At 31.6% G+C, this 72089-nt stretch overlaps 6 protein-coding genes across 6 annotated transcripts; 3 read left to right on the top strand and 3 right to left on the bottom strand.

The window, feature by feature from the left end:
• Positions 1-13792: 13792 nt before the first annotated feature.
• LOTGIDRAFT_185560 (hypothetical protein) lies at positions 13793-15873 on the bottom strand (the record flags this gene model as incomplete). The annotated part of the gene is made up of 1 exon (XM_009048041.1): positions 13793-15873. A coding segment is annotated over exon 1 (1923 nt), but the record flags the coding sequence as incomplete, so codon positions are not given.
• A 376-nt stretch (positions 15874-16249) lies between these two features.
• Positions 16250-19972, top strand: LOTGIDRAFT_212332 (hypothetical protein). Its single transcript, XM_009048040.1, has 9 exons — positions 16250-16293; positions 16743-16844; positions 17000-17186; positions 17450-17596; positions 17867-18070; positions 18302-18469; positions 18739-18815; positions 18959-19183; positions 19453-19972. Exons 1-9 carry the CDS (start codon positions 16261-16263, stop codon positions 19564-19566), a joined length of 1257 nt encoding a protein of 418 aa, XP_009046288.1. The 5' UTR covers positions 16250-16260; the 3' UTR covers positions 19567-19972.
• LOTGIDRAFT_156763 (hypothetical protein) lies at positions 19952-32353 on the bottom strand (the record flags this gene model as incomplete). Its single annotated transcript, XM_009048039.1, has 30 exons — positions 19952-20074; positions 20271-20495; positions 20908-21073; positions 21425-21557; positions 21960-22117; positions 22407-22529; positions 22663-22872; positions 23126-23250; positions 23515-23661; positions 23951-24146; positions 24748-24857; positions 25068-25139; positions 25629-25773; positions 25997-26146; positions 26397-26564; positions 27006-27061; positions 27211-27314; positions 27570-27639; positions 28027-28305; positions 28533-28700; positions 29064-29165; positions 29287-29385; positions 29598-29707; positions 30091-30216; positions 30413-30568; positions 30857-30965; positions 31321-31410; positions 31556-31596; positions 31735-31848; positions 32134-32353. 30 exons carry the CDS (start codon positions 32351-32353, stop codon positions 19952-19954), a joined length of 4095 nt encoding a protein of 1364 aa, XP_009046287.1.
• A 975-nt stretch (positions 32354-33328) lies between these two features.
• Positions 33329-36095, top strand: LOTGIDRAFT_212328 (hypothetical protein; the record flags this gene model as incomplete). The annotated part of the gene is made up of 3 exons (XM_009048038.1): positions 33329-33510; positions 33689-34709; positions 35149-36095. The coding sequence occupies 3 exons, from the start codon at positions 33329-33331 to the stop codon at positions 35386-35388; spliced, it is 1443 nt and encodes a 480-aa protein (XP_009046286.1). The 3' UTR covers positions 35389-36095.
• A 2966-nt stretch (positions 36096-39061) lies between these two features.
• Positions 39062-44367, top strand: LOTGIDRAFT_93131 (hypothetical protein; the record flags this gene model as incomplete). The annotated part of the gene is made up of 7 exons (XM_009048037.1): positions 39062-39208; positions 40078-40265; positions 40543-40688; positions 41680-41963; positions 42743-42959; positions 43398-43572; positions 44001-44367. Coding segments are annotated over 7 exons (1524 nt in total), but the record flags the coding sequence as incomplete, so codon positions are not given.
• A 15425-nt stretch (positions 44368-59792) lies between these two features.
• LOTGIDRAFT_111142 (hypothetical protein) lies at positions 59793-60797 on the bottom strand (the record flags this gene model as incomplete). The annotated part of the gene is made up of 1 exon (XM_009048036.1): positions 59793-60797. A coding segment is annotated over one exon (1005 nt), but the record flags the coding sequence as incomplete, so codon positions are not given.
• Positions 60798-72089: the final 11292 nt, after the last annotated feature.

The following is a 72089-nucleotide window of genomic DNA, read 5'->3' as shown; positions in this document are numbered from 1 at the left end:
AATTGCCATAGGCAAATACTCATTATTTCATGTTACTGGCCTTAAATGACCATATCTCATACAAATTATTCTCAAATTCCTTTTTAAAGTTTTCATTATCATACAGAGAATACAATTGTGTTATGTTGCCACAGCATTAAATACTGTCCTTAATAGACCTGAGAATATAGTAACATGATGGATGTAGTCATCAGATGGAGTGAAAACATGTTTACTCAAAAACAATTACCAATGGAATTTCAAACAATATCAGAGTTTATATTACAAGCATGGTTATCATCTGAAGTAAATGGTCACCATTTCCTTTCCGAGTTCATGTAATGTTAATGCTTTATGATAAAATAAATTTGGTTTTGGTGAAAAAATTGTGAAAGAGAAGGTGATCATGCAGAGTGAATCATTGTTAGCAGTGGTGATACATAAACATATTGTTATCAGCCACAAGAACCCAAACCAGCATAGCATGTACGTTTATCAATCAAGATCAAGATCTATTGAAACCAAACCTGACAAAACATTTTAATTGATATTCAATAATATGATATGAGGTTGAATATTTTGTCGGGATTAGTTTACTTAAGAAATATGATGATTGATAAATACACTAGTAAATAAGAACCTTACCTGTGATAGGGTCAAGAAAAGGACGTGGTGATTTATAATCTGATCTAACATTACCATTTTCTCTTGTATCTGTAATATAACATGATAACATTAATTAGATTTCTAAATAAATTCAATGTTCAGGGTAGTTAAATAATATAAGTGCTGCACGATAATCTTCTCCCCTTAAAATCTATGGGGCTTTGTATTAATATTTTTCTTATATCACAGCTTGGGAGTTATTAATAATAAAGCTTGTTTTTATCACTTAACCCCTAGTTCCCAACCTTTTTGACATTTTACATCCCATTTCTATTTTTTCAGGCATCGGCACTTTCACTGGAGGCAGAACTGACTCCATCAGCCAAATATACTATCAGCCTGTAAGGTACCCAGGGAAGCTGTCAATTCCTTAATAATTGGACTTTGCCTGGTATTCTTAGCAAAATTTCCATCATTGCACACTCTGTGGCATTGACAGTATTCAAAGAAATTGAACATTGGAAAATTTAGATAAAATAGCAATCCATATACCCTGACTGTTTGTCTCTCAGCAACTTCAAATATTAAGTCAGATGTATTGTGAAATTCAGATTATTAAATTTATGACAACTCTAAAAACAATTTAAAAAAACAATAATAAATCCTTACTCCCATTGATCAATAATATATATATATAGTTTTGCTTATTATGTTTTTGTTAGTGAGGAAGCAAAGCTTTGTTTTCAAAGTTCAATGAGTTACAAATTGATAAAAAAATATTCACCATTAGTTTCAATTTTAACTATATTACGACTATAATATCAATGTAACCAGGAAATTAGTACATGCTACCACTGTGGCCTCCCAATAGAATTATGCTTGGTATAAAAATAAAGAGTTCTCAGAAAAATATACTTAATTATTGATGTTAATTAATAGACAGGAAAGAAATGGCTATTGAACCAGAACTCAAAACAGGAAAACTTGTCTGAGAGGTCAAGGGCCTATCATCATTTATATATAAGTTTGTTTAGAATAACAGTGTTTCCAACTATTATTATTTTTACTTCAATAAACATACATTAAGTGAGTTATTTCAAAGAAAAACATTATCAACTTAATGGACCACGATTGTTGTAGTTTCCATATCAAACACTCAAATTGCTGCTGGATAAAATTCAGGAGAACATTAAGTCAAACTTTAAAGCTGAAAAGTGTTATGTATAGATGAAATTGAGTTCTATGACTAGGATTTAGAGTTAAGTATTAAGACCTATTATTAGGATTTGGTCATTGGATAAGAATCATATGATGGCAGACCAATCAAAATGGCAGAAAGAATATCATTTAAATGGTCATTTGCAACATCTCAGCATGACCTTGAACAAGTACCCAACCAAAAATTTTTATTAAAGATTAAAGGGTTCCCTTATTTTCATTTATGAAAATGAAAATGCTAATACTTATATGAATAAAAATTAGGTGTTATAATGACTTGGAAAAATACCAGTTTGTCTCACATGTCCATAATTAATTCATATTTAGCTAAATTAGAAGAGAATTAGCTGCAAAATTCCAATGACCAATCAAGAAAGGTCAAAAAGTCTTTTTTAGTTCATCCAGACTGTACATACATAGACATTGATGATTGATTGATGGTTAAAACTCTTGATTATATGCAATAAGAACAGTTTGAGATGATTAAGAATACATGGTATTCATTAGAAACACCATTTTAATCAAATAGTTTGCTAAATTTGACACTAAAAAACGAGGAAAACCATCTTAAACAATTAAAGATTATTCTTAGGTCAACTAAGTTTAGAATCATGAATATAGTTTCCAACTGATTGATTTAGAAGGAATATAACAGGATTTAAGAAGATTAAAAAAGATTGGTAATGATATTATGTTGATGTAAAGATAGCCATGTTATTTAGGATATGAATGAATAAGGTAGAATGTTGTATTAAGTCTTATTATTGACTGCCAAATACACTGTGGGATCAATTTAATCTTGGACAAGGATTACATACTCGTCTTATATACATATAGATTACTTATTGTACCTCTATCACACAGGTTAACAGACTACACCTAGTCCAATTTTATTTTTTAATTCTTCTACAGAATAGAGATTGGAATTTAAGATTTACACAGACTACTGGCAGACAACTTTCATTTGAAACTGTCTACAATCACATAACCTGATTATCTGTTAATCTGAGTTCACCAAACATTTCTTAAATCAAACAACATCCTGGACTCACTATTACTCAATTTCATTATAATATATTGTGATCATTTATATTACATTATTATTGAATATGTTACCATAAATTATTGATCAATGTGATGGTTTACGTCTGTTTCTCAGCAACAAGTTTTACAATGCAACAATCATGTTCTTCTCTATTTGTAATTTAATTCTATGTAATAACAGTAGAATTAAGTTGAATAGACAACTGTAATATCTCGCAATTTAAAGTTTAACTTGCAATTCAAAGCATCAATAAACATAAATAGAATAATCTTCCAAATGAGATCTAATTTGGTAAGCAGTCACCTGAATAATATTAGGTTTATATTACAGATAATTTTATAAACATATTATTGTAAGACTGGACTAATGGATAACTGAGTTCTCAAGATAATTTTACCTTTCCTCTTCTTCTAGAAATTTTTGCCTTATACAGATAGATGGATTAATAAATCAAAGCTTTTATTCTTAAATTGAGAGTATGTTAATTTTTCTTTTTCATGTTGTACACATATTTATCAATTTTCTTATCATTATAAAATCATTCTAATTAGTGTTTATCGATGGAGTAAACATTATTTAAGGAGAAAAAAAAAGAATTCACTTTAATATTGAAAATATAGGTCTAAAATGTCTAGAGACTCTCTTAAAAAGTATCAAATTTCCACAGAAAAAAATGTTTGAATAAAAGAAAGTATACTGTGCTCTAAAAAACCTGAATAATTTTGAGGACATCTGAGGAACACTAAGTTCAATATAACTTGATCAATACATTCTCTACTATTGTTCTGCTTTTTTTTAATGTTTGTTACACAAAGTCTTAAATTGGCATTATGCTTTTTTGAAAATTATTTTGCTCTAATTTATATAAAAAAAAGTATATTTAAATCTAAAGAAAAATGTCCCTTAAATTATCTAAAGGTTTTAACTAAAAACAAATTGTCTTCAATTTTTTAAAGCCAAAACAATTTAAAAGGTTTAAGGAAACTTTAAAAGTCTATGTTTTTTGGTAGGTGTTATAAACTGCTGTCCAGACCTATGTAAAATAAATGCCTATTTGTAGACAAACATGTCTCCTACGTATTCTAAGAGTTTCAACTAAATATATCAAGTCTTTTTGAGGCTCAATACCAAAGCTGCTTACTAACAATAAATACTCTCTGTTTTTAATGAACCCATTTAAAACAAATTCAGTTTGATCAAGAAGATACATAGATATAAATAGCATACTTAAGAAATATTTTCAGAGATAATTTACGACGTTTTTGATAATTAAAATTTTGCATTCTGTCCCTTTAAATCTCCTGAAGCAGGAGCAGAAATTTACAAATTAGATAAATACTTGAAGAAAATCCATCAGACGAGAACAAAAGATTATGTCAACAAAACATTTTAACTATTAAATTTCAATCAATATTCACTTTATTTTAGAATTTATTTAACAAGCATGACAATCATAAAAGTTACACATACAGCTAAATCTATATACTGGCTTGCTTATAAAATATTTTTAATCTAATTTTAAATTGAATTGTTTATAGTAACGACACCATAATCAACTTGATATACTTGAATAATTCAACATAACTTTAAGTACCCCTTGACAGATCTTAAGTCATATATATCTTATCTTGAGTTATCTCTACCCCACGTAAATAATACACTGAACTCTAAACACGTTTGGTATGAAAGTTACGCCATTAAAGATAACCTCGGTTACATTAGGTTTAATATTTGATTAATTATTAAACCAATATGACTTATACTAACTATTTTTGGGTGTCAAATTACGCACCATGTCTTCGTTACCACCCATATTTACCTATCTACCTACCTACATCAGTGGAACAAGTTAATCCCATGAATATTATCTGCTATATCACATCCCTCTCAGTGACCACTATAGTGGATCAAATAATATTATTAACACTTTATTAGTAACTTTGATTACTTATTTTCAACCTATTGAATGAAACACAGTAGAAAAATAAACGTCCGGTACAGTAATATCCCAGTCTAATTCTTCCATACACAAATATATTGATCTGCTGAGTGTTCAAACACTAGGTCATGTGATCAACTCAATCAATAATAGGTAAGGTGGTAGGTAAGCTTTGTTATAAATCATAAATGAAGACAATTTTTTTTTATAGATGAACATCAGTAAAGTGTTATGTATATTGACAGTCTTCTTTACCTTGGGTCAAATACCAATTTAACATTTAATATATTAACGTCTACTGCAATTACTATTATATGATATATTTGTTTAAAGATATGATCAAGTAGAAAACATAAGACCATGTTTTGTCTATCAAATCTATGGGGAAGATTTAGATCTATTTCATAAAGTTAAATATACTTTTATCTTACAAACTGAATAACACATCATTTACCGTGTTGAAAAAAAAAACGAAAAGGGTATAAACTTTAAACAGCTTATTAAAAAGATTTTTAACAAAGAAAACATCATTTCTTTCTTACCTTGAAATAAAAAAGAATTGTCAATTGGTTGTAAATAATTAGTTACTTTGAGATTCCTTTAATGTTGAATATGTAACGAACATATATGTTTTACTATCGCAGTACATGATTTTTTTCTGTGCCGATATTAATTTGGATTTAAAAAATAGTTTTGAGTCACAGGTTTCGCTATTGAAGTACCACTATAAGTTTTAGATTTCAAGAACTTACAAATTATACTTTTGAAAGACAACTTTTTGTTAACAATTCAAGTTTTATTTTTTGAAAAACAAAATTTATTTTTTGAAAAACAAGTATACTTTTGAAATAAAAGTTTTATTTTCAATGACTCAATATACAAATTTAACCATTGAAAAACATGTTATTCAGTTCTTTTATTCACTTTTCAGTTCTTCAAGTTTATTTTTCTTTTTAGTACAAGTTCTACTTAGGAAGTATAGATAAGAGATTTGACACTGGATCACGTCCAAAGATCACCTCAGCATGCAGTTGGTGAAACAATAAACTATTTCACTTGATTTTCACTTCATATTTTGGCCATATACCTACATACTAAGTCTTATCGAATTTGTTTAAAACTGTTTTTAATTTTAAAAGCATACCAAATTTTAGCAAAATCAATTAAATACTGTAAATTATAGCAATCATTCAGAAATAACAGACATGGGTGTTAACATAGTATGATTGTTCATATAGAGAGATAAAATTATAGTTAAATCATTTTAAGCATGAGACTGTACGTTGAGGTATTAAGACAATCTTATTTCAATCGAGTCTCTTTGTTGTGTGAAATTATTGAAGCATACTTGAAGACCAATGTTTCTATGGTAGATATTGAAAAATAAATTGATTGGGATTTAAAGAGTTGATCGTATTCTCTAATAGTTGATTGGTTGATTAATCAATATCTCTGTCCTGAGATTGGAGTTGATAATAAAACAATCAACAATATTTCTCCTTTCAGTACAATGTCACTATTTTATTCTACTTCAAATCAACCATACTGATGGCTAGAACATGTTATTGATGCATCTTCATAGTTTATCAGTCAAGTACAATAACAGTCCAATCCTCATAAAAAAAAAACAATCACACCTCAAAATAAACTGATCAAAAGTCAGACATAAAGCCATAAATAATTTCATAAAAATGTCTGATAAAATCAGAGTAAAAGTTTAATATGAATTGAATGATTTATAACTATCATGTAATATGTATTTATTACCCACCCATGTATTTATGACTCTTGAACTAATATTTGTACTGATGTCATCCATGATTGCTTAAATATTTTAGACAGTGCTTAGTCTGACAAATCTGGCCCTACCTGTTCCTTTGGAAGTGATATACGGATGGGAAATCAGCACATCTAGGGTCAGAAATAAAATATCCCTTTTGGTACCATGAGCGGCACAGGGACATTGTATAGTAGAGTATCTAGCAATATCTTGATGGACTCATTAATGGTTCAGCTTTGTATAGACACCAAAAGTTATGCCATATTTGGCTTAATTGTCATGGTAAAATTTCTCAAAACAAGCAATTCAAAAATGGATCCCAGCAACTCACATGAAAATTGACATTTTATTTGCTGATATTAGATCCTTATATCACATCTAAAGATTTTTGGTTAAATATTATCACTAATTTAGATCTAAGAGAATTTCAAAGAATGCTCAAATGTCAGTAACTAGATCAACTGTTTATGATGAACTGCATCTTTCATAATTTAATAGTTCTTTTTCTTTATTTGTGTCAGTGGGTCTTCATACATTGATACTGTAAACATTAATATTATTGTCATAACTATTGGACATAAATAATGATAAATATGAAAAATTTAAGATAATATTGTGTTTGTCTAGTGTTATAAAACTAAATTCATTGACTATAAATACAAAGATCAGATAAGAGCTAGTAGAAAATGTAATACAGAGTTATTTCCCTTTAAACACACTTTGACACACAACATATAGTACTTCATTCAAAACCTACACATCAAACACTATTTTGTACAGTAAATGTAAACAAAAATAATAAAACAAGTCAGTAAATTCAAAGCAAATTTGATAGAGCAGTTATGAATATGCTGGCCATGCACAGTGTCAAGGCAGAAAGTTTGCAGGGATAGCAGAACAGGTTTTGGACGTATCATTTCAATTCATGCCAGAATGTGTAATAAACTATTATGTTGTAATTGAAAAGTGAATGTTTTCAATAAAAACGAGGAAATGGAAACACACTTACTTCTAATATTTGATGGTGTTGCATCTGATATATCAAGCTGTGATGGTCGATTGTTGAATTGTTGACGTTTTAAACGACTCTGATGTATTTGTTTATATGACCCTGAAATATGTCATTCAATATCCCATATAACTTCTTATGTATTCAATATGAACTGTAGGCAATTTTAAAATTAAATATTAACACTGTTGCTGAATTTCATGACAAATGACCTTTAAAGCAAGTAGATTGAATTGAATTCGCAATTATGGTTGAAAAGGATTTTAAGAATAAGATTATTAAATGCTTTGAATGATGCAAAAACTTTGAATCTAACCTTGATCTGCTTCATCAGCAGGTTTTATACCAACTACAGTCTGACGTCGTTTAGGTGTTCTTCGTGTTTCAGGAGAACCATCAGCCTGTTCTGTTGTCCACGTATTCTTAGGTCTAGGTGGACCGGGATCTTCCTTAGTTGGCTGTAAAATAACACAAAAACGAAAATTAGTTGAAAACAAGTTTTTTTTTATTTTGACAAAATCATTGCCAGCCAGATGTAAGAAGTTATAATTGAAAATGGAGTGCAATTTGACCTATAAGCAGTACTGTACTGAAGAAGAAAACTTAACATATTCCAATTTAAAGATTAAGCAAATTTTATTTCAAGAAATGCTATCTCTACAAATAGTATCTACATAAGAGTTTAATTCCACCTTGACCAGCTCATAGAGTTCAGTTTCTAGTTAACCATTTCAGAATGTTACATTGATAACTTCAAAATATACAAAGTCTAAACTCTTAAGGTACAGTACATTTTTTTTTCTCAGTAAAAAGGAACTTTACTTTTGATTTTAATTCTGACAAGGAATTGAGCTTTGTCATCTAGTTGGTAAATTTTAAAACAAATTATCCCTTGAAAGCTTATATTCTGATTATTAAATGATGTGATAGTTTTATCATAAATCTTTAGAATATGGTGGTTTTCAAGGAAGAATAGAAAACATATGATTTGACAAGAGTTGGTCATGATGATTCAGTGAAAATTCATAATTCAAATTTCTTTCTTCTTATTCTTTATATACATTTCTATGCACCACCTCAGTACACCTTTATCTGAGGACTTTAAACTAGTTCACTTCACAACAAAAGAAAATATCTCAGAGTAGATATAGTATTAATTTCAATAAAAAGGTAATATTACATATATTTACCCTACCCCCTGTGTTTTATATTTCTTTTTATCAAACTTAACTTTTATTCAAAAAGTATTTTTGGTTAAGGTATTGTCAATGATTAGATCAGAAAAAAGGGAGAATAACATGACTACTTCACATATTTCATTATTATATTACAACTTTACATTACTTATATATATGGTAATACTGTACTATCTTTATTAAGCTAACTGAGGTACCTTTATTTACCTAAGGTGTATTAGATATTTTAAATCTATTAAAACATTATGGTATTACAAGAAGAATCATAAATATTTTAATAATGATTATAATTTATATCATGCTAAGTCTACATCGCTAACCAATATAATCTTAAAACAAATTATATACAAAATCCTTATAAACCATGTTCCAGGTCATAAAAATATTAAATCAATCAAATCCTCTGTTCAATAAATTCAAGAACACAATATAAACACAAACTACTTCAGATCATAGATGAAGAGTAGTAACCATACCTCTCAGACAAGAAAGTCAAATTAGTACTGTATATTTGCATGTATAATGCAGTTTTTAACCCTAAAAAATGCTTGCTAAACTGGGCGTGCACATTATACAAAAATTTACAATTTTTTCTCCAGAGGTTCCCCATGTAGTCAATATATTAAATGCAAATATGCAGCTGTTCATACAAATTTAGGGAAAATGTCCACCATTGTGTGCTGTTTATTATGGTAACTACAGTATATCACTAGTAGTAGTTATTTATGTCAATTATTATAGTACAAGTGTCTAGCCTACTTTATGGCCAGAAAGGTTTTCATTACTTTTATTTATAATTAATTTCCCCACCCAAATACTTTATTCTTTTCTGACCTTGAATGGTCTAAAAGTAAAAAATATGGATAGTCTTCTGACTTAAACTGGATTTCTATATTTTCCAGATCTTTTCAGAACAATTTCTAATATCATTACTTCTGTTTATTCTGAACAACCTGGTACAATCAAATTTGTTGTTTAAAGTACCATGGTTAATTCATAGATGATTCTTTTGATATAATAGTTCTGATTTTTGCAAAAGAAAACCATACTAAAGTAACTATCATTTAAGCGTATTCTTCAAAAGAAATAGAAAGGGTCTTTGAGAATCTATGTTTATTTGGTATTGGGTGTGGTTGTCCTGCACTTACAATGCAGTGTGTACACTGTAAATAATGTGTCAATGATCTATCTGCAGTACATTGAGATCAAATAACAACATGACAGAAACAAAATAAAATCATTAAATTGATCAGAAATTTCACCATCAATGATTACTTTCATTTCTTGTTTACATTCAACTAGGTAATGGAAATCAATAGTCTCTTCTTATCAGTCAACACTCATACTGCTACAATCTCTAGCAAATATTGAATGATTTTTCAAAAAGCCATTCTGTGTCTTTTGTCATAACCAGTAAAGGTATGTCCAACTTTCTTGGTGGAGCATGTGATGAGAGAGTACACTGGGTTTATTCCCTGACAGTTAAGAGAGGGTCTCAGGTTCACCTGATTTTCTATAACTACTAGAAACTGGTGGCATCGCAGATTAGCTGATCAATCACTAGATATAAGTTGAAAAATGTGCACTGACAGCTGCAAGTTACTTGAGTTCTACTTTCTAGGATCTTGTTGTTGACCCTAGTTGTAGTTATCTGTGATCATACAGTTTATAGGGAATGCTAGAAGTCAGGCAATCTTTCAATAAGCAATACACACATGTAAAATGTAAATGTCCATTAAAGTATTCATCTATGCCTACAACTAAAATTTCATTCTTTTTTTGGAATTTCATTATTTAACAGGCATAGAGATTATTTTTGAAATAATCATTTTAAAAATTCTTCAATCTAAATGTATGAAGAATATTGTTTTTTTCCTTAAGTTTTGTATATATATCTGTGTGCAGAAGATTTTAACATTCAGTAGTCTGTCACACTTGGTAATATCACACAATGATAGTAGAAATAATCAAAGTATGTTTTGCCTGAGTTATTATTTGAAAATCTGGAAAATCAATAAGGCTTTTACATACTGTGATCAATGTTACAATGTTCTTTCTATTATAAAATATATTGAGCTTATTGTCAATAACATTCATATAATTAATTACTAGTCAGATATATATACCATGTTCAAGGCTATTCTTTTGACCACACAGGAAGCGGAATCTTATTTTTCCAATACTTTTTCTTGGAACTTAAAATCAACTTTAAAATAATTTAAAGCCCCATTCACATGGACACTTACTTATAAGGTAAATTTACTTAGAGTGCCTGGTGGCGGGTAAAACATCTGTTTACTTGAGTAAATTTTGTCCATGTGAATGGGGCTTAATATTTAATATTAAACCAATGTATATTACTTGTTTGCATGTAGGGATGGGGTTGATATATCTTTAAATTATTTCTAATATAAGGCTGAAAAAGAATTTTATTTTTTTCTTATTTTTAACAATAAGCTTATGAGCTTAAACTCAAATGAAGAAAGCCTGCAAGGCTTGAAATAACTCTAGATATTGGGCCGGACATTTTATCTGGCACATTTCAACTTGTGTTGGACATTTGAAATTTTGTACTGGGCATAAAAAAATGTGGTATTTTCAGTTGAAAAAATTGCATTTAGAACCCATCAATTTAGGACTGAAATTCGCCGTTTCCTCACCTGCAAGTGCAATACAGGTTAACAACTAGCTAAGAATAGTTTACGTCATTCAATAAGGCCATAGGGATTATATATATATCCCGGTGACTCTCGGGGAACGATAAAGCCCACAAACAACTTTGACGTCTATTGGCAATATTAACAGTCAAAATCGCTCATAATTCACAATCTTTTCAACACAAAAAAAAATGTCCAGCTCAAACGAAATTGTACCAGAAATTTGCCGAAATTGTACCGGACAATGTTCGTGTCCGGACACTTTTTTCAAGCCTTGAAAGTCTGGCAGAAAAGGTAACATAACAGACCAATGGAAGGTTTAATTTATAAATTTGAAAGAGTAGCAACTATTTCCAGCATGAAATATTTCACCTACAGTCATACTGCTATCTTCTAAACTAGGGTCGGGTATGAATTTACAATTTAGATTATCAATTATCTCTTCTACAAAGTTTCCATTTAGGAAGTGCTTTTCACTTAGTACCGGTATTTAAAAGATATCTCAGTTAAAAAATTTTGTGACAACTGATTGATAGCCTGCCCTAGATAATCAATCTGAATTTGATAATCAATACCAGCCCTATCTAGAACTGTTGAATGAATGTTATCTAACAGCAAATTATAATACAATGGTGATATGAAGAACAAGCGATGGATAATTCTATAGTAACATAAGTATGGTATACTACATAATTATGGTATGGTACATTATCTTCACCATCCTCATACCCTCAAGCTTCATTATCCTTTTCTATCAGATCAATACATAATATAATATAGTTTACAATCAAATTTAACAGGATAGTTTTCAATCAGTTTATCTAATATGATTGTTTATATAATCAAGACTAGTCGCCAAGCAGCTACTCAATTATACATAAACACACAGACATCATCTCCTATATTGTTTACTATCTTATCAAGGTCATATTCTAGGAAATAATTCAAATAAAAATCAAAATATTTATGTTGTAAAAACCAGATCTTTCATTTATATCAACTTGTAAAAAATTTTAGGGATTGAAAAAATAACGAGCATCAGCACAAAGGGCTCAATACCGTCACCCACGCAGTCAGTAAACAGTTAAATCCTTTTTTTGAATAGCACTTATCTAACATCGTTTCAGATAATAGAAACATTTGCCCCTATTCCAGCCTCTGATTGTTATTTTGAGTTGTCAGCTGGTATAAAGACAGAAAAACTAGGCAATGATTTGTAAGATTTTTCCACAACTCAAGTTCAGTCATACAATCCTTATTCCCCTACAACACTGTCACGTCTGTGGTCTCATCAATTTTGTTTTTGTGACCAAACTGATTTCTCTGGCCATTTATAACCAAAAGTTCAAGGGTCACAGAGTCACCTGATAGAAATATTAGAAATAACGCATCTTTGGAGGTGTAGTTTTTCTGACTCTACTCCAGTCGATAGCTGTCAAAATATACTATCAAAAGGTGGAATAGATGCAGATCTGATGTTTTGGTCAAGTCAGACAACAACTGTGGTCCTACCCAGATCCTCTGAGAAGTAATATCGTCACTCTCTATGACCAGACATTTAATGCCTATTTTTTGGTCATTAATTTTGGAGAATCATCTCTCAATCGTGACATAAATCAGAGTGCTTTATACTTTATTACATCCATATCAATATCGAAAGTGTATTGCTAGAACCTCAGACTTCTGACTTAAAAGTTTAGAAAACCTCTTTTCAACCCCTTTAAAATATAAACAATATGGAGAGTAAACAATTGACACTCTTTGACTGTTTAACACTGCCGATCCTTGCTATAGGTTCATAATCTACCAACCATACAGCAATATAAAATATTCACTAGAGAAGCCTAATATAGATCTCTGGCAGTCAGTTGTATTGTATAGTAATGTAAGATTTGAGATGAATTCTATATCATATTGATTTAAATGCTTTGTTTTCTATCTATGGCTTTCAAGCGAAGGAAGTTGCCAGGTCTTTGACCTAAAAAAAAATTCTGAATAACAGAATGTCGAATTAAAAAAAAAAGATAAAAGGCAGGAGAAGAAAAATGTACTTAATCCATTAGGAATAGACTTTGATAATTTTGTAAAGGGTACTGGACATTGGTAGAAAAATAAAATAATTTTCAAGCCCACTCCAAAACTCAAACCTAACGTGTGCAACCACGAGGAAAATTAAGCTTTAAATTGCTACGGTATCAGTAACCGTTTTCTAATTCTATTCTGTAAAAAAAAAAACTGAAAAAAGTTCTGGGAGTAGAAAAAACCATGTGCGAAATATCCAGAAAATCAAGTCTACTTACAGAAGAGGATGAGGCAGGTAAGCTCATGCTGTCATAAACTCTTTTTCCACCAATATCATCATTCTCCCAGGGTAATCTATTTCTTCCCTTTCCAGCACTCATAAATCTCCTTACATTAGGTTTCTGATCAGATGTGTATGGGGTTGATCTAGCAGAAGAAACTGCAGACTCAATTTCCATTACTTCAGCTCGAGTAGATCGAGCTGAACCATTTCCGCCTCCCACAGCCAAAATCCAATCCATGTCAGCTCCTTGACTTTGATTTGATGGGGGTCTATGAGTTGCTGAAGATGGAATAGGTGTAGCATATTCAACAAGACCATCAACATTTAATCTTGGTAACTGTCTCCTTGCTAATCTTGCTTGAACAGCACTCATTAATCCTTCCCCTTCTCTCTCAGTATTAAGTTCAACATTATCAACAGCTTGCACTAATGGCTGTAATCTGCCTGCACCCATGGCTTGTGCCAAAGCTGCAAAACATTCCAAAGCAGCTTGTCTGACTTGCCTTTTCGGATCAGTTAGAGATGGTCCAACAACTTCACAGATATCAGACAAAGCAAAGTCATAACTTGGAAATGTCATTAATGCAGCTATTACGATATTTATTGCTTCTTGCCGGACGCGAGAGTTGCGATGATGAAGATTTTCACAAATTACAATTAGTACTGGATGAGCACAATAACTCTGCATCAGTTTCATTGCAACCTTCATTACAGCTTGACGAACAACTATTTTAGTGTCACCCATCCTTTTAGATAATGCCAAAACCAATGGCTTCAGAAACATTTTCACATTAGACCCAAGTTTTTCAACTGTCAGGCATAGAATTTCAAGCGTTACTGTTGTGATTTTAAAATTGGGATCATCTAATAAATTGTTCAAAAGACTGATAAATGCTATCATATGGGGAACAAGCTGATGTTGTAAATCACTTGCAATCAATCCACCAACAATACTCTTCAACTCTTCAACAGCTTGAGCTCTCACACGAAAATTATCCTGATCATTCAAGCGATTCATTAGCTGACTAGAGATGATGCCAAATTCTAAACTATCCATATACTTAGCAGATGCACCAGTCTGACGTGGTTCATATTGATATCCATTTCTTTCTGAATTTTCTCTTGATGACATACCCATGACCCGCTGTTCTCGTGAACTGGCTGGAGCACTATACGAATATTCTGAAATTGATTTTGGTGTTGGTTTTCTAATTTCATCTTCTCTTTCTGTTAGTTGGAGATAATATCTTCTGATTGGAGCTGCTAAACGCTGAAGATAAGTATTAAACTCTGGATCACCTACTAACTCCTCTATTTTCTTCATGGTAAAAAGGGATGGATCCCTCAAATTATCTTCAACAGATGAATCTATCAATTTTTTTGCCAAACTTTGTGTTACTTCATACAAATTCAAATGCGAAAACTCTCTTGTCAAAAGGACTGGCAGGGCATTAATAGTTTCCCTCCGTACTTTTGGGTTATCATTTTCAAGCCCTATCTGCACAATATTATGCAAAAATATAGTGGGATCTTGAACATGAATCATATAAACATGAAGTGACTGAATAACAGCTCTTCTCACAGAAATCTTAGTATCACCAATATTTGGTAAAAGTCTTTTCATGACAACACCCATACAGGTATCCAAATTTTCTCCCAAGTTTGGGATGATCTCGTGAATCAACTGTGTACATTTCAATCTGATTTCCCAGTGTTCTGCTGATAAGGCTTGGGCTAATCCTTGAAATATTGAAAGCTGGTCATGATAGGGTAGTCTGCCCCCATTATGTTTGACAGTTAATAACAACTGTTCCAAGATTTCTACTCTTGAGGCAAAACTATCATCGTATAAGCCATCTAATACATCATCCTCATCCATATTCCATTCTCCTTTTGATCGTGGTTTCATGCGGGCTCTTTCAAGATCATTGAAGTCATGCAGTGCCGACGGGAACTTAGCAACTTGAACTTTACTAGCCATTAACCTAAATAACACGGTAATCCAACCGCAAGTAACAACACTTTACGGGTAGATTTAATGTCCAACATGGCTTTCTATCGTTGCTGACAAAATCAAAACATAAAAGTTAAAATCCATCGTTAAATTCAACATTAATTATTGACATTGATTATTCTGACAGCTATCTAACATGGCGACCTCTCCACAACAACACAATTGTGTTCATCACGTGACAGGAATTCCAGCTCCGCGGAAGGCAAAGTGGCAGCTGCGTACAAACTCCAAACTTGCTTGTTTTGCTTGAAATCAAAATACGCCAAATTTCTTTGTCTCCCGATTTTTTTGATTTTTCTACAAGATTTTTCTACAAAGTTCGACTTCTTTTTGCTCCAAGTTCATGAGACAATAATGTGATGCGATTTTCTTTCGTTGGTTGAACACTCTACAGAATCCAATAAGCCTCTATCATCCGGTCTCACTTTGTCTGCATCATCGTCGAACATAAGGCGAAGTCTGAGTGTCAGAGACTACATAAGATATTCTTTAATATTAGGAAACCAAGCAAAATGGAGGAAATCGGACTTGCCGTATCTGAAAAGGTTCTTAATTTTGTCACCCGTAGTTGTAAATTACAACCCAATCTGCTTCCCATTATATTTCCCTGACGTTACTTAGTTTTCTTGACTTTTTAGTTTGATTCTGTGACATAGTGTATCAATCATAACATTTTCTACTGGATTCTATCGATATAAAATTATGAATTTTGCTTCATCATTCTTTAAAATCCTTAGATTAAAATAAATATACGACGGTCAGAAGTTCTGGGGACCTGATGTCTGAGTTTAAATTTACAAGTTGAAGTGATTGCTTTAGACTTCAATGCACAATCACAATCCACAATGGCCTAGGTCAAAGACTAAAGTTACCAAGTAGACGCTAGACTCAGACTAAGACTACGAAAATATCGAAAATGAAAGGATCAAGCTTTCTCACATACAAATACTTTGAAAGCAAGATTGAAATTTAAATGTCATTTTCTGTATTTCAGGAGGATTCCATGATAACAGACTCAAGACCAACAACTGGTCAAGGAGTGAACAATGCTGATCCATTATCAGTCGATATGGAAGATCTTTATATCAAATACAAGGTTCACATTCTCTTTTTTTTTGTATAAATCATTTAGTTTGAAACAGCCTTGCTGAATATGTTACAATACATAAAAATTCGCTGAAGATCTTTGCTTTTCAATTTAAATCAATTTTTAGCTATCAGCTATGTCAATTCTCTTGGTATTTATTGTAGAAACTTCAAAGACAGCTAGAATTTTTAGAAGTTCAAGAAGAATATATAAAGGATGAACAAAAGAATTTAAAGAAAGAATATCTGCATGCCCAAGAAGAAGTCAAGAGAATACAGAGTGTACCACTTGTTATTGGTCAGTTTCTAGAAGCTGTTGATCAAAATAATGGTATAGTTGGATCGACTACAGGTAAATTTATAAAATATTGGAAGAGATTTCTCTAAAGTTATTAATTTAAAAACTACAGGAATTAATGAAACCTTTTTAAATTGCAGAAACTCAAAGGGATTCTTGAAATTTTGTTTTATTTGCACGGGGATCAATTTTCGAATCTTTTTCTTTAAGCTCATGTGCAATGAGATGTAAATTATATTTGATTGAATTATAAGAATTTTTTTACAATTCTCATTAGTACAATAATGAATTATAATCTATTATATTATGTATTTTAGGTTCTAATTATTATGTAAGAATATTATCAACAATAGATAGAGAATTACTCAAACCATCTGCTAGTGTAGCTCTACATAAACATAGTAATGCTTTAGTAGATGTTTTACCACCTGAAGCTGATAGCAGTATTACTATGCTGTCTGCTGGTAAGTATTCAAGCAAACTCAAAAGTAGCATTTCATCCACAGCTGTAAATACTGATTTCATCACCATTAATATCTTCTGGGACTTATCAATATATTTCTTATAGTAATTTTTTTCCATAAAACAATTTCAATAAAGTTATTTTTTGATTGATGCTAATTAAAAATTTATCTCATTTAAATCAAATTATCACCATATTAAGTATAACAAGGAATTTGTTGGCTCACATAATGAACTTAACTGTATTGTGCAAATATATTGACTATTTGTAGATGAGAAGCCAGACATACAATATGCAGATATTGGTGGTATGGATATACAGAAACAAGAAGTTCGAGAAGCTGTCGAGTTACCACTAACACATTTTGAACTGTATAAACAGATTGGTATTGATCCACCACGTGGTGTATTAATGTTTGGACCACCAGGTTGTGGTAAAACTATGTTAGCTAAAGCTGTAGCTCATCATACAACAGGTTAGTTAACAGGTTGTTGTGTGAATTTTGGCAAATACAAACGCATCCAGAATGTTTATGTTCGGAATTTCTATCTTTTGAATCATGGTAAGGTGAATGTGAAACTTTAACAATAGCATTAGTAATTATCTTACCTTTCATTGATAGGGAAATCTTTGTTTCTGGTGATGAATTATTCAGTATATGATGTATAAGTATTGAAGGTGATCTAAATCTATATTGTTCTTTCAGCTGCATTCATCCGAGTAGTAGGATCTGAGTTTGTACAGAAATATTTAGGTGAAGGACCTAGAATGGTACGTGATGTTTTCAGATTAGCTAAAGAAAATGCACCAGCTATTATATTTATTGATGAAATTGATGCAATAGCTACCAAAAGATTTGATGCTCAAACAGGAGGTGAGTTGTTTATTACAATAAAGTTGAGTCTCAGATATACAAGAGTTTAAAGAGTGTCTCAAGACTTTTACCTTGCCTACTTCCAGGGCATAGTGATCTTATCTCAGACTTTGAATACATTTTTAATAGTTATCCCAGTTGGCCTAGCTATAGATAGATACTATTATACTGAAAAATATTGACAGTATGTTGGTTGATAGATTTCCTGATTTCCTGGCACCTCATTGTTGTTAGAATACCATTTTCATTTCTACCTTCATTACTTACAGCTGACAGAGAAGTGCAAAGAATTTTGTTAGAATTACTTAATCAAATGGATGGTTTTGATCAAACAGTTAATGTCAAGGTAAGATATCCTTCATAAATTTCTTTCCTCGTCTTGGAAGCTTTTTTAATGTGTTCTTCAAATAAAAAAAATGCTGAACCAATAAGCATGATTCGTGTTCATGGTGAATGTGTCGAAAACCTTATCATATTGTTTATTTGTAGGTTATTATGGCTACCAACAGAGCTGATACATTAGATCCTGCTTTATTACGTCCTGGACGTTTGGATAGAAAGATAGAATTCCCTCTACCTGACAGACGACAGAAACGTTTGATATTTTCTACTATAACAGCTAAAATGAATTTAAGTGAAGAAGTAGATTTAGAAGATTATGTAGCTAGACCTGATAAAATTAGTGGTGCTGACATCAATGCCATATGTCAAGAGGTAGGAAAGAAAATCGACGCAATATGAAATGGATGGAAAAATTTTAAATGTGACATATCTGCTTCAACAGTTTGATTCCGGCCAGAAATGGAATAGACAGAACCTATTCAGAACTCTCTATAGAGTGCCAGAGTGTCAAAAATAGGGTCTCCAAACGTAAATGATTCCAAATTGTGCTTGACATCAGCCAGGGATTTTGAGCTTCTTCAATTCCTTTAAGATGTTTTTGTTATACATGTGAATTATTTTATTATGATCTATAATTTCAGGCTGGAATGCAGGCTGTACGTGAAAATAGATATGTTGTATTAGCTAAAGATTTTGAGAAAGGATATAAGAATAACATCAAGAAAGATGAAACAGAACATGAATTCTATAAATAAATTGTCTTTGTTGTAACAAATTGTGTTTACTTTGTCATTAAATGTTCCAATCTTTGGTGTTTTTTTTGTAAACTTCCTAATGTGAAAATCTTCATTATCAATCAATTTTTTTCTTCTTTTTAATTATATCTGTTACCATTTTCCTTTGTCCATGAATGAGAGGCAATCCTATGCATATTGATGAAATTTCTATTAAATTTTATTCTGGCAATATTTGGCTGATTCACTGCCGTAAAATTTTCTGTGTGGACTAATAACATTGAATGAACTCTAATGACTGCTTTTGTGTTGAAAGATTAGAAATTACATACATTACATAATTTATATACAAATATCACACTTAATAAGATAAACTGTAACATATAAAACACGATTTCTTTCTCATCTAATTGTTGATATACTCATTATAAACTAATTGTCTATTGGATGGTAAATCTGTATAAATTTCCATAGAGTATTCACAATCTTGATTATATTTCTTATAAAATATCACAGCTTTCTTCAACGACTGAAAAAAGAAAAGCCAATATCATGAAATAAAAAGATTTTGTGACTAGACAAAAGAACATATTAAAACTTTCATGATGCCCAGTCAGAAAAATGATTATTCTAGTAGCATTGAAAATAAGCCTTAATGACTAAAAAATACAATTAAACCTTTGCAATGCTTTAGAAAATCCTTTGAAAATCAGTAAAAGCCCTACCTCAGATTTTAATCCTTTAACCCAGGACCATAACGTGTGTCTGAATGTTTGATGTTGGTGGTCTTGTGTATAATATAGAAATCTATTAATATGATGTACAGCTATAAGATATAACAAGGGGTTTCTAACTGGTTGTATCAGTTGTGTTAGTTGAACCCAATATATCTGTATTAGACTAATGTCACTTTCATCTGGTTCTAAAAATCTCTCTATAGGCAATAACAACTGAAATATACATAAAAGAGTTTCTTTGAGAACAATGAATCAAAAATGAGGTTAAATATAATCTAATGAGAGAGGAATCATCAAAATACTCTCCAAAAAAATTTTCAAAGAGGTAATTTCTTAAAAATCAGCAGCCATGTGGTCGAAGAGAGGTAATTTTGTGATATCAACTGAACAGATTGCAATAGTCTCCCCCTTATCAAGAATATTACTTGTGAAAAGAAAATACAAGTACTAATTTCTCGCTCTATATAATAGAGATACAGCCATGAAACAATTTACCATAATTATCTGATAAAACTTAATTTAAATGAAAATATCTCTCAACAATATTTTTTTCAAAACAGGAAAATTGATAACATCAAAAATATTCAGCCAAATATGCACACAAATTCTGAAGCTGAGTACCTACCTCATCAGTTGATATTATTACTGCTCTGAGAGCATCTAGATGTTCACTCCATAATGATTGTCTATAGTTTATAGAGTGATGTTGTTGTAATGGTATTAATATATAACTACAGAACACTGAATCACCAAATGATACTGCTCCATACTGTTCTAATAATGACTGATATCTATAATGAAATAATATAATGGTTTGACAGAGTAGCCAAAAATATGAAATGAGAGCTTTAATTTCAGTCAACCATGCAATAAAAAATTATTCTTTTTGACATTTCTTTTTTCCATGTCCAACTAAGTTGCCTTTCCATAAATCTTATTACCTAAATTGTTAACATTCTTTGGTCTATAAAATATGGCTGATCACACATTATCATGGTCAAAGGGAGATAATTCTAATTAACTGTGGTCTGAAGTTTTTTTTGTCTTTATGCTGCAGAAGTGTGGGATCATTTGTTTATGATTTACATACAAATTGAAGGAGTAATCTTAATATTTTCTAAAATAAAAAAAATAGAACTTACAAATCATAAAAAGAAAGTAAGCCAGGTATTGCTAGAGTGAAATCTATTTGTTGTAATAAGACAGGTTTACTATATTCTCTCAATAAAGCTGCTAAATAGCTTCTTATACATCTCTCCAGAAATAAATCGTTGCCTAAAAACAAAAAAAACATAGAAAAATAGAATAACAATTAGAAGAATAAATAGTTATAATAAAGCTATTGTTTTGTTGTATAGGTTTTTATTCAAATCATTGTTGGACATGTGCAGTTTGACCATTCATCAAAAAAGGGCAAATTAAAAAGACCAATGAAATCATTTTTAATGATGAAATTATGTCATAAATAAACCCAAATATGAAACAACATTTTACCAAAACATTGGTATCAGATAATGAACTTTTCACATGAGGAAGTATATCAATCATAAATATTTCATTAGAAGAGCAAGCATACCCTGCCTGGCGCCACACCCATCATAACTGCCATCTAAGACCTTATACCTGCAAACTATGCAAATTTGATTAACCTGGAAGATTATAATTATAGTTACCAACCTGCCAGAAAGACACACATTATTCTGGATAATTTGATACTAATAGTGATAGATCTTAATATTTCTAGCCTCTCACATTCTAATAAATAGATCCATTGTAATACAGTAGATACCATTCTAATATTCTCTACTGGCATATGATCTTGAAAGTGAGATCCCCTATAATAAATATTCAAAAATTAAAATAGGTGAATGGTTAAATCATTAATAAAATATACTACAATTAGATCTTTAAGAAGTAAAATTTTGTGTTTACAGTGTTTGGATATTTATTCAATTTGAACATTTCCTAAGGTAAATTATGCAATAATTACTGTTAATTTACATAACACATAATACTTATCACCTGAGCGTATAACTAACCCAAATCTACAGATATGAATACTGAGTTTTTATTCTCGTTCTGATAATATATTTCTTATTTCTTGATAATGTCCAAGATACTTACTTGAGTGAAGACTGGTTATATAATTCTACCAGGGGTAAGAACATCCAGTCTTGTGGTAGTATATTGTCTATTTTATTGGTAACCAAATTATCTATCTGAGTTGGATTATTACCAAATCTGGCTCTAAAATAGAATTGAAGTTTTAAAAAACTTGGATGTGAATGTAATGGTAGCAAACATCCTGAAAGCATCAAACAGCCAAACCCTGGCTTATAATTTTTATCTGTGGCTCTTCTTGAATAACTGTACCTTTTACCTTGATTTAGCACTAACTTTCTCTTTTCCACTAAATAATGTGAGATACACATTTCTTATGCTTCCAGATAACAGATTATTTCTTGCTGTTTCTATCAATTGTTTAGTCACAAGAGTAACCTCCTCTTGAGTGGCACTCTTTAATTTTTTAACGTCTGTTAGTTGCAGATCGGCCATGGACTGTAAACTTTCATCTGTTGTACGGTATTCACTGTAAAAAAGTTTAGAAATAGTATGGATAACAATGAATCTGTTGGACAACATAAGATGAGACAAGACAACTTAGCAGATAAGTCAACAAGGCCCAAAGTCAAGAAAAAAACTTAGATCAAATCTCAGTTTTAAAACCAAAATTAGACTTTCCTTTTTCTCTATTGATCCCAAGTCCAGCAGCTAGTGCACAGTCATAATATGTTGATGCACAAGAATACATGAATACAAAAATAAAGTCAAGAGGTCTTTACCTTAAATATTGTGAAGAAAAGACAATAAATGATAATAAATCATGTATAATATATTCATCACCATATTGTAATCTAATTAGTAGTTGTAGAGAAACATGGTGATAAACTTTCATTTCATTACATTCCTATAATAAACAATAGTTTTTATGATATCTTGAAATATGAAGTTGATAAATTATGTATTTGGGAGTATATTATGAGATTTACCACAAATTCAACGGTTTAATTTTACAATGCCAAATTGGAACTCTTTACTTTATTATTTGTTTGATTATATTCAAACAATATCCAAGAAAAAGTAAAAAAAGAAATCCAGTGCCTCATTTTTGTCTTTGAGGTTTTATTGAGTCACACTAATAATTTTTTATACATGTTTCCTAGCAAATTACCTTTAAAGATGATAGTTTAATAAGTTGGTATTGAAATATATTCTCAAATCTTGTAAAATAATTCAAGAGTAAAGTACTTGTTTTGACTTGACAGATATTTCTCATATAACTTATCATATCTTCATTATTAACTATCATTGGTATCATCTGAAATTTGAAAAAGAATAAATGGTTACAAGTTAAATTCTTAACTCAAACTTCTTACTTGATTTTGTCCCGATTACAACATGTGCAGTAAAATTGTTTTGAGGATTGAAAATATTGTACTGCTAAATTATCTAACAAGTGCCTTTACATTGATTGATATTTATTTACTCAAAATAAGCGATACCTGTACCCAAAAGGAACATTCAAAGAATGAGAAAGTTTCTTATAGGTGATTCTGTAGGCTTAGTCATGTTAGACTGGAGGATTTTGAAGCCACAGTCATAAATACCTGATCTATCATTCCTTTATGTAATTTACAACAAATCAACACCAATCTAAGATAAGAAGTTAGAAAACCAAATGGTGAAGTGGACTGTAATATAGGTAAAGTTGTATTGTTGGTTAAACATCCACCACCACAATCTGGTAAACTTTCTGTTCTCTCATCATGTTTAATACTGTCTGATAATAAGTTGGAATACTGACTGAAATAGATTGTTATAATCAGCTTAAAACTTGATCACAACTTTCAATGTACATTTATTATTACTGTCTACAGAACAGACATCCTACAAATCTATAATACATCAAGCATATAATACTGAGTTTTGACATTGTTTAGAGATAATACAAAAGAATATAGAGACGGAATGCCTTCCATATAGTACCAGAGGTGTTACTTTCAACACACTGAAATATTTACTGAATTAACTAGCTCAATTACACATTACACATCAACAAAAACTTTTGGTAACAGAACAAGTATCAGTACCAATTATCTAAAATCAGTCGAGGGTGCTACTGTTGTTAAGAACTTGCTCAGAAACTGAAATATCAGGGGTTTGATTTCCACACTGGTTGAGAAAGTATCTTCGTAACACAAACTTTTATCAGTGATGTTGAAAAAGCGTCCAATCATTCAGATAAGACCTCAGTGCCACAGGTTGAGCAGATTAAAGATCCATTGAGATTGTGTGTGCTCTTATTGCAAAAAGTGCTGGAAAGTAATATGGAAATTCCCTATGATTTACAATGAGACAAACCAAGAATCAGATGACATCAGGCTATATTGTTACAGATCATTACCTGATATTTGATAATATTGAATGAAAACCAAGTGACTTCCAAAATGGTATCAATACATCAGAAGATAACCTCTCTATAGTTTGTAATGTTTCTACTGCATTATAACCAACCTGGAATACAAATTGTCTCTGTCAAACTTAAATAACTTTTCTATTGTTAAATCCTTACCTTGACATTTACTGTTAAAAACAATTAAGATATATGATATGTCTGATCAAAAACTATTTATTATACATTATTGTACATACAAATAATATACATTATGTACAATACAATACAAATATAAATTTTATGGGAAATAATATCTATAGTTTAATTACCTGATGTTTTATTTTCTCATAATAACCTGCTATATAATTAGTTAAACAAGTTATCATTGATAAATCTTCTCTCTGTAAATATACACAATCACAGAATCAATATCATTATCAAGGCTTATTGTAGTATTTCAGACCAATCTAAACTAAACAGACAATACTTTGTATGTTCTCATAAAAGCCAGTCATTACTTAATTCAACTCATCTTAAAGTTTGAAAATGTAGATAGTGTCAATAAAAAACATATTAAACAAGTCTTAAAAAATAGTGTCAAATTTAAGGCTAGTTTTCTGAAAGGAATTTTGTTGTGTTCCATTCAGTGCCCGTGCATCATGAACACTTACTACTTCTATTTGCTATATTCCATATCTTTTCACTGTCATTTTATCATATCTAATCATATTTTGATGCAGTAAGTTTTTTAGATGCAAATATTATAAGCTGATCAAGTTAATCTAAAATAACAGGAACAATAGCAATTTTTGATTCAAATTGAACTGGTGCAAAAAGATACTATATATGTCCACAAATACAATGACTTTTGAACATTTTTGAGCACATACCTGAAATTGATAGTGATTACCAATATATTGTAATGTATGTTGTAAACATTGTATTATAGGTTGATATAGACCAGTAATATTACTCCAATTAATCATGGGTTCATTTATACCACTCTCTTCTTCTTCTACTTCCATTACCTCTTCTCTAAATATAAATCATGTATATCATATCAAAATCATGACATCTTTACAAAAATATATCATGACTTCTCTACCAAAATGTATCCAGTCAAAATCATGACTTCTCTACAAAACTGTATTAATCCGAGTCATGTCTTCGTTACAAAAATATATATGAAATCGAAACCATGTCAAAATCATGACTTCTTGTCAAAAAGGTATGAAGTCGTCAAAAAGCAGAAACTTACTGTGAGATAAATTTAGAATGAGGTAAAGTTATAGATGCTACATGTAATACAGACTCTAATGTTGATATTACCATATAGTTATTATATTTATTATTTATAATATTCTGATGTATTATTCTTATCTTCTCTACTATCACTGAATACATATTTCTGGAAAATAGAAATTATGATAATTACAATAATCTGAACAATTTTCAGGCAGTAGTCATATCTTCTTTTTCAAAATTTGACAAAATATAAGGACTTTGGGGTTAGTGACGTCATAAATTGGTTAGTTTTAGTGGAATTACAGGAACCCCAGACGTCTGATTGAAAATTGGAATTGGGCAAAGTGATGCTACCAGTGTTCTTAGAAAACATTTTAACAATCCCTTTAATGTTGAGAAATTAATCAACTTACAAATAAAGTTCATCCATTAAACCATAAGATAAACAGACTTTCCATATAATATAACATTGTTTCTGTAGGTTATAACTTATAGTTTCTGGTAATTGTAAGTCTCTGAAGTATAACATATAACATTGTTTCTGTAAATTATAACTAAGAGTTTCTGGTAATTGTAAGTCTCTAAAGTATAAAGTATAATATAACATTGTTTCTGTAAATTATAACTAAGAGTTTCTGGTAATTGTAAGTCTCTAAAGTATAAAGTATAATATAACAATGTTTTGTAAGTTATAACTTATAGTTTCTGGTAATTGTAAGTCTCTGAAGTATAACATATAATATAACATTGTTTCTGTAAATTATAACTAAGAGTTTCTGGTAATTGTAAGTCTCTAAAGTATAACATATAATATAACATTGTTTCTGTAAATTATAACTAAGAGTTTCTGGTAATTGTAAGTCTCTAAAGTATAACATATAATATAACATTGCTTCTATAGGTCATAACTTGCAAAACTGATAATTAAGATATTATTTATTAAAAATCAGTTATAAAGGGTTTTAATATTCTATAGATGAATATGTTATTAGAAATATAATACATAAAGCTAAATAACTTACTTTGGTGGTATAGCTATATATCTTTGTATAATATCTTGAAGATTATAAGTTGATATCTGAAAGAGAATAAATACTTACATATATCTTATTTTCAAATTTCCCAGTAAAAAGAATTTATGTCTTAATCAAGAAGTTCACAATTCTTGAACCTGTTCTACGAAGAGGAAAACTAAGAACCCATGGTCATAGATTAATAGTGACTTACCAATATGGCTGCCATGTTTTTTCCGTTTTTACATAGCGATACAATAAGTTTTAAAGCTTCTGGTACAGGATAACCTCTAACTATCTTTATCTGAACCTCATCTTCTACAATTTACATGGGTATATTATATATCAAACAAAAATCATTACTTTCATTAACAATATATGAAGTTTTCAAGATGACCATCAAACAAGTGTGCAGTTACTATGACAATCTGACTCAAAATGCAGTTATGTAATCCAAAACGTCAGATTACATTTCTTTAAAAATAAGAGTAAGGTAATGAATTTATATTGTAAAATTGTAGTTCTATTTTATTTGTTCAAGTCAATCACAATAATCTTTAGATATGTTATTACCTATGGGTGTCCAAGTTGTTGGTAAAAACTCTGAAAATATGTATTTCATTAGACCAGGACAATGAAGAATCTGTAAAAGAAATGGATCTAGTAAATTGAATTATACAAATGTTCATCTTGTAACATTTCAAAATACTTTAATTTAATAAGTATAATTTAATGATAGTAATAAAAAGCTGATTGAGAAAATCAAAGAAGTTCATAAGTAATGTGCAAATGAAAAAAATAGTTTGTTGAAATATTCCATGATGATAAACAGCTGATAACAAAATCCACGTACATGCTTTGGAGAATTTCACCAATGAAACAGATAACATTAATGAGACCCAATTATGAAACGAGTCCAAACTTTTAATTTGAAGTCCACAAGATTATTAACTATTGAGCAAAAGACAAAGCATACCCCATACCACTCTACAAGTGGTTTAGAAAGAGCAGATAATATCATTTATTATACCTGATAAGCAGCTGATTGAGAATGTTGTGATAATCTTGTAAAAATCTGTAATATCTGAACTAAAGATGGAGCTGACAACCTTTTCTCCATCAACAGATATTTTAATCGAGGTAAAATCATCATTCTGTTGATTAGAGCCAAGACTAAATCTCTTCTAGCCATTTCATCATCAGATTCTTGTGGTTTTTCTTCATCACTATCATCTATCTCTTGATCTACACCAGGTAAACATGGCTGTATCAATCCCTGATACCAACAGCACACTGTTTCCATCGCAACCTGTTTAGTTCAATTAAGCAAAAAATGTTTATGCACAAACAGTTTTACATAGAAGACAGTGTACATTGTTGATAAAGAAATCTATTAATTAAAGATAATAAAATTCAATTTTCTCTCATTTTCTTTTTATTTTCAGGAAATAACTAAACTTTTGATCAAATTCAAGAAAATGAAAGTGGAAAAGCTTTAAGTAATCAAAATTAAGAACAAAACAATCATTACCATACCTCATCATGTGGACAACATAATAGACTATAAAGTGTGTTAATAGCTGCCATCTGAACACTTTCAGAACTATCATCTAACGCCCAGCGGAATAAAAATACAACACCAGCTTGTAAGACAGTAGGTAATATAGATGTTTGTATATTATCAGCATATAAACCTTGTTTAGCCTAGAAAATAATAATAAATATTGTTTATTAGTTTGTATAGACTGTTACATCCTGGTAAAAATTTCAAGGACAACAAAGAGTTTGTTAATACAAAACGGATTTTAACACGCATTTCAATAACGATTTTTCAACCTCAATCTTTCAATCTTAGTTAATATTTAAAGTTAACTTTGAAAATGTCATAAATGCAAATTTTGCTTATCAGATTACAAGATTTGACTAATGTCAACTTTTGTGACTTTAAAAAGGCAAAGTTTCAAGTCCACATCAAGCACAATATTATAGATAAAGATTTGAACCATAAGAAATAAGTTATGCAGGATACTTTTCTAAAGCTAAAGATTACTGTTGAGATATACCTACTCTTAATATGATTTTAGCCAATACATTTAAAACAAGACATCTTTGTGGAATATTAGAACTTCTAGATAAATGGAACAACTCTTCTAATGTATATCCTGCTCTCTGAATAAGAATAAAAGAGAAAAGAATTGACATTTATGCCATTAGTTAAAACTAAGGAGTATCTTAACAGTATCATTGATAAGAAAGTACAAGTTAAAGCAGAAATTACAAGTATACTCACCTGTGGTTCATCACCATGGTGATGTAACCCTTGATTTAATGGTATATCTTTATCAGCTGGTATAAAGTCACCATTTAAATCAAATCTAGCTTGTTTACCCTAAAAAAATAATAATTAGTTGTAAGAGATCAGTTTCAAGCATTGATTAATAATAGTCAGATCATATTAAAATTTCAGAGGTTAAAAAGATGTAGGAGGAAGTGAAATGGGCCACTAAATAAATATTTTAACCAATGCTGATTGGATGAAAGAGCTGGTTAGGTTCTAACATTGTTTTTTAAAGTTTCAACGTATAAAATCTTGCTACTAACCAAGCCACTATCTGTTTTGATAGGTGGTAATTCTTTCATCCATTCTAATTTATCATATTCTATATCATCCATTCCAACCCAATCTTCTTCTGTCTTTATTGGTAAATCATCTACAGATAAGTATATACTATATACATTGCTCAGCATGCACATAGTCCAATACATCTTTAAAGTCTATGTGGTTCTTTTGTATATATGTACTATGAGTATGGTAGTGAATATTTGGGGAGATTTGCATGCTGTATATATGTAAAACTAAATATAAGTTTCTATATATGTCTTGTCTATATATCTTAAATTGACGAGTCGTCATTTTAACTTTCAAACATGGATAATTCTAGACAAACATGAATTTGAAGACTAAAATTTCGATGGTGAGCTGTGAACACTATTACTGATTGACTTAGCTAAAAAAATTTCAGTTTCTGAGATTAAAGTATGATTGGTAAAAAAAATGGCCTATCTGTTCCTTTAATATAAGATACAGACTAACCTTGATTAAATTTCTTTTCCTTGGGTGTATCAAAGCTTACTTTATGTTTTTCGTTCAAATTTTCCTGAAGTACCTGGCTTTCTGGTTCCTTAGGTTTCTTTCTTAGAAAAGACAACATTTTGGGGTCTGCAAAAATAAAAAAACTTATTCTACACATCTTAAAGTCTTTTTGCATACATAACACATGCCAAAACTCTGTTTACAGTGTCACCTATTAAATCAAAATGCCCAACATCTTTATTCAAATGTAATATTTCATTTTAGTATTCTTATTGAATTACAATTAACCCAAGGCATACAAAATTGCAAACATTGTACCGACCTAAACTTCCCATTAGTTTCTTCTGTTCTTCTAAAATATCAGCTTCTGTCATTTCAGCGAGTTTCGCAGCATTTTCTTCATGGATCTGTTTCTGTTCTTTTTCAGCAAATGATACACTTAGGCCTGATCCCTTAATGATTTGTGATGGCTGAAAACCTATAATAGTGATGAAAATATTTGTCCATAACATTAAAAGGCTTCTTCACATACTTTATTAATACTTTGTGTTGTACTGAAAATGTCATTTGCTAAAAAATAAATGAGTAAAAGGAATGAGGCTGTGATTTTATCATTTATAAGGTAAAGGGAGGGAAAAGATATTTAGTTTAAGCATGACAATAATTCAATCAAATACTTTTCTTTCATAGTATAAACTATGATGCCAGTTTATTTACTAGATTAAATGCATCTAGAACCTGCTTTGATTTGATATTTAATACTTACCTGTCTTTTTTCTGGGTCTATTGACATCTTTCATCTCTATATCTAGTTTATCTGTATTCTTCTGTAACTGCTGAGCAAATATACTTCTTTTTTTACTGCTAACATCTTTCTACAATTAGAAATAGAAATATCAAACCTAAAATAACATGTTCTACAATTATATCATATCAAACACTTTGTTAGTAAACATCTTAAAGGTATTTTTGCTATATTATTTTCTTGAGAAGGATTATATAGGCAAAAGCCTCTTCCCTCTTCAAGATTATCAAGCAAGTTTTGTTTGTATTTGAAAATTCACTTTTCGTAATATAAGTAACAATCAGGATAGAGACAGTATAAAAGGATTCAAGTCAAATTTGATTTGCCATGGTGACACCATAATATATTACAAAAAACAATGGAATTATAGGAGCCAAAGACATTGAACAGGAATTTTTTTTCTATATATCTTAATACTGACATACCTTGAAAGATGTGTCTCTTTTAGAAACAGTAGGAAAGGGATTGACTGACTGCTGTGGTAGACCAACATTAATATTTCTGGTGTCTCTTTCCTAGGAAAATAATGTCAATTTGTAAAAATTCAAAAATAAAAGACAAGACAAAATCTAGAGGAAACCGCATTTGCTGAATTTAAGTATACGCCGGCACAAATATCTTCAATGTAACTCATCATGATTTCAAAAAAAAATTACTTACCACAATTTGAGTTAGGAATGTTGACAAGGGGGCGCCTTTTTCTGAAACAGGAAAATAATTCCCTGTATAAATTTAAATTCACCAGTTTTTATCATAAAAATCAAACAAAGAATTACTTGTCAATTTCATTTGAAGTTTAAAAAAATTAAAAGAAAATATTGAATCAATAGTCTACATACCATTTAATAAATCTTGATCACCTTTAACTGGAACCTCATACAATGGTTGACTCTCATTTTTATACTTAGACTTTGGTTTTGTTGTTTCAAATGTTCTTAATTTAGATCTGGTAGCTGTGAATAATAAAGACCAGTGTTACATTAGGTAAAAATAAATTAAATTACAAATTCTGGTAGCAAGAACATATTGGATTTTCTTGAATCAAAAGAAATTGATGACTCTACGAGTACAATAGGTGAAGATTATGATACTAAGCATATATCTGTGGGATTATTTCTTTTAGAAAAAACATTTCATTCTATAGATCTACTACTACAGACTAAAACTTTTACCTTCATATTTCAATTTTCATAAAAATGACTGAAAATAATGTAAGATTAGTGTAAAGCCTTACTTACAATCATTAGTGAGCTCATCAGATGACTCTTTATTTGTATTGACAGGTTCAGATTTTCTTTTCCCCTTTAAAACTGATTCATTCCCTTCAGCATTATATACACAAGCAGCCGATGGCACAGACTGTTCATCTGATTTCTTTGACTTCAAAAATTCTTCTTGAAATTTCAACAAATCATCTTCTGATTCCCCTCGACCCGGCCTGTTAGTTCTCAGAGACATTTTGTTCCTCAGGGTCCTAAAACAAATAAATGTATTGTTTTTTAAATTAGCATTAGATCTACTCTATTGGCCAAGTGACAAGACAGTTGTCAGTGCAGTTATTTTGTATTTTTTGTTTACTTTTTCAATTTCATGGGCGCAGCCATATTGTATTGAACCGGAAGTAAACATTTTGTATATACTATAAGAAAGTAAAGAAATTATTCATCAAACTAACTTTATTTTACACTTGTAAACATTTCATATAATTATTGTATTTGAGATTTGATGGTTTTTCGGCCTTCTTCTAAAGCAAATCCCACGTGGTTACTTTTTATCCGAAACGCATCTTGATAGCAGGTACGTTTGAGAAAACAATATGCTCGCGCACATACCCATTATATTTCCGTTTCCCTTTGTATTTCCATAGCGACGTTTACATCCAGTGAGAATCCACTTCGATTCGTTCAACTCAAGGTAATTTTTAAATGATGAATTGATGAACCTGGCCTTATAGATTTTTGCTTTTGTAAGAAAAATTAATTCTTTTGACATTCACGTGCTTGTCCATGTTTGGCAAATTATAGGAAATTTTGATCTTTTCCGACAACAAATTTACATTTAATTTTAATTAGAGTCAGGGCTAGGGCCTAAGCCCTCTTTTAACTTAAACCTTTACTATTTTGGAGGCTAAACTTAATCGCCTACTTTTAGACTAGTAGGCTAGATCTAATAATAATTGATCAACATTTTATTCAAGTAGACCTGTGGGCCGTGCAATTGCGATGATACTATAGCCTAACATTAACATACTCATTCTATTTTATTTATTACGCTAGTGGAAACTTATCATAATAAAAGATGGCTGAACCACCACTGACAGATTTGAAAGAACAGGATGGATCTGGAGTACCAGCAGCACCAACAAAAAGTCCTGGAGGATCTAAACCACCATCTAGAACAGGTTCTGCTCATTCATTGAAGAGTGGTAAAAGTATGGGTAGTAAGAAAGGGAGAGATTTCATTCCATCTCCTATCACATCAGCTAAAGATAACCCAGCAGCAGATTGGAGAAACATGAGGCGTATTATTGCTGAAGATCCTGAATGGTCATTAGCCACAGTTCCTCTTCTTACAGAACTTGTATTAAAGCACATTGTAGACAACTTTGAAAGTAAGTTCTAAATTTCCATCTGTCGACATTCTTAAGTTGTAACTCTAGTGTAGAATATAGTTTTTAATAGTTTCCCTATATCCTATATTTATATTTTACTGGATGCATCTTTTTTGTCATCTATCTAACAACTGAACATATTTATAACACCTAACTCTTCTTGTTTTATCAATTTCAGATAGTTCCAAAATATTAAATGATTTATTGGGCAAACATCAAGACAAAGTACTGGAGAAAATTTCCAGTAGTCTTCCACTGAAAGTTACGGCTAATTTGGTTGATGATGAAGGTTACTGGAAGAGATGTTGTAAGGCTCGATGGGAGATCTGTGATGTTTCATATTTTGGTGGGAATTGGAAGAGAATGTATTTTGAAAAGAATCTTCAAGAAATAATTGAACACTTTGTGCCTGAAACCACTGACCCTGAACATCTTAATGAGACACTTGCTTTATCTGCTAATTATGTTAAAAGAGTTGAAATAAAACAATTATTACCTCCAGTACGTGAAGCACCAAAAGGTCCCGATTTTGATGATGCTTCTGATGCTGGTAGTGATGCAGGAGATGAACCAGAATGTGATCATTTTAATTTTGGTGGATTGCTCAAAGTACTTCCCAATTTAGAACATTTGAGTTTAACTTATGGTGTAAGGGATTGTGGAATGAATTTTGAATGGCAATTATTTCAGTTTACAGCAAGAGACTGTTTGCAGTTGGCTCAAAGTGTGGCAGCTCACAAATATCTTCAAGTTTTTAAACTACATAGAAGTAAAGTTGATGATGATAAAGTTCGAGTGTTGATCAGTCATATTTTGGATCATCCTGGATTAATCGAACTTGATTTATCTCACAATCTGATTGGCGATCGTGGTGCTCGAGCTATTGGAAAGTTTGTCAATAATCACAGCAAACTGATCAGACTGAATCTTTGTGATAACCAGATTAGAGCTGCTGGAGCTCAAGCTATAGCTCATGCTTTAACCAAAAATAACACTGTCCAGTATTTAAACCTCCGACTAAACAGACTTGGTGATGAAGGTGGTCAAGCTATTTGTCGTTCCATGTTAAAGAATTCTACATTAAAAGAAATTAATTTGGGAAGTAATGATATGGCTGAACCTACTGCAGCTATACTGTCACAAGTAGTCATGCAGAATATGACTTTACTCTCTATAGACCTGTCTTGTAATAGATTAGGGCCTGTAAGTATCAGTTCACTTTAGCCCCAGATTCCCAACCTAGGGTGTTTTCACCCCCTGGGGGTGTGGGACTAGGGCCCAGTTGCCAACCTGGGGTGTGGGACTATGGTGTCAGGGGTGTGGCCAACTGGTGTAGGAGAAGAATGTATTTGGAATTGAGAGAGCACCTCACATCACTTCCTGGAATTGTGGAAACAAATTTTTGGGTTTGTGAAATGTCCAGGTGACTTGAGCGATAATTTGTTTCAAGAGTACATAATGTAGCCAGTACTCTTGTCATCTTTGTATTTACCATTTTCTTCTTATAGGCAGAAGATTTCATAATGATTTTTGCTGGTCATGGTCAGTCATGACATTATTTATAGCAATTGCTCCGTATTCCTGATATCCCCCAGATGTTTTGGTTGAATATCATTACTGATAGATGTATTTGTTATTTTAGGATGGAGGTAAACAGCTACAAGAAGGCATGGAAGAAAATACTACCATTACTACCATGGATTTAAGATTAACAGAATGTGGTCAAGAATCAGAATACTGCATTAATCAAATCTTACACAGGAATCAAGAAGCTGAAAGAGAAGCTAGAATAAAGGAGATGGAGTTGAAAGCACCACCTCAGAAGAAGATAGCTGAACCACAAGCTGCTCATAGATATAAACCAAGAATAACACATGCTTAAAATATAAACCTACAAGGATGTTAATGTGTATTATTTATATGTTTCTGTGATAATTGTAAATAAATGGTTTCTATATATCAAAATTTACAGATGCAGGCATTTGGTTGATTTTTTTAGACGAAATTGCAAAGACAAGATACAGCTATAAAAAGCCATAAATATCGCTCTCCTGGCTCTCACGTGGAGAAGCATGTGCAAGTTGTACAAACATTTCTTTGTTGTGACGCAGCTGATGCTTGTCTCAATTAAAAGCATTTCACCTGATAAAAGACACCATGATGATACTATAATAGAATATTTGTTCACTGATGGTATTTCGGACTCCTCAATTTGTTTAAATAAAATACCGGGCTGGCACCAAGTTATTGCTAGGTACACCTGATAGTCCGTCCGGGAGATTCAACCGTAAAAGGTCACTCAGAATGTTCCATGGATATACGTCAAATGTAAAATGAGAACAGAATTGATGTTTTCAGGGATGGGAAAATCACTCCTGGGATGAAATTTAGTCCAAACTGATTATAGTTAAAATTTTTAAGCGGATGGGGCAGCAGATATTGGGACGACACGAAGTTCTGCCCTTTTTCTGGTGCATATGCTATCTCGAGGATGTATCAACAGGTTTTGTTTCATTTCTGAAGTCTAACTTTCGTTTATTTGATTTCTAGAAATCGATATAATCCTTTTTCATAAAATTTTTAACCGATTGTGTTGTGTGAATCATCATTATTTATGTTTGCCAATCAAAAAAAAAAGCGTTAATTCAAGACAACATTCAAGAACAATTATATTAAAGGGACGTGCACCATTTTTTTTTACCAATCATACTTTAGTCTCAGAAAGCGGAATTGTTTTAAGCTAAGCTAATCAGTAATAGTGTTCACTGCTCACCTTCCAAATTTGAGCCTTTAAATCCATGTGTGTCCAGAATAATATGCGTTTGAATGTTTAAATAACGAATCAGTCATTTAAGATTCTCTGTGATAAGTAGAAGAGACATGTTAAGAAATAGTAAGTAAAATTCCTAGTTTGAAATATTTTTAATGGACTTATGCAATTTTCGTACATTTCCACTACTTCTAAAGACTATTTAATATTCAAGACTAAAACCAACCCCCAAAATGGCGAATATGTCCCTTTAATATGAATATTGTGCCAAAAAAGCTTTCATTGGGCAAGGAAATTGGTTTAATACCAATGGTGGTGTAAGCCTCCCGAGACTAGGGATACAAATAGGGGGCAGGTTTACTCAATAGTGCCGTGATGGTGCATGAGATAAAAGTTGAAATCAAATTCAAAATTCGGCAAATCTGTGGAAGCGCATAGGGCAAGCCTCCAATGGAGTCGAGAGGATTGATTAAGTATTCTCGGACAAAAACCTATTTTACCAAAACCAATGATCATGTATAGACGGGAGCTCGGATGAGTTCAATTTTCATGAATTTGAGTTATTGTCACTGACATAACCGAAAATTTTAGCGATAGAGAATACAGTTTTGATCAGATTTTAACGAAGAATTTGATGAACGATCTTCAGTTTATTGCCCTGGGCGTAGTCAAAAAGCGTAAAAATTGGCTTGTAAAGACGACAGAAACTACAGTTTTGAATATGCAATTGTCATCCATTATTTATTACAGTTTTGATTGAATTTTGAAAAACTTGCTGCACATGTATATGCATATTGTTGAGATCTGCGATAAATTCGATTTTCACTAATTTACATTGAATTTTTTGAGTATCTTCCTTTGACGTATATTTATTTGTTTGAAAACAACGGGGACTAGGATACAGTTCTATTCGGATTTTGACCAGACTTTCGTTTATGTATATTGATGAGATCTCAGATGAGTTCGATCAATACAATTTTTCGATAAACTGTTTTGAGTTATTTCATTGCTAAAAAATACAGCTATATTTTGATTGGATCTTTGATGAGATTTACACGCTTTTAGGATGAACGAAGAATAGGTTATTTTCCTTGATTCAGACAGTTTTAAACCACCTTGGTGTGAAAAAAACTTGGAATGCTTATTGATGATATCTCAAACGATTTCATTTTCGCGATTTTTTTAAGTCATTGGCTTTTACTAAAATGTCGCCCTGTCATCATTGGCTTGTGAGTGCAATATATATCAATTTTAAATAATCTATATATTATACTGGTAATTATGCAAAATTTTCATTCGGCTATCAAAAACGTAACCCTACCTGAAAATATTAATAAGATTTTCTATTTACGTCTTTGTATCTACTTGATCAAACTAAATTTGTTTTAAAAGGGTTAATTTGTAAGTGTTGGGCCTCGTAATAAGACTATTGATATTTTTGATTGTGACTTTTCGAATTATAAGGATTCATATATATATTTTTAGGCGTTTTTTGGTTTTTTATTTCCTAGATTTTGGTATAAAGTTTTCGTAAATTTGAGCAAAAACGTTTCCGACCTACGTAAAAACATAATGCCCTTTAAATGGTTTTGAGAGACTTTTTTTAGATAGATTACAGCTGTCATAAATTGCTTGTTGTGTGGGTTTGAACTGAAGCCTTCTAAGTTTCGGGTCATCGGGGATAGTCGTCTTTATACTGTCTTAACCAGTCGATAAAGCTCGATTTCATGTGTCATCTATCAGAATAAAATCGCCCGGTTCTAATTCCGTGGTATTTTTTGTTGAATTGCGTCGGAGTTCCACGTAACGAAAGTTAATAGGATAAAAAGAATCATATTATTAGCGCTAGCTTCACTCATAATTCCAGTCGACCCAGCTGTAAATGGGAACGGATAATCCGGGAAAGATCAGTGCCAAGGACCAGCTGGTAGAAAGAATTCTTGACTGTGAACCTAAGTGGTTATCCTTGTAAAATATAGTTGTTTCTTTCTCCTTTCTGTTTCTTAAGAAATCAGGAAAAATCTGACTTCATTTTGGTAAGAAGGCGCACCTGAGATATGTTTAACGTGACGTCACTTCCCCCACGACAGATCTTTGTTTACAACATGGCGCCCTATGAGAAAAAGTTAAAAGAAAAACGATAACTAAGTATTTTATTAACTGATAACTGTCACACAAATATGTAATATCCAATACAAAATAAAGGTATCCACTAAAGTATTTTAATAATATGCACACAGAAGTGCTTGATGCCTGCTAAGCTTTGTCGTTGACTTTAGTAGTTTTGAGTTGAGATTGAGTGCAGTAAAGTGTGTTGAGTTCAATATTAGCAAACAGTAGAAACAGGAAACGGGCAACTTAATAAAAAGGTCCCTTTGCCATAAATGAATAAACCTTAGACGTTGCCTTACATCAAAGGCGAAGGCAGCTGCCAGAGCCTTTTTTGATATTGAAACTGTCACAGTGTGTACTTCTGGCAGCTCTGGCACTGAAAAAACATGATGTATTTAGAGCTTTTCTGGTTTCCATTTCTTACAGATTCTTATGATAAATTTTATTCAAACTTCACTCGTATCTTCTCAATTTAAACATCATACTAGTGACAAACAGTTTTTGAGATGTGGACCATTGGCTGCCACATTGTTCACAGTAGTCTAATTTCTTTATTTCATTTATTTTTTATGTCTAATTAATTTTGTAGGTATTGTAAAGGCTGTTTGTTTAAAGAAGACATTGGTACACAATGGAATCTGCTAGTCGTTCATCAGTTTCTACATCCCCATTTTCTATATTACCACCCATTATAAGTAATGGAGGTGACAGATTATTTCTAGCTGAGATAAATAATTATGTTGAAAGAGAAGTGACTAAGTTAGGAGACCAAGTTGATGAAGAACAGAAGTATTTAATCTATAAAGCTGTCTTTAATAAGGTAATGAGATATTCTGTATAGAGTGAATATACATAAAAATAATAGAGAAATGGAACATAAAGTTACTGTTATAATTTATTTTCATAATCTGTTGATAAATTAAACCTAAATATAATTTTTTTTTTTGATCGGGAACACAGATAGCATTAATTGCACCATTTCAATTTTCAATCAGATGTTTGTGGTACCTGCAATTCCTCTAAAACTAAACCTTGTAGTTTTAGTGGAATCGCAGGTAGGACTGGGTAAAATGATCAAAATAATCGATTATCGTCCCTAGGAATTTATAATCGATTATACATCAAAGTCACATTATTTCTACTGTGCCCGTTAACCAGCAGTAGTCTATTCCACATAGTTTCCTTTCAAATTAAAATGTTGGTATGTTTTTAATTCAGTATTTACAGGGTTTCTCAATTGAATTGTTTGGTAGTCTGACATCGATAATAGATCTCAATTTGGTAATCGATAACCAGCCCTAATCGCAAGAACTAAAGACGTTTGATTGAAAATTGGAATGGTGCAAATAGATTCTATCTATCACTGCACCTAAATATTTTTAGAAAACCTCTTAACAATCCCTTTAAGTTGTCAAATTTTAAATGCCAGGATATTAGTACTGGTTATACCTATTACACCAAGTTCAGAACCGGTAATTAAAAAAAAAAAATTTACATTATAAACTTACTATTTTTTTGCCATTATAATTTGAAATAAAAACTTTAGATTATACAACATTGATCTGTTTAAAAAATAAGCTTAAACTGATCCACTATAAGTTTAAAATACTGTATATAAAAGTATATCTTTTGCTTCTTTCTATAATGTGTTATAAATATTTAGTTTGTTCTATTATTTTTGTTAAATAGGTGATAGAACATGTAACTGCCTATAAACCAATATTAACATCTATTAAAAAAGAATATGAGTCCACTATTGATGCTATTATCAATGGTCAAAAAGAAGCTGTATTTTTACAAGGTAAATTAAAAGCCATGGCATCAACGCCTTCAACTATTAGAAACTATCGTAAAAGATCTGACCAATTAGAAGAAAGGTAAGCTTATAGCTTTTAATGTTTTTTAGAGGTTATTTTGCTTGCAGCTATATTTTGATAAATAGAAGCTAATTTTGACCCCCCAATGTTTAGCTCCCATTTGTATATAAAATGTTCTAACATCTTAGGTTTGTAAGCTTATATTTCAGTAAAATCAAAAGGAGTTTCAGCAACTTATTTTTGAGAAATATTTGTTGGAAATGTAAAAGATACAATACATTTAAGCCATTTCCGTATTTAATTTCTGAATTTTTTTTAACCATTATATTTTTTCTAGAATCAATTTCATCAAAAGAAACAATAAGAATCTAGCAACAGAGTTAGAGGAGTTACAAAGAGTGAGAAAAGAAAGAACTAAAAAAGATCATGAAATTAAAGAAATACCTAAAAAACAGTTAAAAAAAGATATTAGAATGTTACCAGGTCAGTTATTTTAGTAGCACTCGCTGATAGATAATATTAAATCACCTATATTTTAAACAATTTACAGACTACTAAATTGTTTCCGATCTCGAATTTCAATGAATTCTCTTACTGGGCATCAGCTTTCAACAACTTGCCTATTCTCAATAATATATTATTATTTCAACACACTAACAAGTGACCTATCTAAATGGATTTTGACCTGTATTGAGGTAAAAAAAAGTGGACATTCTTTTCTCTTATAAATTGGATTTGTAGTTTACATTTATTGAAAATGTTCTTTATCAAATAAATTTCAAATTCACTACGTATATAAACATGACATAAGCATTTCATAAATAAACCTATATTTTTACAAACTGATATTGATCTTGATTCTGTTATTAAGTCAAATTCTGTTAGCTTATAGGACATTTCCCTTTATAATTGCGATATTCAGATAATAACTAATGTATATCGTAAATACAACAAATGCATGTATATGATTAGTAAAGATAATACTATTATATTCCACTTAGTCATTAATGTTAAAATATATATGTGATTCTTATTATTATACTCTATCATACTGTACTAAAATATCAAACCATATAAATTTAAAGGGACAGATTCCCCATTTTCAGGTGTTGATTTGGGTCTTCATTATATGTAAAAAGTCCTCAGAACTACTTGAAATGAACGAAAATCACACAAATTCGTCAAAAGTACCTCAGAATAGGAATTAACATTCTTTTGCTATACATGTCTTTTCAATACAAGGCAAAGTCGTCTTTTTAATTTTCAAACGCACATAACCCTGGACACACATGGATTTGATGGCTCAAATTTCAACTGTGAGCTGTGAACAAAATTATTGATTAGCTTAACTTAAAAATTCCCATATCCTAGACTAAAGTATGATTGGTATGATTAAAAGGGATGACTAACATGTCCCTTTAAGTATGATATAGTAACATATGGATATAATTTTTTAACATATTTGTATTAACAGGTGTATCTTTAGAAGAACAAACTGATCCTAGATATTTGAATAAAACACTGGTTAAACTAGATAGACAGTTACGTGAATTAAATAACAGTTTTAAAACTAGATATCTACCTAAGAAGAATAAAGACGAATTGAAAGAGTATCTATACAAGAAAGTCAGTTTTCGAGATCATTTATTAGCACAGAGTAAAGATTTTAAAACTAAAAGTCACAGATTAAAGATAGCCTTAGAAGCAAGTGAGGCTTATAACAGAGCTAAACCTCCCCATCAAACGGTTGGTGATGCAGTAATTTTAGCTTTTCAACATTATCTAGGCAAGCAGGCCACACATACTGGTGAGTAACTGTTATATTGTGTAATAGAAACTAATAGATCTATTTTAGAATCAATACTGGCTCTTACATAATTTCTAGCTTCATTCTATACATTACTTACAACTTGGAGGCCATTTTAGGATTTTTTAATGATAACAAGATTTTTGGTTGGTTCTTATGAATCATAGAATTTTCCTTTTTTGATTACAGGATCTGTCACCAAACTTAAATAGACATTTCTCATTTCTCATTTATATCTCATTTAAAAAGGCCTAAAGCTAAGTTTTATTATTCCTTTAGAGCTATTCTTTGAAAATTTTCAAAACCTCTAATATTCTGTAAAGTGAAATTGTGAAAAATTAACTGAAACTATCTGATTTAATTGATGATAACAAATTTGGTATATACAGTATAATTAACACATTCCAGGACAATAATATAATTATTTTACCTATAAAGAATAATTTGAATGTACAAAATCCGCTTTTAATACAGTTATTTATTAGTTTTCACTAGATTGATTTGAGTCAAAATTTTTTATGAATAAATTTTACACCTGATAAGAACTACAATCCATAAGATATTATGGCAAATAGGTTGAATTTAATCCAATGAATAAAATGAATAAAGTGTAATATATGTATTCTAAATACTGTAATATAAAATGATATATAACTGTGATTAATTCTTAAATTGCGTTGGGGAAATGGTAATTTTCAGTGAATAAATATCTGATTATTTCATTATAGAGCTTTCAAGTGAAGGAGATAACAGTAATAGTGGTGAAACTTCAACTCAGTTTGAAGAAGATGATCCTAATAAAGAAAAGGAAGCTGAAATGATGTTAGAATATATTGAGAAATTCAATGAATTATTTGAAGATGGAAAGTTTGAAGAAGCTGCTGTACATGCTGCTAATAGTCCTAAAGGAATCTTACGAACACAAGCAACTCTGGCTAAATTTAGAGGTATTGTGTATGTATACTGAGTTAGTGATAGTTTAGCCTTGACTGGTAAAATAACTGACAATTTTACATGTTATATTTTGTGTTTAGATTCGAAAATCCTATTGGATTAAAAAATTCTCTTGAAAATGCTAAATCTCATGTGATCTTTCTATCTTAAAACTCAGCTATTGTTTTATTTGATTAAAAAGACCCAATTGCAACTCAATATATAGACATGACAACATATTGTTTAAATATCTTATTAATTATTAAATATATGAAGAATAGAAAGAATGAAACATACATGTATATATATTTTTACAATGATTACAGCTAATGTTAAGATCCACGACAGCCATTAGATATAACTGATCATATGTCATAATGACTCTAACTGGGTGATCTGCACTCTGTCCTCAAAATTTAAACTAAAACTGTTCTTGTTATATTTTATAGAAGTTAAATTAAAATACAATGGAGGAAGAACACCATTATTAGCTTTCTGTGATGCCTTAATGTCTTCAGTAAAAGTATGTGGTAATAAACCAAGTATAGGACTATCTATTGATTGTGTTCAATGTGCTTTAAATGAAAATAAACTGGATCTTTTATCACATTGGATAGCTCAGGATAGGTAAGTTGATATCTGTAATTTCACCATTTTTTTTCTAGTAATTCAACTGACAGCATATCTCCCATTTACTGTTTTATATAGTAAAGGAGACAGACCATTACCGTTAAATGCATTTTAAAAATGCTTTTATTTAGAGATCTACTAAATTCAGAAAAAATTGAAGGACACGTATAGCTTTTATTTGCACAATTGTGGTTTATCTGTTATGTATTTCCAGCAAACCTGTCTAAATTACCATATCATTGTAGCAAAAAAAGTCATAAGTAAACATTATTCAAAGGCTTTAAAGCCTCTTTGAGCCCTTTGGACAGTAAAGGACATTGTGGTCATTTTCAACCGATTTATAGCTATAATTATGTCATCCCAACATAATGATGCATGTCAACAGCAGAATCTGTTGATAATTGGATTCTATTATTGAATTTCAGTTTAAGTTTGTCAAGAGATATTGGTGTATTGTTAGAAGATCATTGTTCTTGTAAGATACCATGTCAATGTGGATGTCAAGCTCTAGCTCAATCTATTTTTACCAGTCTTAAAGAACATCATAGAGTTATATTATGTTTATTGAAACAAGGTCGTGTTCTTACTGGACTACAGTATGCTAAATCTAAAGATTGTATAGATCCTCAGTTCCTAGTTCATATTGTGAAAACATGTCCATCTCTTCAACTATTATTAACTATATCTAAAATAGATAATCTAGGTACCCCACTCCTTCCAGTGGGTGTTATCTTAAAAACACTGATTCAAGCTGATAATATTGATCTTGGTGTTAAATTTCTTCAACAGTTACAACTACAGAAACAAACAGGTATGTCATTATTTTTTCTAAGAAGATGTAATTTATTTGTCGATGGAATAATTTAGATTGGTTAATGTATCATCTATCCATGTCATATGCAAATACTTATATAAGCAATACGTTTTCAAAACTATCTTTCCGGGATTTATATTGGAAACATGTGTCTGCATCATCTAACTTATATATTGTTTTAGAATATATTTTAGTTAAATGATATCAATTAGAAGCATTTTGTATCAAATACAACCTGTTAATGCCCCACATATTCAGAAAACTGTCCTACATAAGAATCTCTATTCAGTTTTATAATTCAGTCAGTATGTGTAATGTTGAATGTGAGAAGATTAATGTAGCAGTACATCATAATGTTTAATTAATTCCCACATGTTATAATTCCAGATAATAAAGTAGATGAAAATACATTAAGACAAGCAGTATTCAGTGATGATGTAACTAATGGTGCTGAATGGAATATGATTGTTAAATCCTTACAAGAAGCTGGTCATAAAGAATTCTCTCTACAAATGTCAGCTATAATATTAGTCATCCAAACGTTAAAAAACTCCTTTGATAAATTAAATTATACATTAATGGAAGCATAAGATCTGTACAGATATTCTGATAATTCTTTGTGATATTTATTTCTTTTTTGTGATTATAAAAAACAGTGTACTTTGATGTTGTTGCTTTAATTGAATTTAACCCACATATTTTTTATGGATCCTGTAATATTTATTCCAAATACACTCTATCGATACCATTCATTCCTTGCTTGCAAAAACCTCTTCAGATTGTCTTTCTTGATGGTTGTTTACAGAGGCAAATTAACACCAGGAGAAAAAGATTTATCAGAAGGTGGTCAAATCCTGCTTTATGATTGCAAAGCACATGGAAATATGCTATATTCTAGCTAGTAGCTTCGTACCTAAGCCATGTTTTATTAGGGAAAAATAAGCATCTTTAATACTGCTTGAAATCAGGCGTGCCATATAAATAGCTTATGCTATTGTAATATATTTGTACTAATACCTAATCGTGTATGAGTTTAGATCTCCAAGGGCTCACTTTGATAAAATAAAATAATACCACAGTATGTAAATTTTATTGTTCTAAAATGTTATCCATTTTTTTTTACTATACAAACGTATGACAGGAGACGAATTAGAAAATATAACAGTTGATAATTGATTAGAATATATTCAATTGGAAATTGGAAATGAACTGTCATTATTGTTGTTAACAATGACAAATGAAATAAATTTTGAACAGATTTATAAAGGGCTAATGTACCCTTTTGTCTTGAAATAATGTGGATTTTATATAGATTATAAGATGTGTCTATCATATCTGTAAAGAGTTATATTGTCTTAGACTGCCGGTCAGGATTTTGGCAGGTATCAAAAATTTCCAATTTGGTCAAATAAATATGCGGGAAAAGTATATTCTCCATCAAACATTTAAAAATCCACCACCCCATGTCATAGATTACCTGTATTTTCTTGATCGTCCGATTCAGTCTGAAAAAGACATTAAGTCATGCGAATATTAAACATTATTTTAACCCAAGTACATTAGAAATCAGACGATGAGCTCAAGCTAGGAAAAGATAAAAGGATATGTTATTTTGTAACCAATATAAACATTGCTCTAGGCTTGACTACTATATTACATTAAAACATTAATTTGCCTCTATTTAATTAGATTTCCTCCACAAAAGTCAATCATTTCGACTTTCCGTCTGTCATCAATGGCATTTTTCTCTTAACAGTCTGATATTCAATGATTTACTATCGGCTTCTCTCCAGCCGTTCTTTGATGGGTTGAAGAGGATGTATAAACCTCCTTTTGGCCATATTTAAAACCAATAGTGATCAAAAGAATTTAAACAAGCATGTACTGGAAACATCTTTTATATTGACGTTAAAACGATGGTAGTTAGCAGTAGGCCTATGTTACATGCTAAAATAACAGTTAAATTATTCGTTTGGAATGGGTGTAATGGTAACTAGGCATACCGGACTTATTTCAAATATGTAAAACACTGTCTTGCCCCTCAACTCCAGAAGGGAGAAAGAGTAGGCTAATGCCTAATGCGCCCCCATCAATGAAATCCTCGCTTCGCCACTGGGTATCCTAAACCTTATCTTTCTATTTCCAGTTATTGGAGAATATTTGGGCGCAGGTCATTGGGCGTATTGGACAAGCAACACTCGTATATTTACTGAACAGAACAACCATTGCTCTGACCACCAAAGGTATATTACATTCAACGGCCTTTACAATTATTGGCTCTTCCTAGTTAGGTCTGGTTGTTAGGCCTACTTTATTTCTATGAATATTAGCTGCCAATTCAAGACCTTGCGATCTGTACCTAATTCTCCCAAGATTCAAACTAATGACTTCCATCAATGTTTTCCTTCTCTTTTCTAGTTTTTTACGGTTTTGTCACGACCTCATTATAGACATCAATAACAAAATAAAAAATTCTGCGCTCGATCTATTCTTCAACTTGGAAAGTTTATTTGAAGCTGTAATCTTAGCTCTTCTTGCCAGACAATTCAAGTACAAAAAAATCTACCAGAGTTTTCTTGAAAAGGTCATCTCCAAATTCCCTGCTTTGACTTATAGAAGTAAAACCGTTTCAATTCAAGTTAAACAATATAATTGCCCTTTTCGTTGACCAGGGCACCAAGGGAAGGCTTGGCTCTTTTTGCCGCCGTCAAAACATAGTAAGAAATATTTGATCTGTGACTATTCAGTTAAGAGTACATAAAATTAAGTAAAAAATCTAAGTTATATTTGTATGACCCTTGAATTTGAAATGAGTTGTATAAATGTGTTCAAAAGTGACCTGAAATCCATTAATGAGTATTGATTAATATCCAAATGGAACATGATTTGGGTGGTTTATGTCAACATTCTGACGATCTTCTAAAGAATAGAATAACAGATTTCATTGATTTTATCATTGACAATTTCATTCAATTTGTGCTTCAGCATGTCTTTTGTAAATTAAAAACAAATTTCGGCAGATGTGACAAGAAAACACTGTAACAGAACATATTGATAGACCAATAGAAATAGTGATTACAAGTCATTTTGTAGTTGACAGCTTCTCTTCTGTCACGGTGTGTGTAAAAGTCCGAATTGGTCAGAAAAGACCTAAAAATCGAAACAAAAATTGCTCCAAAGGCTGTCCACGAATTTGTGATTGACAACGAAAGAATATTTTAAAACATATTCTATAATAACAACAACTATGTTTCTTCCAATAATTTTATTCATACTAACACTACTAACAATCAATTGATATGATTTTTTAAGCCCCCATGAAATGGGAGTGTATATGGCCGTCACCCATTTCCGTCGGACGGAACGTCTATTGTTTGCAATCACCAAAGGATGAACCCTATTGAAAATCAGAAAAATCTTAAAATAATAAGTATGAGCTATTGCCCTTGTTCAATTTTATATTGTAAACACTCCAAAAGGCACAATTCTTGACGGATTTAGATGAAACTTGGTATGAGTGTCTGTTATCACCCAAGGATGATCCCTATCGAAAATCAGAAAAATCGAAAAATGTGTAGTATGAGTTATTGCCCTTGTTCTTGAAAACGCGTTCAATTTTAGCATATAAACACTCCAGAAGGCACAATTCTTGACGGATTCAGATGAAACTTCGGATGAGTGTTAGTAATCACCCGACAAAACATGGTAATATTATTCAGTGTCGCCTTAAAGAGCTACATGACTGAAGGTTGAATATTTCTTACTGGTAATTGTTACTGTATTGCTGTTATTATCAAAACTGCCAGTGGACATACTAGCTTGAAAATTCAACATACTAACTTGAAAATTCAACATACTAACTTTAAAAATTCCAAAAATAAAAAATGAATGGCCCTAATACGCTTAATAGATTTAAAGGTTTTTTCTGACCCAATTCGGACAATTCGGAATTTTAAACTCACCGCTTCTGTCCCCATTCGATTCGAATTATCAATCATTATCAATCTTGTTGAAATCTGTGCATCATCTGAACACGATTCGTTATTGTTTTAAAATAGAAAACATTAAAACCCCTTGTCGACGATGTCAGATTATAGTTTTTAACTGAACGTAACACGTTAACAACATAAGATTGCAAAATTATAATTGTGAACATCACCTCTCATAGGATTGTCTTGAGATTCTTGAGAGACATCCGAGTTTAATGCTTCTTATCTTTTCAATACAGTCATGATGAAGTCATCAACTTCAAATAGTGGGGATAGCGTGGACCAATATAAGGTACCATGTGGTAAATCCAGGATAAGGGTTATCAACCAGCGAAGACTAAAACTTTGTGGACATGTGTAATGTGGAAGTTTAATGTTAAATAACAATCAGCAATAACCAAGATAACTGTCTCAAAACATGATAACTTTCCATTGTTTTTTTTTTATATTTTTTTCGTTTTGTTTTTTCTTTAGAATACCGTTGTTGAAGGTGGCGAGCGAATGGTGAATTTACAAAGGGTACATGGTTTGAGAAATATGTTGGAAACGGTATTTCTGAATACGCGTAATAAATAAGTCATTAATCGTCTATCTGGAGTCAATATTAAATACAGTAAATTTCCTATTTAAATAACAATATCCTCCTGATTATTCTTCAACCGGTTTGTTTTCTTTTCATTTGGTAGTATTTAAACATTGATATAGTGTATAATATCTCTATTATATTTGTCTCGAGCTGAGATCAAAGTCAACTTCCAATTACTCCTGTATTATTGACTCAATTACAACATCAATGTATTGCAGTCTAGTTCTCATTGAACATTCATAGACAATCTATTCATTTTCTTTGAATCCCTATAAGAATGAGGTTCAATATAACTAATATAAATATGCTGTTAGCAAAAAAGAAAAAAAAAGAAAAGGGATAGTAGTACGGTGGATCTATTAATACATTTTCTACAATGAGAACCCCATACGATAGTATGCAGCTAGCGCCATGGATGGCCGAATGTAGAAACCAGTCACGTCTACCAACAGTAGTAGATATCAGCAATCCTTGCTGGATAACTATCTGAACGGTCAAAATTACTTCTAAAAACTGCATGACAACAAATCAGGGTAGCTGCTATCAAATGGAAGGTATCGCTAAGAGTGTAATCTAAACGGGGTCTGTTGCTTTCGACCTGGAAATTTAAAGTCGTTTTGTCACTGTACGTGCGCCTTTGTTTTCTAAAACATGCCAGCGTTAGTAGAACTTATGCTTCTCTAGCTCTTAAAGCAAAACATTTAGACGGTTGCACACATTTTACTAGACATTTTAGCTTTGAGAAGGTGGGCCGACAATGTGGAAAGCTGTGAATAGCTTCAGGATATTTCTTGACTTTAAGGTGAACAATTACCAAGCAAAAACACTTTTACATTAGTTGACAATTTGCTTGTTCTTAAAAGATGACCTTATGTATTTTTACTTTCTTTTTAGTGTTTCAACTTCTCTGTTTTTAGATCCGATAATGTCAAATTTGAGAAAGTCGTAAAGAAAATTGACATTGTCAAGAAGCTTGTTAAAAATGGCTGTCAATTAAGAAAGCCAGTAACATTTGATACATGACAAGTTAAAGATAAAAAATGGAGAGAAATATTCATATTCGACAAGAGAAAAATGATGTGTCTGCACAATATCACTTTAACAGTTGTGAACCGTGTAAAGATTAACAGCTTTCAACATCTTACCTCTGCTTTCATACCTTGTTTTCGTCATATAATTAGGTAAGCATTTCCTTTAGATAGAACTTTTCGACACCTGATAGGCTACTGAAGACGGACTACGCCATGCGATGTGCTTTAAAGACAGTAGCATTAGCCTTGTCTTTTTCGATTTCCAACTGTCGATGGGTCTCTTGAGGTACGACTACAGAGCCTTGGTTAATGGTCCAATCCACTCAAATATTAGGAAATTCTTTATACATCTTCTGTACTCGAAACTTATTATTGGTACAAGAAGCTGAATTCTAGATGTAGTTGTTTTCCACGGTGAAGAAGAGAACATACGCAGATGTTTGTCCACCTGGTAAGTTTAAATATGTAGCGAGAGGATAATATAATTAATGGAAGGTATTGATGTTAACCTAATCAAAAATAATTGACAAATGGAAGTGGGATGAAGTGTACTTCATTACTAAAATTCACTGTCTCCCAGGAAATAATTAAAACTCAAATTCTCTTAGGTCTAGACAACATTGGTAGAACAATAACCCGGTTTTTTATTCTTTAATTGACAGCACCTAGACATTTCCGTAGAATATATTAGATGTTGTTGTTTGTTATGGGAGTTGTCTTATTATATTGAGCATGAATAGATACAAACACAATACAACAGTAATGAGCTTTTTTCCAGCTCATTATTGGTGTTCTTAGGCTGTCAGGTAACATTACATCTGATTTTCCACCACTACAGCTAGAAAAGATTCTCGAATAATAAAAAATCTCTCAGAGCAAAGGGATAGCAAGGGACAACTGTGTATGAGAAATTATGCTCGAAGGCAAGCTATACTTGGTGTCTCATAGCTGTTGCTTAAATTGTACAAATAGTCTTAATAATGATAGATCTCTACTGAGAGATAGATACTTTTAGAATTTAATTTTATGACGTTTGATAAGAGTCGCCGCGAATATAGGCAAATTATACAATATATTAAAGCTCACAATATGAGAGATTCCAGTCACGGATTACAGACTTATACACTTCTATCACATGAAGTCATAGTGAACTAACTGATAAAATAATCAAATAGAAATTTTCCTCTTGATTACAAATGGTCACAATTCATTTGTTTTCTCATTAAATGATAGGCGGAAAGAAAATTAACTCATTATTCTGCCATTTATTGGCAGTACCCAATCATTTTATTAAGTATCTAATCCATAGAGATTTGACACTTAATCTTATCCACTGTATTTAATCTTGATTTCCATTCCTTGATTTGTATATTTTTACTACAATTTTGGGTAAGAACATATAATCTTATATTGAATAATTGACAATATTCAATTTATTCTCTTTCAGTAGTTGATGGAACTTTCAATAGCTAGATATAAAGTTGAATATACGACTTAATATAGGAGTAATAAAATGGCAAATTTAATATCTGCTACACAATACACATTTCAAAATGCTAATTTGGTTTTCATTCATTAAAATTCCAATTCATATTTACTAAATTGTAGATGGACCAGTTGGACGTAAAACTAAAACTGCATTAATTTCATTTGTAGATGTGCCCCACCACGAAATTGAATTTTATTTATAAATATTTATCCCAGTCCATCTCGGACTGTCTATAGAACCCCCATTTCTAACATCCGACTCAATTGTCTTAATATTTTAGAATTGAAATAATAAATTATAAGTCGTCAACTGTAAACACTCTCTCATTGTTAGTTTAATTCAGGTCCAATTACACATTTCAATGTAACTCGGGTTCAGTTCTCCATTTTAATCTATATATTTACAACATAGTGATCACTTTTAATTAGTTTTTTACTGGCTTGTATTTTGTTATTAGTAAAGTAAAATTTTAAAAGTCAACTTCACTTTTGTCTTGTTCATCAGCTAACAACTCAGTAAGGGAGAAATACAGAAACAACTATATGTAACAAGTATAACAATTTAGGTTCGCAGCTGGTCATTGGCTTTACCTCTTGGCATTGATCTTTTCCAGGGTATCCCTTGATATAATGTTTTTGTTGAGTATAAGATCCAAAAAACATTTTTCATTTTTCATATATACTAGCACTTTTAATGATTATATGCTATATAAGGTATAATATATATGTCTCAGTGGAAATATCTGTATATTCATTTATACAAATGTAATCCAATATACAGCTAGATTTTAACATGTAATTCCATTAGTTATTCTCTCAGGTATCTTTTCTATACACAATAAAAATCCACCAACTGAATAAACCCGACTTGCCAGGAAGAAAAGATATTTTATTGTCCTTTATATTATGAGATTATAAAGAAATAATATTGAGGGGCATTTTCTGCCAATTTGACTAGTATTTATATCTTTATATGAAATTGGTCATAATTGAATCAAATCTTATCAAATTATTCTTCTAGTGTAATCTGATTTCAGAAATGCTTTCATCAATTTATTTCTCCCATACATACTATTTAGGTTAACAAAATCAATGTAATGTAATTAGAGAGAACAGTGAAAGGAATCAATGTTATTTTTTTTATTGTTTGTTGTAGTCGGGATTTTGATAAGTAAATCCGTTCCACAAGTAAAGATCTAGTAGTAATCCCAGAAGGTCTGCTTAATCAGAATCATCTTTCTTTTCATTGTTAATTTGTACTTTTCTTACAGTCCGTTGTTTCTAGAATTTAAAATGACAACTTGCACATTCATGATCAATTTTCACTTCAAAAAAAAGAGAAAAAAAAGAAAAAAGAAAAAAAAATTGAATCTGTTTTCGCATTCATGGCTTACTTCAACATTGTTCTGATCCAAAAGAATTCAATATCCGTTTACTATGGTTTATATTTCAACCGGAAGTTGGGAGGATTCAATAAACCGGAAATAATAAGAGGTTAAGTGGTCGACGTTTAAGCTAACCCAGGAAGCGCCATATAGTATCACTTTAACCGCAGAGACCCATACTTGGTGAACAATATCAAGAATTTCAAACTGTGATCGTTCGTATTCATGGTTTATTCAACATTCTTCTGCACAAAAATTTAAAATCTGTATTAATAACTGGGATTTATCTCGATATGTGATTATATCTCAACCGGAAGTTATATCACTTCACTTAGCGGGGAAAAAGTAATAGTTAAACTTTAACGTGTTTGGCGTGTATTTCATATTTGGTGAAAAATATCAAGAATTTCAAACTGTGTTCGTTCGTATTCATGGCTTATTCAACATTCGTCTCATCCATATAATCACTGACAATGAAGACAAATTGACTAAAGTATCGAGTGCATTACACATGTTTGTTGAGTAATTTGAAAAGGTCAGGAAAAGTTGGAGAAGAGAATAGCGAGTAATTATTTAGAGAAAATGTGATATTGATACATCTCAGGAGTATTGAGAGAGAAAATTGTTCAGAAGCTATTTTAAACTACATAACAGATATTGATGAATTCCATGTCCGTGTTTGGCTCCAGTTTATCTAGTGTACAACAATTACTCTTTAAAACTTTCTGTAGTCAAACAACTTTCATTTATTTCAGTTATCTTGGTGAATCATTAATATTATTGTTTCTTTTTTTTTTTTACAGAAAACAGACATAGTGGCACTAATTTCATAATACAACACAATTGGAGTCCGGTGTTTTTTTTTAGTTTAAATCTTAAATTTAAATATTATTCAATCAGACGGAAAATAAGAGGCACAAAAATTTTTCTTTTCCATTTAAATCTTTATAGCAATTCCCAATTTTACACCTACTGCACCCAAGAGTTATTATTCACGACGTGATGGTGTAAGATTTATGATTGGCATCTCCTGTTCTAGCTCTACACTAGATCTCACTATCAAGAAAAATGGCATCTGAAGAAAATAATGTCGATTTAGTTTATAAAATCGTTGGTCTTTAATTTCCTGATCAGCTCCTCTTAAGCAGTAGTATTGGTTTCGACACTGAAAATATCTTCTTGTTCGGAGTCGCCAGCATTCCATTCTTGTACATGTTATTAAAGGTATAATTCCTCTTAGTATGACTAAAAAGTTTAAATTTTGAAAATCAGTCTTATTTCATCAGTGTCAACACTATGCGACAAAATCCCTCTCTAATCCAGCAAATGCATATGACTAAATTTAGAAGCGTTTTTCAATAAATTAATTAGTTTAATTGATATATAGTCTTATATAGAGATCCTATTCTTTAGTCATGGCACCTGGTAAATCTAACTGATGAATATATACACTTGTTTTTAACAAGTTTGAGACTTTAAATTTTATGTCCATTCTAAGAGGTAGTATTCCTTGAATTGGACTGTTTGATCCAATGTTTGATTGGACTGAATCGTTAATGGACTCAGCATGGTGTCCAGAAAGCAATTAAAAAGTGTTTTATAAGCAATCACTGATTTATTGCTGCATTTTGCCAGTTTCTTTCATTTCGTTTAATCCGATTTCAAGCTGCTCTTGAAGAAAAAGTTCAAATTAAAAGATATTCAGTTGAGATTAGAACCAGTAGACCATTTTGTTTGATTGAAAGGTAATTTATCACCAACTTGACTCATAGATAGAAATCTGCTTCAACCTTTCATCAAGTGTCAAACACACACACAGTAGATACACTCACTAATTTCAAACTTTTTAGCATTGCGTGTCTAAACTTATGAGATCTATTTTGTGTTGAAAACGTCGAATAACATTAACAAATTCTTATTTCAAATTCTGTACAGACAGGAGCACAAAGTTTAAAAAATGATTTAAATTTCAGATATATAGATACTTAAATGACTTGACTTGTTCAAAACTAACCGACTGTTATTAGTTTACATGAACCGTTTTATCGGAATTTTTCCAAGTTTTCGATAGAGATAATTACTTCAAACAAACAAAACACATTGCTTGATGGCATAATTTGTCGTGTTGATGTCTCCTGGCATCAAGGAAGACAGACGACGAGATGACGACTAGGTTTTCTGAAATGCTGGTTACCTCAGAAATTTTCTTGAATAATCTCTTATGCTTCATCTAATCATCTGCCGTCCATAACTTTTGGAAATCTAGATAATTTAACAAGTAGGAATTTGTTTTTTGAAATGTCTGCAAAATGTCAGGAACCAAAGTAGTAGAATTTCTTATCCCCTATGAGCATTCGCATCCCGTCCCATTACAATATCTTGTGTTAATGATTTCCTGCATGATGAAACGTTTCTCGATATTGGTTATGAATGGGTAGATGTCTGTTCCTGATATGATACTTTTGGTCCAGATAATTTGATTCAAAACCAGAAACATATCAGGTTTTCAATATCTTTTACTTACACGATACGAGATCGTTGGAGGTATTCAACATAACTGTTTTTGTTTTATGCTCCCATCGTTGAAAAAAATTACTAATTCCTTCCTTTTAACTAATACACGTTTTAAATATCTCACAAAGGTCTATAGGTAAATTATTTACTGCGTTCTTAATTTTAGCAACCCTTAACAATTTTCAGAAAGCATACCAGGAACAATTTCGTCGTTTAATAAACACTAATGGATCCAAAAGTATATCAGAAAACATTTTACAGAGATAGTTCAGAACTAATTTAGTATAAAAAAAAAACCTGGAAAGTTTGAAAGCTGTGATGGTTCAAACATGAGCATCATCGTAAGAAGTTCTCTGAACACGATGGTCACGTTTACGTACTTGACAATGTTCAACTCAAACATTTTCCAGGAAAACATTAGCATCGGCAAAAACATACCCCATAATTCCATATTTAGTTTTACCTTTTAAAGGGACAGGTACGCCATTTCTTCTCAATCGTACCTTAGTCTCAGAAACAAATTTTTTAGCTTAGCCAATCAGCAATATCGTTTTCTGCTCACCGTCAACATTTGAGCCTTCATATCCATATGTGTTCAGAATTATCCGCGTGTGATTGTTAAAATGACGACTCGTCAATTTAAGATACTCTGTGATATAAAGAAATAACATATATAGAAATAGTGAGTAAAATTCCTAATTTGAAGTATTTTTAAAGGTCCCTTTAACTGTAAGAATACGGCCCAGAATGCAATGAAATAAAGCGTTGAAGGTAGACTATTTTGAAACAGTGACATTACTCGTGCGTGTGGTTCGTGGTGTGATGAAATGAAATAAACTACGGAACGTGAAAGATTACAATATCAACCATCAACATTAATACCAGTTTGAAGTTGTGGTTTTATAGTATTTAATACTGATTCCAGTAGACATTTCATGCTGTATGTTTTCATGCTGTATGTTGCGTGAGTTTACATCATAATAGTTAGTGAGAGAGAGTAATGTGGTATTTATGAGCGGTGATTCACTGTCATTCACTAATGTTACTCTAATCAAACAAAATAAAACATGATCTATTTCTCTTGGAAATCACATGATCAAGATTAATTGATATTTAAGTACAGATTGCATCACATTCCAATGTAGTATAGTTGTTAAACCTTACGACTTCAAAGATTCTATACTTCACAAATCAATTTTATGACCCAAAATTTAATCTCATAATTCAAGAAATCATTACTATCAAACTTCTTGACCATTTATCATGCCTCTCAAATTATTCAAACGTGAAATATAAATCAAAATATTTTTTCACAATCGCATATGACTTTTAGAAATTCATATTTTCTTTGCGACTGAATTTTAATACACGTTATAGTAGCCTATAAGATCTATAGTATGAACGAATGCATGTTATGTGCATTGACCTACTTTCTAATTAAGAATTTCCGGAAACTTCAATGCTAGTTACTTCCATTGCAATTCGTTTAAAGACATCTCATTTACTTGTAACAATCAGTTAAAGAGAAACCATTGCACCAGGAGTTAATGTTGGTCGTTGGTACACCTTTAAATGTACTTATACATACTAATGCAGACCATGCTTACCCTTTTCGAAACACCTGTCGGTGCTTCACTTTGGAGAAGTCCTTTAGTATAATATTTTTTATATGCTTTGGACGAGATTTTGATTAACGGAATTGCCTTGCTTGTACGGTTTTTTATTATTTCACATTTAAAACATAAAAAACTTGTAGAAAGTTTTTTTGGGATATAAGTGCGAATCACTTCACAATTGCTGTTAGGTTGAGTTTTCCCCAGACATTTTGTCGTTAAGCATTTTTGATTCACAAAATTATTCCGATGAACCCATCAAAAGCCACGAATAATCCCTTTTCAACACATACGCGTAGCATAATGCGGAAATTTCGGCGTGATGGTTCTGAAATTTTAGAAACAAGCAACCCAGTTACAAAGCTGTGTGTCTTACCTATTACATAGCCTTCTGTCGAACTTGTTTTTCTTCAAATAGAAATATTTATTTTCGATAACGATACCTTGTATAATAAATTCTTTTCGTGATTTTTCTCATCTCAGTTTGTTTGTAAACCTTGAGAAATCAATAGAAACTGATTAATTTTCATTCATTCAGTAAGTAATTACAGGTATTGTCATTAATTCATTGTTAAGAAATGGTGCACAAGAAAATCATTAGCATCTAAGTTTTATCCAACAAAACGCACAGGAATTTTAATGAGACAGGTTTATGCGTTATAATTTCGTATTTTTCAGACAACAAAGTACATGAGAAGAGATAAAAGAAATAATTATGAAGGTAACCGGAAACTGTCTTTTAAATCAGTTACTGCTTTAACATCCTTTTAACAAAATATAACTAGTACAAGGTCGAATTGAATGTAGTCAATGTGTTATCGAATCTTCAGTTATAAACAAGTAATTTTCTTCTAGGAAATATAGTATTCTGGTTGTTGAATGATTATCGATTGATAAGGTACCTGATGATTGGTCCCAGGTTGATAATTGTTCATCGATTACAGGTTAGCCATACTAACTATTATACTTACTAATAATATTGAATAGAAATATTTTTATTACTTCAAGCTTACTGTGACAGCTATAGTACTTCATTTTCAATGTTCCAGTAGACTGTAGAACGTAAACCTCATTCATTTTCTAGTCAACAGTGATGATACATTCAAAGGTTGTTTTAACAGATCTTGCCTTCTGCATCGAAAGGAAACATGCTTGATTGAAACAGAGAGCATTGGTGTAATGTGCTAACGCGCATGGATAAAATACAAAATACAACTATTAGCTGAGTAAAAATTACAATTTCTTTAAAGTTCTTTAAATTTGAATAACGCAGTAGCCTTATTTCATTAGGTGCTCTGGCACACAACCATTGCATTGATCACAACAAAGCTAGTTCAATATTAAACGGAAAATTATTACCACATCCTTTATCATACCGTCTTACCAGCTAGATGAGACTCAGAACATCTTTTAGTTTATCCAATTTTACCACTGACTATTATTGAAGATTGAACAGCTGAAATTCGTTATTGTTACAGTTGTACAAAAATGCTTTATTTAATTAAGTATCAAAAAACAATTTCACACAACCAAATACATCAAACACATTGCAGAAGATTGAAGCAGAAAGAGACAATGAAAGGGTGACTAGTGAGTGATGCCACAGCTCGACATTTATCATGGAACACCGATTCTTACACAAATTATTGTTTTGTATTGCTTTGATGAATTGTCAGATTCCAAGTTCTGCTTCTACTGATAATCTTGGAAAAGGTGATGCTTCCGCGACATAGCTAGATGATCATTTAATGTGCATGGCAAATATGGAAGATCTTGAAATAAAGAAAATTTAAAATTGGCTGTTTACATATGGCAATCAGAAACGAGCAATATTACCAGATGGCTAGTTATTGCAGAGAGATTAATCAATCTAATCGACAAAAGTATAAAAGTGCCTTTTTCACAAGCCCTTGTTCTGGAACGTGAGATGATAACATTGCATTTATGTAAACAAAATATAACGCTAGTCTATGCAGGTGACCAAAAGACAAGTATACTTTTGTATTATGTGCGCTCTAAAACCGATGCAGAACAGTGGAACGCCACTTAATTAATCCAAGGTATTTTCTTATTACAGTTATAAGGATGTCTCCATACAACCGAATGTTCTATATTGCCTAGTTTGCCCTGATGATTCTGATGTTAAATGTGTATTTTCATCGTGTTCTGGTGGAGGATCAGATGACTGGGTCAAATCTTGAAGATTGTTTTCACTGACTAAACGAACAGCATCATCGTAAGACGGTGGATCATCCTGATCCAATAAATCAGAACTAACACTATCTTCATGTCTTATTGGCATCACTCTTGGAAGAGCTCGTGGTCGCGCAAAATTTGCATAAATATTCTCCGTTGAACGCATTGGGTTGGCATTGTTTCTACGCACACTATTTACTCGTGAATGTAGAGATGCAGACGACGCCGACGGATTGATGGTAACAAAGTAATGATCTTGAGGCGAGGACGGTGATGTTATATTAGCAGGTCTTTCGGCCAAAGAGTTGTTAGCTGCACGTTTTCTTCGGACTTTCCTTCGCCATCGTTTAGCAAAACTAACAATATCACTGTTTGTACCATGGTTTTCAGATCGGATATAGGCCCTAGGAATATTATCACTTAGTCCAGAATAGCTGTTAGATCTCCGACCAACTGAGCGAAGATTATTGGAAGAGAAGAATGTTCGGAGGAATCCAGTGCTACGCGATGGAGGAAAGGCAGTGAAGGTGAAGCTTCTGGGCGTTTCATTACCCGAACTTGTGGCAGTGACGTTATCAGAGGCATACCTAGATCTATTATAGTCCATTAATATAGCTTCCGAATAACTAGGTACCATCACATTATTGTTTCTTATATTCATTTCTAAATCAGTACTATTAATAGTATATCGAGATATTGGTCTTGGCATAGTTTCAGTATCCACATAATTTACTCCAAATAATTTATGTACGTGATAATGAAGATGAGCAGTTTTAAATTCAATTATAACCCTAAGAGGCCACGATAATAGACAGAAAGAGGCAATCCAAAATATTAGATGAGAAACATACCAAGGAAGATTATCGGGATCAGCGAACGCTATCATATATTCTTTAAAATTAACGTTTAATAAGTCCATGCCTTCACGGCCTTCCATATAATCATCACGCGATTCGTAGTCCTGGAAGAATTGAGCTCGTTGATCCTCAAATTCACATTCCGCATCAATAGTAGCAAATGAAAAGCCTTTAGAAAAACGGATTTTAGTTGCCGGATAATCAGCTAATCCACACAATTTCTTAGAAATATCTTTAACGCCACATTGAGAGAAATTAAAGGCTGAACCAGCAGTGCACGAATTCACCCTTTCATAATAAATTTGCGTTGAGGTAAAAGCATCCCCATTACGATATCGTGTCACTTGCCGAGTTCGACGAATATAATGATAACAAATTGCTTTCCACCAGATTATCGGTATGGCGTCTTTCATACTGGTGACACGATCATACACCGAATTAATATCAACTTTATATTGAAGTTCTATTCTCGTATGGCTGTGCCAACACTCTACAAGATACACTAAATACAACATAATAACAAAGGCTACGGGTATATAAATGTAGCCGTCATTACACGGACTCGTTTTATCATCAACATACGACGATGGTAAAGTATAAAAATCTACCACCACTGTTTCTACCACAGCCAAACGACACCAAGCCACCGACGCCAGACAACCACAGATTAGTAACGTTAAAATCAAACACTTCCAATGAGCATCACGTCTTAATGATCCACAAAATGACTGTTTGATTGGTCTCTGCTGGAATATAAAGAAGGAAAGATTAAAATCTAAGACATCGGGAAGTACTTACGATTATAAGCCAACCGGAAGTTTGATAGCAATTTGGTTAACAATAAATTTATAATTTAATTCAAATACTGATAAACAAGAGATACCTGCACATTACCGATAAGCATCGTTTTGCCTTTAGTATATATCTGTACAAGTATATAATTTAGACCAATTTAATATTTTACAACAATAATATGATCTTTAGGGAAATTATATATTGATGTGTTTCAAGGTAGTATCATATAAAGGCTAACTATTGGGAATAAATGTTATAAAATTGTGAATTGATTTTGATGATACATCAAATCTCTCTGCTCAATTAATCTTACTTTCAACGCAGATCTTTGGCAAAAGCTTTCATTTTGTAATTGCTTAACATAAAGGACATCATCAACATTTTGTCTTCGGGCAACGATACAGTTCAGACTGACACTCTTTTGTCTGGATTTAACCTATTTTCCAACAGAATACATGACAACGATTGTACAGATAAGGGTTATGGCTATTGTTGCCTACCAGATATGCCAATCAGTGTAAATTGTCAGCCTTTTACAGAAGACATGCCTTGATATATCATTGCAAACCTGTTCACATCCACAAATGTGACAGACGAGCCAATATTTCCCTAAACTACATCGAGCATAGTACCGTATGTCTTTTTCAACTTCCAAGATTGGCCGTTATGGATGTTTTCGATCCCAAAACAGCTCCGAGCAAATAAATATGAATTTTATTTTGAATTTGAATGGCGTGTGGTAATGTTACATCAGAATAGAGTCTATTACAATGTCACTCAAACATCATGTAAGAAAATAAACATCATTAAGAATAGATTAAACTTGAGATTCTACAGTAAGATTTCCCCGTCTAGACACTGCCATTTGATGCCGTCTTTAATAATGGCCATGCTTTTATTTTAAGTAGCCGGTATTGAACTATCATTAGAAGGTGGTCATCTAAAGTATATTGTTATAGATCAGACAATTAGTATAACTTGTCAGTCATCTCACTCAATCTGACAGTTTATTAACGTAACTAGTCAGATAGTGTTCATCTTGAGTGTTATATCATTATAACCAATGTTACTAGAACACATTGATCGTTCCAGCACATCACTTCTCTCTAGATGCCATGTTTTAATACTGAAAGAAAAGGTTTCTCTTGGGAATTTCGATCTTTGTTTCGTCAATAACCTATTCTAAGTCTTATGTCCATAAAGTCTTCAATTATCTGGAGAACAATATCTTGACTTTACCTCTATAGATTTCTTGATTAAATTGTCCTCCACCTTACTTCTCTTGAATTAATATCATTTCACTTCAGCAGCTCAATCGAATTCGTTTTATTCCCTAGCAGTTTGAAAGTGAAACGCAGCATGATTAGAACCTATATATCAATGAAAGGTCAATTTAATCAGCAATATGATTCTGAACAGATGTAAGAAAATTTATAGACAGGATTACATGATTGTCTGTTATTATAAGAACCCAGTTCTCTCACAATGATTTCTGAAGATTCATAATTTCATCAAAATTTGAAAGGATTCCACAGCTTTTGACATTATATTGAACAAGCATGACAATATGAGCATCAAAAAAAAAAAAAAAAAAACGATAAGAATTACCGACGTCAAAAGTATCAAAACGTAAGATAGTAATGTAAGATACGATATATAAACCATATACACTACAAGTGTACCATGTTGTTGCAAAAGAACATAGTGAAGCTTAATCGAAACATACAGTTAATCCTAAAGCCTGAACATACGCAAATTGTCGGGCTATAAAATGATGACATTTTAATGAGCATGACAGCACAATGATGTTCCCATCTGTAATGTTCATCTTAAACATAAATATAACAGCAATATTAATTATCGATATTCTAGATCATTATTGACAGTCATATTCCTAAAGATTATTATTACATCCAAGTACTATTAATAATAAATAATTTGATCTTAGCTGGACAATTTATTTCAATGAATGACCTGAGACTGACTTCTGTCACAGTCAACACGTAGGATCAGAAATCACACCATAATCTAATCTAATCTAGAACGGCATGCTTTGCCATATCATTGCAAACCAATTTTCACCGCCGATGAATTCCTTGTGGCTGAAAGTTTATTTTTACTGTTCTAAGGGTATATGTCAAGATTCAAGAACAGAAATAAATTGTTCACTCTATTATGACTATATGGGAATGTAACATTTAGTACAAAACTCAAAAACATTTATGAAATGTCTGGTATGAGCTTCTTTAGTACAGGCCCATATAGCTACAGGGGTCAAATTAATTGACTTACTGAAAAAATCCTGACAACCGACCAATTTCATTACTGAAACTTAAAACCATACAATATTGCCCCTCTTGTCCCCCATTCCTCATGAAAGAGAACATAGGCACCTCCAATTGTACCCTACTTCACTTCCAACAAATCTAAATTTCTCCAAAATATGTGTCAGAATGAACAAAATCAATTCATTTTTTCTAAAATTCTCTTAAGAGAACCCTCTAAGAGACTTGCGACTATGGCACCATCACAGAGTAGCCAAAATTTGATTTCAGCCTCAACAGTTGTGCCCCATTGAGTCAGTCAATTGTCAATTGTACCCCCAGTCTCGGAGGCTGTGAACAACTGTCGTTGTCTCTTCTTTCATGTCTACATCATAGAATCTATCGAGACTTTAAACTTTGCTTATCGCTTTCGTTTTGGTACATATCAGTTTCCCTCTTGTGATTAAAGGAAGCATCCTTTTGAGTTGAATGCTAATATGATCAATGATTTAACTTCATCATCAGAATAATATAATGTTATAAGCACGTGTGATTAATCTCTAACCGTTTCAATCACTTAAAAAAGACCCAAAGAGAGACAATGACAATAGTGTCTGGCTGAAAATATTCCTCTATAAATACTGCATGGTCTAATGGACTTTTGATATTGATACAGATTTGTAACATCAATATCGTAATTACTTAAGTAAATATTGTAAAGATGTGTTGAATTATAAAAGACTACTTGTCGCAAGAGAATTCATTATGACCAGCTTGATCCAATCCATATCTCTTATTCAAAATTTCAATATTACAGAATTGCGATCGAAATTAAGAGATAAATTTGTTATCTACTTCGATTCTCATCAAGCAAGGCGGCTTGAGACAGTTCTGCGAATTGAGGATTCTTTTTAATTTTAACTAGCCCATTACAGGTTCCCTAATTGATATAATCAATATCGACGTCAAGTATTATTAGTTCTACTGGAATAGTTATGGATTATAAAATAGCTTCGGTCTGGTGAACTAATATAATTTGGGTACATAGTGAAAAAGCACTATATCATTTTTTTTTCTTAAAATGTCAAGCTGCTCATTTGCATTGAATGTCTATGTGGTCCTATGAAGTATTAAGCCTATAAATGTACTTGATTTGTTACTAGCTCTTCATACAGAATACAATTTGTAGTGCTCTGGTCAGAACGAAATCTATATAATCAAGTCTTTTGATTCAACTTCGGGCCACCTCATTTTCTTTCTCTGCCTACTAACTAAACCAGTATAAATTGACCTAGTATTATCTGAAAGGCATTCTATAAAAGAAAATGGCTAACAGGATCAAGACCTATATTGGTCAATGTGAAGAACCAGTATTTCTTTAAGATTAATGGAGTCTGGAACCAATAAATTCCCTCTATTTATAATAAATACAGGGAATATTGAGCAGTATTTGACAGGATAATAAATGTAATTGCTGTAGTATTATTTAGATTTGAATGAAGCTAAACTGATCTAGGTTTGTTTTCATTCATAATATACTTTAAAGGGATGCATCTTTCTATTAATAATCTCTAACAGACGATAAACCTTGACGTAGCCTTTGATGGTACGTACAGAATAGGCTACCCTAATAAGATGTCCGTAGATTTATTGAGCAGCAATACCGGGTGGAGCGCCAGGCAGGATATGTTTACTCTTCTGGGCACCTGATATAACTTTTCATTATGAAATACTTTCTCACTTATGATTGATATACTTCTTCATGTGAAGTACTACCAATGTTATTCCAATATAATGGTTTTAATTTTGGGTTTCGTTTTAGTTATTTTACTATATATATTTTAATCACTTGATAACGTCACCTGTATGTGTTATGAAACGTTGTGTTCAATAATAAATTTTTTCTTAAATAAAGTTGTTTCTTATACATATTTTTTTCTAGACTTGTCACTGTAGTAAGGATAGTAGAATTTTGTCACTTTTAGCTGATCAACGGAATGATTAGAGGAGAGTTTACCTTGAAGAGAGTGATTTCTGTAATTACAATAATCATCAAATGGAGCATCATAGATTCTACTTTCGCTTTCTGGTCGATCGATTGTAGAAGCCATTGACAGTCTGTTTAACTTTAATTATAACCAGTACGTTAGAAGAAGGTTGGGAGACAGACAGACGTATATATGAGTATTGACTGCGATTTTTATTGACTAATTAGTAGTCTATTTCTTATCATTCTTTCACATTCCTTTGTAGAAACCCACTGAGGTTTTGATATCGTATTCCATGCAACAACATACAAGTGCTACATTTTCAAATTCAGATTAGACGATTCTGTTGATTTGCAGAGGTCAAACTGTTCAAAATTCGTACTTGTTTGACTAACATTTTCTTTTAATCGAATATCAAAATATTGTACTTTTGTGGTTTGACTTGCAAGGAATTTGATTAACCATATTGCAATTATATGCTTCTTACATCAACGTAAATACCCCATTTTTAATCGCGTACTGAACGGCCTAATATTAATTCAAACTGTACACATTATGTTTAACATATAATCCTACCTTTGCTATAGATTCACCATTTTACTGACTTTAAATTTCTATCAAGTAAAATAATTGGTAAAAACGGTGATAATATTTTTTTTTGGATATTGATATGAAATGAAGTCCAATCATATAGATGTTATTATAATAAATTAAAAACCATGAAAATATCGATTCGGAAATTGGTAATCGTAAGAAAACCGAATGTCTTTTGAAACAGAATAACAACTTGATTTATTGTAATAAAAACTGGCATCATGTTTTCCGTGTTGCGTCAAGCGCATATAGATTGTAAGAAATTCAGATATTAAGTTTTTTGCTTGATTTCATCTTATAATAAGCGACAACATTAACAAATTTCCTTTTTAACTTGTACAGCACCCGACTTGTCAAAATGAATCAATGAAAAATATGAAGCGAACCCAGAAAAAGAAAATATTTCAAACAGAGGCGGAGTCAGGTTTACGTCCGAGGGGAGGGGGGGGGGGGGGGACAAATACCTGAGGTTGCCCAAATTTCTTACCAAGTTATGATATTTTTGCCCGAAAAACATGCCTTTGGAGCTGCGAGGGGGCGGGGAACCTCTCTGTCCCCTCTTAGGCTCCGCCACTGATTTCTAACATAAACTGAAATTATTGTGTCGATTGAAAGATTGTAAGTCCGAAATTTCAACCAGTTACTCTAATGATTGTGTTTTTAATCAATTAATATGGTGTGCTTTGTATTTGTCATTTGAATTTCAAACCCGTAAGACGCGAATGAGTAAGCACTATATGGAGGGTTGATAAGATCAGACACCGAATTATTAAGAAGGGTTTTATCTTTCAGGACTGTTAAACAAGTTCTCATCGTAACCGTCTCTTTTAGATAAATAAGTAAATATTTTTCACCCACATTATCTGAGTGAAACTGAATTTAAAGAAAGGCAGCTAGAAACTGGCAGCATCTGGGAGAATTTAGTCAATCGCTGGATTAAGTCAACCTGAACGCATCGACGACAACAATATCGCCGTTACCACCGGTTGCTGGCGATCTACTTTGTAGCATTAATTGGATTTTGGCGTCGATCCTAGCGGTCTACTATTCAGCTACATAAACATTAAATGAATCGAGAAACGAAATTGAGATAACTACCGTTGGTTACTGCAATTATTTTAAAGATATAAAATATGTTCAGTAAAGTTAATATAGCCTTGGGAAATTGAAGTGGCTTTAAAATCTTTAATGCAATTAGTAAGCTTGTGGGTTTTTGCAACATAATAATGAAATTGTGATAAAAGCCTCTTGAGCGTAGAAGATAAGTGGAGAAGAAAAAAAAGGCAATAAATGAATGACTCTTTTATCTGAATAATTTGCTAGGTTTTTAGAAGAGATTGGAGTGGTAAGAAATCGATCCATGTTGACACAAAATGACGAAACAGTCGTTCACAGCATCTTTAGATAAATTCACAAAGTAAATCAATAATTACATGAAGCGTGGATAACTCAATTCTCTTAGCTCTATAGAAAATACAGATAAGCTAGTTTATTCAAATGCAAAACTTCTGATATATACGGTATGGTGTTACTGTGGGTCATGATTTAGTCAATCAAAATACAGTGTAAGACCATAACGGAATATTACAAGAATTGTAACAAATTTCGCATTCAATCAATCGAGGAAACCAGAGCAAATTGTATACATATATCATAGCTTATCTGTAATCTCCACAAGTTAGTTATGTTCCAGACTTCTATTTAAGCTGTATAGCATCTCAGTTTGGTAGTCAAATGACCGCATATCCGATCCAATATTTCCTTTGATTAGCCAAAGTTAAAATTTATCACGATCATCTGCAAATCAAATCAAATTGTATATTTTTCGTGATTTCTTTTTTTGGCCAAAACTAGAAATATACTGCGATACACGCGGGTTTCTATAACCGAACTAACGTCATTGGCAAGATCTGAAGTCTACAACTAGAAACCTTTAGAATTGCATGAGATGCGAATCTAAATTAAATTTGATTAGCCAAAACTAAATCTAATCAAAAATTCTATCTTAATTGAACCCTATAATGTAATTTATAACACTAATATAAACCTTACAATTTCTTACAAATCAAATTGATTACAAAATATAAACGTTTAATCTTTCGTTAACTTGTCTGAAATTATGATTGCACATTTGCTGAAACTTAATGCTAATAATCAACTGTGAAATCATATAAATTATTATTAATGTCCAATTTCAGTATTATGAGAAGTAATGCTACAGACTGTCAACGACATTTAAACGTCATGATTATATGACATGTGCTGTCTTCTTATATCTGTACAGTTGAAGAAAAAACTGAGCTGTTTCCTTGAGACTGACAGAATCTGAGTGCAACTAACGACATTTTATCATTTGTTGGATTCAGTCCACCTGAGCACACCGACAACTGACAAATTACAGTCAACGTCAGATCCTCATATTCTACCTTTCGCCATTTTTTTTATATCATCGACCTGACCGGTAGAAATCGGCAACGATCCAGTTGCATAACGATAAAGCGAAAAAAGATAAAAACTGTTGGTTTTGCTCATATCCACTGTCACGAAACTGGTGGGATGCATGAACCTGAGTAGTTATTAATTTAAAGGGACAAGTGAGCCATTTTTTTTTTGACAAATCATATCTTAGTCTCAGAAACGGGAATTTTTAAGCTAACTTAATCAGTAATAGTGCTAACAGCTCACGTTAGAAATTCGAGTCTTCAAACCCATGTATGTCTAGAATTATCTGCGTTTGAAAGTTAAAAAAGGTAGTCGACTTTTTTTGAAACATTGCCATATATAGAAATAACATCTATATACATGGGAAAATAAATTCCTAGTTTGAGATATTTTTGGAGGAAATGTGCGATTTTCATATATTTCTAGTACTTCTGAAGACTATCTACTTACATATATACAAGACTCACATCAAATCTTCAAAATGACCTAATTTAGTAATACAATAATACCAAACAAGAGATATTTGATAACATCAAATTATGCCGATATATTTAACTGCGAAAGAAATATCGAAATCAGTTAACAGTCACAAAAATTGGCCGTAAAGAATATCATAAAAAGTTAATTCCACGTCAAGTCTTTGATTACTATGATATAATGATATGATAGAATGATAGCCTGATAAAATTTCTCTACTAGTCATTAGTTTAATTCTACAGTTACCAATAAGTGTAGAGTTTAGAACTATTTAATATCTACAGATATGAAACTCGGCTATTCTGATTACCAGATATAGGATCTTAAAATGACAACCTCAGCGTAATCTTTTGGTTGGATTTTGAGATAAATTGCTAGAAATATGATCTAGGCTGATTTCTCTGGCTGTTTGAAATAATCAATAACATGAGCAATAGTAATTTGAAAGTTGGGACCACTGTTCGTCTTAGAATAAAACAATAGTACCTCCTTGTTCAGAAGTTCAGTAGCAGTGACATACTTTTCGCTGCTCCTCTCTTTAGAGTTTCTTAATTCATGATACATGCTTTTCTTCTTTACGTCACTGTTATTAAAGCATTAAATTCGAAATAAAAAATAAAAAAATAGCTTTAGAGGAAACTTTATCAGAAAGGTTTTCATGCAAAAGTGTTTTCCTTGAGACTATTTGGACGCCCAACAGCACTTGTAGGAAATTTCAGAATTCAGATTCGGTAATAGAGTAAACTTGTTTATCATTCTTATTATTCAACCGTATTGAAGAATTTGTGATATAAATTGCAATCGTGATAAAATATAAATAAAGAATCGTGATTTCCAATATCTTAAACTGATGAATTCATTTAATAATCAAATTGCGTAAAAGACTTTAGCATCATTACACAAGTACTAAGGAGAACCTTATGGTCGGTTAACACTGTTTGTCTTTGTAGAATTAATTTTGTCGGTGTATTTTATACAGATTTTCTTCGTTATTCTGGAATATTTGTAAATGTGTAACCTATTTAGCACTGAAAGAACACCGCCATGGTCTTCTGATAGACAATTTGTTAGTCTGTTGTTCAAAACCAATTTATATTTGATCTCTTGATTAAGACCGATTTATTTAGTCTGCTGTTCAAAAACCCTTTGTTTGGTCTGCTGTTTCAAAAAAACATTTTGGTCTGCTCTTCAAAAACATCTTTTGGTCTGCTGTTTGAAAACAACATTTTGGTCTGCTGTTCAGGAACAGTTTTGATTGTCTGCTGTTTAGACACAATAATGATATACTGCTGTTACAGAAAGATGTTGTTGTTCAAGAGCAATTTTACAAATGTTGTTTTTCAGTTTTTCAGTCTGCTGATGATGAACAATTGTTGATCTGCTGCCCAAGACCAACTACTTTTTGGTGTGATGTTCATGAACAATTTTCTGGTCTGTTGTTCAGGGACAGTTTTGATGGTCTGCTGTTCAAGAACAATAATGATATCCTGCTGTTAATTAAATTACCATTTTTAAGAACAATGTTTTTTTGTCTGCTGTTCAAGACTAATTTTTCTTTTCTGCTATCAAGAAATAATTTTCTTGATCTACTACCGATGAACAATTGTTTTTGGTCTTTTATTCAAGGGCCATCTGCTGTTCAGGAGCATGTTGTTTAAGTCTTCTGTTCATGAATAATTATGTAATATTGGTGTTCAAGGACAATTTTGTTGGTTATAAATGAAAGTATGTTCTTCTTCGATCAATTGAAGCTATTTGTCTATGGAAGCAACTGTCATTAGTGTTGAAGAATTAAAGTAGAAATTGTAAGTTCTCTCGACGTTCTGGAACATGTAACTTGATTGATTATAGTTAAATTCATAAAGGTTGCATAGTGTTAAGCAAAAACTATAACCAGAATACATTTCAAAAAGAAATAAAGCAAGTAGTGACTAATGAAAACTGACAGAAAATTTCCAAGTTCAAAAGATTCTATTAAACAAGTTTTTCTTAGTAGAAAATTGGATTCTGTAAATAAAGTATCAGTAAAAGAGGATTTTTCCCAGTTGGAGATACGGAGACAATTATCTGAACTGACATAACCTATCACTTTTCCCTTTTCTTTACTCTAACCTCGGAGTAGAGATGTCATTGATAATGAATGATTACTGGTAAAAAAATCAATGAGAAAAACAAATCAGCTGTATTAATGACAAGAAATAACCTATTAGTTTTACCTCCAGTATTGTCAACATGAAACCAATTTATTTTCCTTTATTTATTAATTACCCTTGTCAATTATTGTATTATCTAGGGACAAGTATAATAACTTCTAGTATATAATTCCTTCCATAGTCCATATCATGTTAGTTATAATCGTATGGATTTAGACTATTGTTATTTTATCACTATCAAAAATAACTCGAGACAGTCACAATGATAGCATCACATCAATCAAATACCATCAGATTTGTAGTTTTTGTTGAGATAATGGGAAATAAAATAGTGTCTAATGTTCTTGTATCCTGCGGAAAACAGCAAAAATGGCCATATCTTTTTCGGAGAATGGCACAACCTTATCTTGGGGAGACGCACTGTTGATTTAATTCCATCATTTTGCGGTTGTCCAGTTCTAAGGACAACTTATTCATTTTCTATATTGATACATTCTACGTCACTGGAACTGTTTCACCAGAGCAGTCATTTTAATCATTGTTTTAGATTTCTGTTGTTATCAAGAGATACAGTAAATAATTATTCTGGCATGAAATGACTTCAGCATATCTAAACAATTACCCTATTCCTAATACAAATGACTTTGATTTACGTAGAAATTAGCTGTTGATTAAATGTGTGATTTTATTTCTTTTCCGACATCCTGCCCTTCATTATTACAACCAACCTGCTACTTATGGCTTACACATTACAGGAAATTAAAGAACTTGACCACATCTCACATTCTACTGTAACAGACATATTGAGACATGGCAAGACTTAGTTCATGCTGTAATATCCGCCAGTTAACTTTATTGCTTGGTTTCTATGCACACGACCAATATTTGTCCAACTGCTTTATGTGTCCGTTTAATCTTTATGTGGTACTTGGGTTGATACCTGATAAAGCCTGTTTTCATTACAAAACAGAGAAGACACACCAATGACGTTAAGGTGATTGTGATCATGGTTTAACCAAGAAAGAACAATCTTCAAGTCTTCATGAATACAGTAAATTGGACTGCTGTTGTGTTCACTGGATGCTACACAAACAACAGGCATGACCAAAATCCAGTTTTCAGTCTGCCCCCGGTCTACCAGTGAATCGTGGGATGTAAGAATAATCTAACCATTGCAGTTGCCAATAGCTCCAACCCGTTCTATCGGGCGAAGCTATAGGTGAAAATGTCGGAACAATTTATGAATATAGGATTGTGTCATTTAACCGAGAGGTTTAACCACTGACTTGGTAAATGCGCATCTGCTCAAAGTACGTGTTGACGCTTTG

Source organism: Lottia gigantea, assembly GCF_000327385.1.
Source record: "Lottia gigantea unplaced genomic scaffold LOTGIsca_12, whole genome shotgun sequence".
Classification (NCBI taxonomy): Eukaryota; Metazoa; Mollusca; class Gastropoda; family Lottiidae; genus Lottia; species Lottia gigantea.
Note: the sequence above shows the minus strand (reverse complement) of the source record. Positions and strands in the feature narration are given on the sequence as shown.

Bases quoted from the DNA above. Each gene is read 5' to 3' on its own strand.
- LOTGIDRAFT_212332 (XM_009048040.1), top strand. From the start codon at position 16,261: ATGGAGGAAATCGGACTTGCCGTATCTGAAAAG. The intron at 16,294-16,742 runs GTTCTTAATTTT...TCTGTATTTCAG, and splicing joins GACTTGCCGTATCTGAAAAG to GAGGATTCCATGATAACAGA. The intron at 18,071-18,301 runs GTTAGTTAACAG...TTGTTCTTTCAG, and splicing joins TGTAGCTCATCATACAACAG to CTGCATTCATCCGAGTAGTA.